Source organism: Stegostoma tigrinum, chromosome 48, assembly GCF_030684315.1.
Source record: "Stegostoma tigrinum isolate sSteTig4 chromosome 48, sSteTig4.hap1, whole genome shotgun sequence".
Taxonomy (NCBI): domain Eukaryota; kingdom Metazoa; phylum Chordata; class Chondrichthyes; order Orectolobiformes; family Stegostomatidae; genus Stegostoma; species Stegostoma tigrinum.
Genome location: NC_081401.1, coordinates 4,676,283 through 4,748,371, shown reverse-complemented (window position 1 = coordinate 4,748,371; position 72,089 = coordinate 4,676,283). Strand labels below are relative to the sequence as shown.

The following is a 72,089-nucleotide window of genomic DNA, read 5'->3' as shown; positions in this document are numbered from 1 at the left end:
CTTGATCACCTATTAATTTCCTACAATAGGATTGTTCGAGGTTGTCAACACTATCAGATTTAAATTTAAGAGATAGTAGGAACTGCGGATGTTGGAGAATCTGAGAATACAAAGCGTAGAGCTGGATGAACACAGCAGGCCAAGCAGCATCAGAGGAGCAGGAAAGCTGACGTTTTTGGTCGGGACCCTTCTTCAGAAACGGCGTTCTGAAATAAATAGTGAGAGAGGAACCTGTAGGAACAGCACCTCATATTTCGCTTGGGAACCCTGCAGCCCAACGGTATCAATGTGGACTTCACAAGTTTCAAAATCTCTCCTCCCCCAAGCGCACCCTAAAACCAGCCCAGCTTGTCCACGCCTCCCTAACCTGTCCTTCCTCCCATCTGTCCCCTCCTCCCACCTCAACCCCTCCCCCATCTCCTACCTACTAGCCTCATCCTGCCCCCTTGAGCTGTCCATCCTCCCTGGACTGACCTATCCCCTCCCCAGCTCCCCACCTACACTCACCTTTGCTGGCTCCATCCCTGCCTCTTTGACCTGTCTGTCTCCTTTCTACCCATCTTCTCCTGTCGAGATAGTGGGAACTGCAGATGCTGCAGGATCTGAGATAACAAGGTGTAGAGCTGGATGAACACAGCAGGATAACCTAACCAGATAAATAGAAAGCGGGACATAACACCAGCGCTTCGTCGGAGGCTCACTGATGATGTTACCTAGAATGGTGACGAAACGTCTGAAAACTAACCTTCCAGCTCAGCGAGCAAACTCACATCCAGAACCTCAACCTGAGCTACAAAAATTCTCAAAACTCGCTAAAATAAAGAAGGGTCTCGGCCCTACATGTCAGCTTTCCTACACCTCTGATGCTGCTTGGCCCACTGTGTTCATCCAGCTCTGCGCCTTGCCATCTCAGATTTAAATGGAATTTGGTTTTCATATCTAGGGTCTGGATAAAATTAATTGACTAAATTCAAAAACCTGGTTACTTGGTAAAATGCTGCTTTGCCTATTGTCAGTATAGCCTTTTGATGAAATGTTTCAATTTCAAGAACTCTCTGTGTATCTGTTGCTACCTGCAGACATTTTTTAAACACATTTTTAAAGAGTTCACACACTCTTCTGCCCTGTCCTTTTCCAAGTTCTAACATCCTGCCTTCCAATCTCACACAATCTCGCACCAACACACATTTTATCCCTCTCACACCCACACTCTTGCTCTCACACACTCTCTCACACTAACACTCACTCTCATGAACTTTCTGAAACATTCTCACATTCTCTCTCGCTGTCACTCTTACACACACACACACACGCGCGCGTGCTCTCTCACACTCTACATTTCACTCAGTCTCTGCATTACACAGACATTCTCTCACACACTCTCTCATGCACACACTGTCTCACATACGCACTCTCTCACACACACTCTTTCTCTCACACAGTCTCTCTTATACACTGTCACACACATACACTCTCTCACGCACACACACTCTGTCTCTCACACACTCTTTCTGAGCCAGTAGCTTTTGTTGCAAATGTTTTGTCACCCTGCTCGATAAAATCACCAGTGGACCTCCAGTGAAATGTCGGTGTTCTGTCCTGCTTGTTATTTATATGCCTCGGTTTGCTGGGGTGGTTGGTATTACTTCAGGTTATGTTTGTCACTGGTTTGTACACAGGGTGTAATTCAGCGTGCTTGTTGATGGAGTTCCAGTTGGAATACCAGGCCTCATGGAATTCCCTGGCGCGTCTCTGTTTTGCTTGTGCAATTATCGGTGTGTTGTCCCAGTCGAATTGTCTGTGTGTCGAGAGAATTGATCGTGTTGCTTAGTGGCTAGTTAATGTTCATCAATCTCCCTCAGTAGGAGGGCCTTTCTTCCTCAGGAACGGAGGCCAAATTCGTGCACAACACCCCAGTATGGTTGCACCAAGGCTGTAGACCATCAGAACAAGACATCCCTGCTCCTTATTGACATTAACACATCATTGGTCATCTTAATGAGTTGCTGTACCTGCACATCAGCTTTCAGTGACTCATTCACTAGGACACCCAGCTCCCCATTGAATGTTGCCATACTTCAATATTGAGGAAAAACGCTGCATTTTTCATCTCTTTGGCCTGATGAAACCTGACGGTGTCATACTTATCCATTTCACATTCCAACTATTTGCTCACCCACTCCCTAAGCACCCACCCCCCTAGCACTTGCAGTTCCCATTCTGATTCCGGGATGTCTGCGAACCTGGAATTGTCACCAATTCAGTTCGCAAATCACTGTCCATGTCACAGATTGTGAGCAGCTGGGATGTGAGCACTGACGTAACACCAGGGGGGTCACGGTGCGTTATATACACTGTCCTTCGCCCCTGTAAGAATGAAGGGTCACAGTGCGGTATATACATTGTGCTTGCCCCAGGGTGGCACTGTGTGTGTGTGTGTGTGTGTGTGTCATTGTTGGAGTCGGGGTGGGGTAGTGCAGGGGGGGTCATGGTGCGTTATATACACTCTCCCCACTGTCGGATCGGGGTGGGGGTCACGGTATGTGAGATACACTGTCCTTTCCCCACTGTGGGACCAGGGTGGGGGGTGGTTTGTGTGTTCACGGTGTGTTATATACACTCATTCCCCCCCTGTGGGACTGGGGGCTCACAGTATCTTATATACAGCGTCCTTTTCCCTCTGTGGAACCGGGGATCACAGTGTGTTATATACACTGACCTTTCCCAGCTGTGGGACAGGGGGCTCATGGTGCATCAGATACTGTCCTCCCCCCACCACCCCCGCCAGTACGGGGGGAATCACGGTGCATGAGATAGACTGTAATTTCCCCCTCACTGCACCCTCTGGGAATGGGTTTCCATGGTCCTAGAGGCACTGACCTGGTTGGGGTGAGGGTGCAGGGCCCGAAAGGCAGGCAGCTCACTGACTTGGGTGGGGGGGCAGGACCCTACAGGCGGGCAGTTTACTGACTGGGGGGGGTGTAGGGGCCAGGGCACTAGAGGCAGGCAGTTTACTGACTGTTGGGCAGTGGGGGCAGGGTTCTAGAGGCAGGCAGTTTACTGACTGGGGTGGGTGCAGCGGCAGGGTTCTAGAGGCAGGCAGGTTACTGACTGGGAGGGGAGGGGCAGGGTCCTAGAGGCATGCAGTTCACTGACAGAGGGGGGAAGAGTTCTAGAAGCAGGCAGCAAACTGACTTGGGGGGTAGCATCAGGGTCCTCGAGGCAGGCAGAAAACTGACTTGGCGGGGGGAGCATCAGGATCCAATGGGCAGGCAGCAAACTGACTGGAGGCAGGGGGCCAGGGTCCGAGAGCTCTTCCAATGAAGCCTCAAAAACAAGGTAGGATGAATCTTGACAATAAGTGGAATAATTGGAAGCTGAAAAGAAGCAGTGTAAAAAAACAAAAGTAAAAGCAGTTGGAGTAGACTGGCTACGGGCTCCTGGGCTGTGTTGCACCTCCACTGCTGCCTTGAAAGGGTTACCAGGAAGTGGGGTGGGAGAAACAGGTCATGGGGTTGAAGAAAGAGATTACAGCGGTGAGACAGGGGGTGATGGGGTGGGAGAAATGCGTGTGAGTGAGAGGAGTGAGATTAAGAGGTGATAGGGTGGGGGGAAGGGATGATGACAACAAACCTCTGATAGACCAACATCCTCCTGCCCTACGTTGCTACCTTTGGCATTGTCCCCCTCATTGCATCACCCCAACCTTCTTTCTCTCTCTGTCTCTCTCCCCCTCTCCAACTCATTCATGTCTCTCATTCCATCTTTACTTGGTCTCCCACCCTCATCCCTGCCTCTCTCTGTCTCTGTCAGTGTTTATCTCTCCCAATCTCCCTTTCCCTCTTTTGGTCTCTATCCATCTATTGGTAGCTCGCTCCTTTACTCTATTCCCCCTCCCTCCTTCTCTCCTACTTCTCACTGCATCTCTACATCTTTGTCCTCCCACTCTATCTGCCCTCCCTCTCTCTCCATCCTCCTCTCCGCCTCATTCTTCCTGACTGCAAGGTATTCCTGACAGAACGAGCGACAGCATGGATGAGTGGGAATGGGAAACAGAGGCAAAGAGTACGGGGGAATAAGAGAGAGCCTCATCACTTTAAGTTGGGGTTAGTGATCGAGGGCTTGTTTAAGGAGTTCCTTGTGGGAGAGGAGGATGTTTGTTTGTGACCTGAGATTGTAATGTACTTAGCAGATATTGCCGTGTGACTGTATATCTCCCCTGTGTAGATTTTTAAAGATATAAGGCATCCCAGTGTTGCAATCTCCGTCTGTGCAGAAGACAAAACCTTTTTCCATTGCACCATCCTCTGTGGTGTCGTTGATGCAGAATCGAAGAATGAATTTTGATCAGTTATTGTGAAACTATACAGTGCAACCTTTTGAAAGAGAGAGTTGGGGTGAGGGTGTGTATGAGGATAGAGACAGAGAGAAACAGAGAGACTGAGGTGAGAGAGAGAGAGAGAAAATGGGAGTTGATAGAGAGAGAGAGATTGTCAACTGGAGAAATAGACATTGCGAAGAGGAGATACGGGGCTGGAGAGAGAGAGGAATGGTGCAAATGAGAGAGACAGTGGGAGAGAGGGAAATGCAAGGAGGGGTAGAGAAGGACTGTGTGTGTGGGTGCGTGCGAAAAAAGGAATCTCTCCCTTTCCCCCTATCAGGGGCACCTTTTAAAGAGAAAGTCTCTCTCTCTCTCCCTCTCTCTCTCCCCCTATATATATTTCAGTGGGTTGGTTGCCCTCCAGACTTTGAGAAGGACTCAGCTGAGAATTGGTGCCTTATCATACTGAAACAGTTTAAAACCAGGTCAGGCAGTGTTTTGTGAACTGGTGGAATAACGAACATGTAAAGCTTTTCTGTCCTGTGTGACGTCGCCCTTGTGACAGCAGGCTCTGAATGAGCTGTCAGTGACTGCCTCAGAGATAGTAGGAACTGCAGATGCTGAAGAATCTGAGATAACAAGGTGTAGAGCTGTAGAAAATGAAGAAGGCTCCAGGCCCGAAATATCAGCCTTCCTGCACCTCTGATGCTGCTTGGCCGACTGTGTTCGTCCAGCTCATTACCTTGTTATTTCTGTCAATGACTGTCCCCTGCTGTAGAATCTCCCTCTGTCCATCAGTCACCCAGTGTGTCGCTGTCAGAGAACATCCCCACATTCCCTCGACAGATCCTTTCAAGACCAGAGAGGTCAGGCTACACAAATAGATTCAAAACCACTTCTCCTTCACACCCACTCAGTCTCCTCCTGATGGGATAGTCTTGCCATCTTTGACCTCAGTCTGTTCAAATTGTGATGCATGGATAGTGGATGATTGGACAATGTTGGTTGCTAATGACCCTTTACGTTAATTTTTATGAATACTTGTGGGATTTGGGCTTCACTGGTTGGCCAGCATTTATTGTCTGTCCCCAGTTATTAGATTAGATTTCCTACAGTGTGGAAACAGGCCCTTTCGCCCAACAAGTCCACACCGCCCCTTGCAGCATTGCACCCAGTCCCATCCCTCTGTAACCCACACACCCCTGAATACTACCGGTAATTTAGCATCGCCAACCCACCTAGCCTGCACATCTTTGGACTGTGGGAGGAAACTGGAGCACCCGGAGGAAACCCACGCTGATACGGGGAGAATGTGCAAATTCCGCACAGACAGTCGCCTGAGGCTAGAATCAAGGCCGGGTCCCTGGTGCTGTGCGGCTGCAGTGCTAACTACTGAGCCACTGTGCCGCCCCGTTATCCTTGAAAAGATGGTGGTGAGCTGCTTTCCTGAACCGCTGCAGTCTGCATATTGTCGGTTATCTTACAATGGCATTAGTGAAGGAATTCCAGGCCTTTGACACAGGATAGCGAAGCATTGGTGATATATTGCCATGTCAGCATGGTGAGCAGTTTGGAGGGGAACTTGCTGTGGTGTGTGTTCTCATGTATCTGCTACGCTTGTCCTCTTAGATATAAGTGATCATGGGTTTGAAAGGTGCTGTTTAAAGATTTTTGGTGAATTTCTGCAGTGTATCGTGCAGATGGCACATGCTACTGAGCGTCAGTGATGGACAGAGAGGATGTTTGTGGATGTGGTACCAAAGAAGTGAGCTACTTGATGGTGTTGAGCTTCTCCTATGTTGTTGGAGCTGCATCCATCCAGGAGAGTGGGGAGTATTCCATCACTTCACTGGCTTATGCCTTATTGGTGATGCGCAGGCTTGGAGAGTCAGGAGGTGAGTTTCTTGCTGCAGGGTTTCTCATTGCTGACCCGGTGTTATAGCCACGTAGTGATAGGGCTGTTCCAGTTCGTTTCTGGTCAGTGGTACCTTCAGTAGTTGCATATTTACTGATGGTGATGCATTGACTGTCAAGGGGGTGGTGGGTGAATTCTCTGAGAATGAAAGACCCCCATGATGTTGATATAGGGCTGAATTCAGTGATGGAACACCAGTAAATTTCAGTGGCGCGAAAGTGAATGTACTGTGGTCAGCCAGGGGGAACCTCTCAGAATATGTGTTTCCGGATTGGGACTGTTAAGGTATACAAGATAATGAGAGGCATAGATAGAGTTGGATCTGAGGGAGGTAGATTCTTGTCAGGCACTCTCCACTGTTAAATAAAGGGTGACTTGGTGATGGGATACAGGCCTCTGTGGAGCTATTTCAGTGGCGACGTTGATGAGATTCATGTAACCGTGCAAAAGTGCTTTCTGGCTGAAGCGGAACTGGACTTCAATCAGGCACGCGAGCTGGCTTTATCATCAGAAATGTGGCTTGTGGAATGTAATACATTGCGGGGCTTTCCACTGATCCCCGTCACATATTTTAAATTCCCTTCATCACTTTAGCCTCTCAATGCCCTGTCACCCTTACTGGGTCTCCCTGCCTTCCCACTGCTGTGTCTCTCCCCCCTTACCCCTGATGTGCCTCTCCCACCGCCCACCCCTGCTCGCCACACCCTAATCCCTACAGTGTCTCCCCCATTTGCTCTGCTCTGTCTCTGTTCTCCCCTTACCCCTGCTCTGTCTCTCTCTTCCCCGAACCTCTGCACTGTCTTCCCCACCCCTCCTTTGCCTTGCTCTGTCGCTCCGCCCATACTCCTGCTCTGTCTCCCCCACTTCGCCCCTTACCCCGATCTATCTTTCTCATCCCACACCCCTTTTCACCCTCCCCACACCCACTACCTGACTTCATTTCTCCCCCTGACACAGCACCTTAGCCCGATCAACCCACCTCCAAACTTTTCCCTCAGCTGCTACCCCACGCCCAACATCTTTCCCTACCCAAACCAGTACATCAGAACAGGCTGCCTCTGGGGTCCTGTGACCTCGCCAACCCGTTGAAGCCAATTTGAATTTACATAGGTCCCTTTGTGCGCCTTGTGGGCCAGTGGCGTTGTGGCACAAGGCCACAGCTGCCTGTCACTAATAAGTGCATTTGCTTGTAATTGTGCATTGTTCTTGTCCCTGAGAATCTTTTCCAATACGTTCCCTACTACTGATGAGAGGTTCACAGGGCTGTAATTTCCTGGATTGTCCCTTTTTAATCTTTATAAACAATAGGACTACATTGGCCTATTCTCCAGTCCTCTGGGACCTCACCTGGGACCAAAGAAGATAGAAAGGTATCTGTTAATGGCCCAGCAGGTTGTTCTCTGCCTCCTGGAATATTCTGCGGTAGATGCCATCAGGACCCAGGGTCTTATCTACCTTTACACTTCTCAAAATGCACAACACTATGAACCTCTTCCTTTTCAATGTCAACTTGTCTTTGAAATTCAACACACCCTTCCCTGAGATCGTCCTTTATTAATCCTTTTTCTTTGGTAAATACTGTCACAAAGTATTTGTTTTGGAACTCACCTTCCTCAATATTCTGGCTCTTCACATAGATTCCCCCATTTGTCCTTGAGTGGGCAAACCCTGTCCTTGGCTACCCTCTTGCTTTTTCTATATACATAAAAAGTTTTGGTTCAGTTTTGCCAGGACTGGATTCTTCTATGTCCAAAGGGTCCAAAGATATCATCAACTGTGACTGAAGTTCTGGGCAGCACTGCCTTGTCCAATTAAGAAGACCTAGCAGGGGTTTGTGGTCCATTTCTAGTACAAATCTATGTCCATAAAAGTATTGGTGGAACTTCCCGACTTCAAATACAGCCACCAAACAATCTATCTCTAAATGGGTGTACTGACGCGCTGCATTAGCCAAAGTCCTGGTTGCACACAATAGTGGGCGCTCCTCTCCATTGGACCACCTATGAACTGATACAACCACTATGCCGTACAGGCAGGCATCACGTGTTGCTATCAGACATTGCTTTGGATCATAGAGTGCCAACATCTTAGAGAATGACAGCTGTTTGTTCACTTTCCTGAAAGCTATGGCGACCATTTCCAAGGCTGACCCATTTAAGTGAAGCGTTCATGCAAAGATGCCAGGATGGAGGACAGGTTATCTATGAAGTTTCTGTAATAATTCATGAGCCCAAGGAAAGACAGGTACTGATGTGGGATCCAGGACACCTTTGATCTCCCTCACTTTACCTTGGTATGAGGTGTAAGCCAATCTCGTCAACTCAGGGTGTCTGGAATATGCATTTTTCATTTCTAAGGCATACAGTCATCTGGGAGAAACATCTCAGGACTGTGTGCAAGTTCTACCTTGGATGGGGTAGAATTTGTAATGACCGTTCAGGAGGGTTTCTTAACACACTACGTAAATGGTCCAACCAGGAGACAAGTTATAGTTTTAGGAAATGAGCCTGGCCAGTTGAGTGAAGTTTCAGTCGGGAAGCATTTCAGGTGTCGTGACCATAATACCATTGATTTCTAATAGACTTGTGGATAGTGATAACAGCAGTCCTTGGATAAAGGTGTTAAATTGGGGAAAGGCTAACTATAACAATGTTCAGCAGGAACTGGAGAATGTTGATTGCAGGCTGCTGTTTCAGTGTAAATCCACATCAGACATTTGGGAGTTTTTCAAATAGCAGTTGATAAGAGTTAAGAAGCAGCACACATTCCTGTGAGAATGAAGCAAAAGTATGGCAAGTTACATGAATCCTGGATTACCAGGGATGTTATGGCCTTTGCCAAAAAAACCAAAGGAAACACATGTAAGGTGAGGGAGAACGGGAAGTTACAAAGCCATTGAAGTAAATAAGAAAAGTTGGAAAGAACTTTAACAAGGATTTTGAGGGGCTAAAAGATGTCATGACAAGTCGTTAGTAAACAGGGATTAAGGAGAATCCCATTTTTTGCTAGGTCTTTTTAAATTGGACAAGGCAGTGCTGCCCATAGCTTCAGTCACAGTTGATGATATCTTTGGACCCTTTGGACATAGAAGAATCCGGTCCTGGCAAAACTGAACCAGCTGGTGGCGATGGGGGAAACCTAAGGGTATTACAACCACAACTGAAACCTTTTTGGACCCCGACCACAGTAGAGGATGGCATATTATTATGGGGGACTACAGTGATTGTCCTGAGCACAGGTGGGTACCAGATATGGGAAACCTCCACTCGGCTCATCCAGCGGTTTCCAAAATGAAGTTATGTCTGGTGGCGGGGATTGAATGTGGACATAGCTGTGTTGGTGGGGCAGTGCCCAAAAGGCCATGAAGGACAAACATTTCTGCCATCGGCTCCCCCGGATTTGTGGGAATGTATGGGTGAAGGCTGGACATCGACCATGCAGCTCCTTTCACAGGCTCAATGTTTGAAGTCATTGTGGCCGCCCATTCAAAGTGTGTGGACAAGCACCGAGTTAATTTGTCAAAGATCAAAAAACCGCAGGCAATACATGGATGCCTGGAAATGTTGGTCAGGTAAGGGGTTATGTTTTAACAACATGAAATTTGCATCTTTCTTAAGTCAAATGGTATTCAACATATAAAGCCAGGTTGAATACCTTGCATCATCCGATGGTGTGGCAGAAGGAGCAGCCCTACTTTGAAGACAGCTTAAAGAAACAGCATACAGCTTCATCAGACACCAAGCTGTCCTGGTTCCGATTGACTTAAAGGTCTACTGCTCGTGGTATTGCAGGTATAGCTCCAGCAGAGTTGCTGATAGGGAGAAGACTCTGCACCAGGTGATCTGATCCTCACGGAGCTGCGGACCAAGGGTGAAATAGCATCAGGAGCGCCAGTGTCAGACACAAGACTGAAAGTGAGATACTTTATTTCAGAGGACCAGGTTCGGTGGAGGAACCAGAGGAATGGCTCAGCATGGGTAAGAGGCATGATCGATGTGGGGTCGGGTCCAGTGACACCTGAAGCTTGGGTAGGTGCGATATCATGAACAAGCACGTAGACAGTATGAAAGCTGGAAACTCTTAAATGGTGTGGGAGCAAAACGTGCTTGGCTCCTCGATTGCCTTTCCGACTGGCCCAGAACGTGTGGGCTCTCCATCCCGGTCAAGTGATGAAGATACCTCAGAATCTGAGGTGGACGCTGTGGATGTCACTGCTTTGATGCCTTTGCTGCTTGAAGAAGGGAGTGAATTTCTTCCAAGATGTTCCGGGCACGAGGTGCAAGTTATTGCAAATTCCACACTGCCTGTATCAGAGACAGAGTTGGACAAACCTGACTCAGTGCTTAAAAAGCCCTTGGAGGAGCTACAGCGAAAAGAACTGGCCTACGTGTTTGGACTCCCTGGGATTGGGATGTCATGATTGTAACATCATCAGCCAGGTGGACCTCAGAGAATATGAGTTCCCTGACTGAGGCTGTTAATCAGTGTGCCTTGGCTGGCAGATAAGAACAGGAGTGTTGGATATCCAGTTTACTCAGTGACCTAGCTTTGAGGGGGAAGGATCAATGTCAGGGACACTCCACGTGTTAATAAAGGGTGAGTTGGTCATGGGATACATTCCCCTGTGGAGAAATTTTAGAGGCTACGAGTAAACTATCTCTTATTGGAGATGGCCATTGCTGGCGTGAATGTTACTTGGCACTTGTCAGCCCCAGCCTGGATGTTGACCCCATCCTGTCCCCTTTGGATATGGACCACTGTCTTATGTGGCACATGGGTTCAAATCACAGGATGGCTTGAGAGGAGGATGAGCCTTGAGGAGGATGCAGAGATTTGGACAAGTTGAGGGAGTAGGTAAATGCATGGCACATGGAGTGTAATATGTATTAACATGAGGTTAACCACTTTTAGAGCAAAAAACAGGAAGGCTGATTAATATCTGTTTGGTGATTAAATCGGGAAAGTGGGAGATAGACCAAGATCTGGGTGCCCCTTGTACACCAATCGCTGAAAATCATCATTGCAGGTGGAGAAGGCAAATGGTACATTGGCTCTTCATAGTGAGAGAGTTTGAGTACAGGAGCAGGGATATCTTACTGTGATTGTGCAGGGTCAGGCGCCTCCGCCGCATCTGCTCCCAGGATGAGGCATTCCACTCCCGCACATCCGAGATGTCCACGTTCTTCAATGACTGCAACTTTCCCCCTGCAGTGGTCGAGAACGCCCTTGACTGTGTCTCCCGCATTTCCTGCAACACATCCCTCACACCCCGCCCCTGCCACAACCGCCCCCAGTGGATCCCCCTCGTTCTCACATACCACCCCACCAGCCTCCAGATACGATGTATCATCCTCCGGCACTTCCACAATCCGACCCCACCACCCAAGCTATTTTTCCATCCCCACCCTTGTCTGCCTTCTGGAGAGACCACTCTCCGTGATATTATATCCATTGCACCTGGTATGGCTTCCTCTACATTGGGGAAACCAAACGGAGGCTAGCGGACCACTTTGCAGAACATCCCCGCTCGGTTCGCAATAAACAACTGCACCTCCCAGTCGCGAACCATTTTAACTCCCCCTCCCATTCCTCAGACGACATGTCCATCATGGGCCTCCTGCAGTCCTACAATGATGCCACCCGAAGGTTGCAGGAACAGCAACTCATATTCCGCTTGGGAACCCTGCAGCCCAATGGTATCAGTGTGGACTTCACAAGCTTCAAAATCACCCCTTACCCCACTGCATCCCAAAACCAGCCCAGCTCGTCCCCTCCCCCCACTGCATCCCAAAACCAGCCCAGCCTGTCTCTGCTTCCCTAACCCGTTCTTCCTCTCACCTATCCCTTCCTCCCACCTCAAGCCGCACCTCCATTTCCTACCTACCACCTCATCCTGCCTCCTTGACCTGTCCATGTTCCCTGGACCGAACTATCCTCTCCCTACCTCTTCACCTATACTGTCCTCTCTACCTATCTTGTTTTCTCTCCATCTTCGGTCCGCCTCCCCCTCTCTCCCTAATTATTCCAGTTCCCTCTCCCAATCCCCCTCTCTAACGAAGGTCTAGGCCCAAAACGTCAGCTTTTGTGCTCCTGAGATGCTGCTTATCCTGCTGTGTTCATCCAGCTCCACACTTTGTTTTCTCACCTCTGGAGTACGGTGTACACAGTTTGGAGTCCTGATCTGAGAAAGGTTGTCCTGCCTACAGATGGAGTGCAAGGAAGATTGACCAGACTGATTGCTGGGATGGCAGGACTGACATATGGAGAGAGTCTGGATCAGTTAGGATTATACTCATTGGGCTTGAGAAGAATAAGGGGGTGGATCCTGTAGAAACGTGTCAAATTCCAATTGGACAATCCAGGATGAACACAGTAAGGATGTTCATAATGAATAGGGAGCCAACAAGCAAGGGGATGTCAGAGGCTAAGGATACAGGGTAGGACTGAGATGTGGAGAAATGTCTTCATCCTGAGAGTGGGGACATAGTGGGACCACAGAAAGTGTTCGTGACCTAGCCATTGAATGTTTTCAAGACGGAGTTGGATGTAGTTGGGGCAAAAAAGATCATAGGGATTAGGAAGGACGAATAGGAGCAGGAGATTGATATGGGACAATCAGCCATGATTGTATTGGATTGGGGTCGCTGTCTGTAAGGGCTGAATGGCCTACTCCTGCTCCTATTTTCTATGGTTCTGCATCATCTCAGTGACCGTGAAACTTTTGTTGATTGTTGTAAAAATCTGCCTCACCAAATCAAACCCACAGTTTGGTTTTAGGAAAGAAAATCAAACACAGCCTGGGTGACTGCGGACCCCATTTCCATGGGCTTGTGCCCAAATTGAGCCCCAGTGCACACCCCTGAGGTGGGCCGAGTGAACTGTTTTGCCTGTGGTGCTTTAGCCTGCTGCAAGGAAGAAGAGAAATGTGGTTGGCCATAAACTGAGAGCCACAGGGTGAGAGTTTCAAAAGGAGATTGACACATTGGCTCAATGGGCAGAGAGGAGGCAAATGCAGTTCAAGGGAGAAGTGGTGAACTTTGACAAAAACAGAAAATTGTGCAGAGACAGTATGAAGTGCAGGGTGGAGCCCTGAATGGTGTTTTGGAGCAGAGATATCTGGGATGGTTTGGGCTGGGGGTGAAGGTGGTATATGCTTACTCATGATTAATGGCATCAGGACATGATGAGTGAGCTCCCAGTCAAGCAGATTCTCTTGTTGGTTTTGGTGTTAGAGCGATAAGAACCAGGGAGGTGATGCTAGACTTGAACAAGACATTTAGCTGGTGTATTGTTAAAAGTTTTGGGTGCTATGTTTAACAGAAACATGTGAATACATTGGAGTGAGAGAATGCAGAGAGATTTAGAAGAATGATCACAGGAATGAGAAACTCCAGTGACAAAGTAGTGGGGACTGCTCTCCCCAGAGAGAAGGAGGCTGAGAGAGAAATCTGATAGAGTTTTTCAAAACCATGGAACGAGGCTGGACAGAATAGGGAGGGGAAGTGAAAGAAATGGGCTGAATGGCCTTCAGTAATTGTGAAATTCTGCATGTATCTTTTTAGTTTATGGGAAGGGTTGTGTCATGCTACCGACAGTCCATTATCGCCGATTTATCACTTTACAGAATATGGACCTTCAGAGTGCATCATCTCTGGTACGGTATACCTGCAGAGTTCCATATGTCAGATTTACACCACCAATGGCAAACCACCCAATGCCCCCTACAACCTGAGTATCTTCAGTGTTCCCATTTAAGGATTTTCACCAACAAACACTTTAAGCAGAAGGTTTGACCATTGCACAGCCGGAAGATCCAGGGGAAACTGAAGGAAGAGGTTCACGAAGGTTTGGGAACAAATATTAGAATTCGAAATGGAACACAGAGACTCCCGAAGAGGAAAACAAGGCCCTTGCTGGAGGTATCAAGGGCTGACAGTGTGGAATCATAATTTGGCTCTTGCAATGGCTTCTGTAGTTGAACAGATAGAGGTCACTCACACAGTCTCAGTGAGCAGGACAGATCCTGATGCAGAATTGCTGGTATGGGGGTAGGAGGTATATTAATTGATTTTTAGTGCCAGGCAGGTCATTCTCCTTGGCAATCTAGTTCAGGACCGCGGTTCTTGAGCCAGCAGACCACCTTCCATTTCTCTCGGCAGGAATCCTTTCTCTTCCCCATGTTCTCCCTGACTTGCCCGCCTCTGAAGCTGCCTTGTTCGAGTTGGCTACTCAGTTTGCTGTTGTGGGACGTCATTTCAGAATGTAGTGACAGAAATACTCTGCAACGTCCTTCCAGCTTCTGGTTCTCTCAAAATCTTTGAATTCTCTTGCCTTGGGAAGTACCTATTTTGCTGCCCAGGTGGGAATAGATTTCCTGACTGTCCATGTGCGGTTCAGGCTGTGATAACAGAGCATGTTTGATTGGATCCCCTACTGCTTCCCCTTGTACTGAAGCCCGGAACCTCTCATCCTAATTGGTACCCTGTCGCAGGAGAGGGAAATGATGTAGTCACATGTCAAAAGGGGGACCTAATTTGTTCCAAGACACGGAGGGATTTTTCAACCAGCGGCCAGGCATCTTTGGGACTTTCCACTCTTTCCCACCCCAGAGAGTTTTGAGGTGTCCTGCTGTTGAATATGTTTTGGGCTTTTACAGACAGAACTGTGGGGTATCAAGGGATTGTTGAGTGAGAGCGAGGAGCTGGTGGGAAGATGGGGTAAAAATTCTCCAAGTTCAGATTGAAGGGCAGGAGAGCATTAAAGGGCTGAATGGCCTCCAGCTGTGCCTGTTTCTTCATGTCGTCCCCTTCAACAGCATCTTCACACCCTCTCTATCTCTGTCACCTCTTCTAGCCCCTCAACCCCTCCTGATCTCTGTAAACTCCTCCAGCCCCATGCACCCATTCCTTGTCTCTGTCACATCCTCCAACCTTATACCTGCTCCCCACTATTTCTATCAGCTCCTCAAGCCCCTACACCTCTTCCATGTCTCTGTCACCTCTTTCAGTCCCGACACCCCTCCCTATCACTGCCATCTCCTCTAGTCTTTATAACCCTCCCTGTCCCTGTTTCCTCCTCCAGCCCCTACACCCACCCCTATGTGAAGGCTCAGTTAGGGCACTTGAGGGCTACGAAGTAGCCAGGAAAGACCTAAAGAGAGAGCTCAGAAGAGCCAGGAGGAGCCATGAGAAGTTGTTGGCAGATAGGATCAGGGTAAACCCTCAGGCTTTCTATAGGTATTTAAGGAATAAAAGAATGACGAGAGTAAGATTAGGGCCAATCAAGGATAGTCGTGGGAAGTTGTGTGTGGAGTCAGTGGAGATAGGGGAAGCACTAAATGAATATTTTTCGACAATATTCACTCTAGAAAACAACAATGTTGTCGAGGCGAATACGGAGATACAGGCTAGTAGACTAGGTGGGATTGAGGTTCACAAGGAAGAGGTATTAGAAACGCTGCAGGGTGTGAAGATAGATAAGGCCCCTGGCCTGGATGGGATTTATCTAGGATCCTCTGGGAAGCCAGAGAGGAGATTGCCGAGCCTTTGGCATTGATCTTTAACTCGTCATTGTCTACAGGAATAGTGCCAGACGACTGGAGGATAGCGAACGTGGTTCCCATGTTCAAGAAGGGGAGTAGAGACAACCCTGGTAATTATAGACCAGTGAGCCTTACCTCAGTTGTTGGTAAAGTGTTGGAAAAAGTTATAAGGGATAGGATTTATAATCATCTAGAAAAGAATAAATTGATTAGGGATAGTCAGCATGGTTTTGTGAAGGGTATGTCATGCCTCACAAACCTTATTGAGTTCTTTGAGAAGGTGACCAAACAGGCAGATGAGAGTAAACCGGTTGATGTAGTGTATATGAATTTCAGCAAGGCTTTCGATAAGGTTCCCCACAATAGGCTATTGTACAAAATGCAGAGGAATGGGATTGTGGGAGATATAGCAGTTTGGATCGGAAATTGGCTTGCTGAAAGAAGGCAGAGGGTGGTAATTGATGGGAAATGTTCATTCTGGAGTCCAGTTACGAGTGGTGTACCGCAAGAGTCAGTGTTGGGTCCACTGCTGTTTGTCATTTTTATCAATGACCTGGATGAGGGCGTAGAAGGATGGGTTAGTAAATTTGCAGACGACACTAAGGTCGGTGGAGTTGTGGACAGTGACGAAGGATGCTGTAGGTTGCAGAGAGACATAGATAAGCTGCAGAGCTGGGCTGAGAGGTGGCAAATGGAGTTTAATGCGGACAAGTGTGAGATGATGCACTTTGGTAGGAGTAACCGGAAGACAAAGTACTGGGCTAATGGTAAGATTCTTGGTAGTGTAGATGAGCAGAGAGATCTCGGTGTCCATGTACACAGATCCTTGAAAGTTGCCACCCAGGTTGACAGGGCTGTTAAGAAGGCATACAGTGTTTTAGCTTTTATTAATAGAGGGATCGAGTTCCGGAACCAAGAGGTTATGGTGAAGCTGTACAAAACTCTGGTGCGTCCGCACTTGGAGTATTGCGTACAGTTGTGGTCACCAAATGAGAAGAAGGAGGTGGAAGCTTTGGAAAGAGTGCAGAGGAGGTTTACTAGGATGTTGCCTGGTATGGAGGGAAGGCCTTACGAGGAAAGGCTGAAGGACTTGAGGGTGTTTTCGTTAGAGAGAAGAAGGTTGAGAGGTGACTTAATTGAGACATATAAAATAATCAGAGGGTTAGATAGGGTGGATAGGGAAAGCCTTTTTCCTGGAATGGTGATGGCGAGCACGAGGGGACATAGCTTTAAATTGAGGGGTGAAAGATAGAGGACAGATGTCAGAGGTAGTTTCTTTACTCAGAGAGTAGTAAGGGAATGGAACGCTTTCCCTGCAATGGTAGTAGATTCGCCAACTTTAAGTACATTTAAGTCGTCATTGGACAAGCATATGGATGTACGTGGAATAGTGTAGGTTAGATGGGCTTCAGATCGGTATGACAGGTCGGCGCAACATCGAGGGCCGAAGGGCCTGTACTGTGCTGTAATGTTCTATGTTCTATGTCTGTAACCTCCTATAGCCCCTGCACCTCCTCTCTATCTCTGTAAATCCCTCCAGCCCGTACACCCCTTCCCTATCTCTGTAGCCTCCTTTGGCCCCTACATCCACGCTATTTCTGTCACCTCCTGCACCCCTACATCCCCTCCCTATGTTTGGAACCTCTCCAGCACCGACTACACCTCCCTATTTCTGCAACCCCTTCCAACTCCGACACCCATCACTGTGTCTGTCACCTCCTCAAGCCCCTACACCCCTTCCATATCTCTGTCACCTCTTTCAGCCCCTACATCCCTCTCTATCGCTGTAACCTCAGAGGGAATGATAAGAAAAGGAGATGAGGAGATGAATATTTTTGCTCTGACTGAGACACCAGCTGAAATGGGAACAAGCCAGTGGCAGCTCTTAACTGAGTGTGAGACCGAGAGGGAGATGAAATCTTGCAGCTGATAATCACACATCTATTTCTGATTTTTGAGATGTTAGTTTCTCGGGCAGCAGCAATTCAAGATTTAATTGGACACAGGGAGGAGGGGGCAAGCATTTTGAGAAAGAGACTGGTCCAAAAACAGTGAAATTTCCTCTTCTCGGCCTTGTCTTACCTGAACTGGGGGAGAATGGAGGCTACAGGCCACGAGGCCTGATATGTTGAGTGAGGCCCAGGCCTGCCTTATAAGGCCAGGTCAACACAGAAGGACAGGAACTGGACGAGAACTGGGAATAGACCATTGAGCCTGCTCTGCCATTCAATGCGGTCATGGCTGGTCCCACCATCTCTTGTTCCCACTTCCACTCGTAACCCTTGATGCTTGATAGCTTGAAGAACTTATCGATTGATCTGTATCTGGGATATTCTCAGGATTCTCAGGTTGACCACCCTTTGAAGAAATGACTCTTCATCTCAGTCCTATCCCATATACTGAGACAATGCCCACCCCCTAGATCTGGACTCCACCCAAAACAAGGGAAACGTTCTCCCTGCATCTAGTCTGCCCAGCCCTGTTAGAATCTTGCACGTCTCAATCAGATTCTCCCTCTCTTCGATCTGAACTCCCGTGAATACAGGCCCAGGAGAACCAACCTCTCCTCATGTGACCAGCCTACCATACCTGTAATCAGCCTCGTGAACTTTCACTGCACTCCCTCTGTGGCAAGAATATCCCTTCTCAAGGGGAGGGTGATCAAAACTGCACGCAGTACTCCAGGAATGATGTCACCAAGTCCCTGTATACCTGCAGGAAGATATCCCTGCTTCTGAACTCCAGTCCTGTTGCAGTGATGGACTGGCAGATGAGAGTCAGTGTACAGATATCTCCCTGAGAGAGAGGGACTGAGAGACACCAGACAGTGCACAGATGTCTCTGTGAGAGAGAGGGGTGTACTGAGAGACACCAGTCAGCCTACAGATATTTCTGTGAGTGAAGTTGTGGGCTGAAAGTCACCTGTCAATGTGCAGATATCGCCCTGAGACAGAGGGAATTGAGCGATACCAGTGACTGTAGGGATATTTCTCTGAGAGAGAGGAGTCTGGGAGACACCAGTCAATGTACAGATATCTTCCTGAGAGAGGGAGAGGGTATTGAGAGATACCACTCAGTGCACAGCTATCTCCCTAAGAGAACATGAGGGGACTGAGAAACACTAGTTAGTGTTCAGGACTCTCCTTGAGAGAGAGAGTGAGACGGGGGTACTGAGAGACACTGCAGAGATATTTTCTGAGAGAGGGAGATGGTACTGGGAGACAGCAGTCTGTGTACACATTTCGTCATTCAAGTGAGATACATGGAGAAAGGATACTGAGAGACACCAGTCGGTTGACAGATATTTCGCTAAAAGAGAGGTAACTGAGAGACATTAGTAACTGGACAGATATTCACCTGAGAGAGGGAGAGGGGACTGAGAGACACCAGTCAGTGTACACATATTACTGTGGGAGAGGGTTTGGGCCAAAGAGTCACCTGTAATTTTACAGATATCCCCCAGAAACAGAATGAGAGAGGGGACTGAGTGACTCCAGTCGGTGTACACATACCACATAGAGAGAGGGAGAGGACTGAGACACACCAGTAAGTCAACACGTATTTACCTCAGAGAGACAGAGGGGACTGAGAGACACCAGCTAGTACACAGTTATCTCCCTCAGAGAGAGAGAAAAGACTGAGAAACAGAAGTCAGTGTACAGATATCTGCCTGACAGGGGACTTTCAGCAACCATTTCAGTGTTGAGTGTGTGTTGGTGGTTTGTGAGGTGCTGCAGATTTTGTTCTGATTGTTCATTTTGCTCAGGCAGTTTGTCACATCTTAACTTCATCTGTTTTTGTTCCTGACACTTCTTCACAAGAAAATAATATCGATCTCTCAAGTTTACCGCAGCTTTCTAAACATAACTTGCCACAGTTACACACAGAATCTGCCTGAGTATTCTTTCCCACTATGTGCAGCAAATGGCAATTTTGAACTTGATTGGCACAACATCCATAAGCATCCACTCCCTCTACCACTGATGCTCAGTCGTAGCGGTGTGCACAATCTACAAGATACACTGTAAAAATTAGCCAAGACTCCTTAGGCAGCACCTTTTAAACTCCTGACCACGAACACCTAGAAGTACAACACAGATCGGATTGCAGACTTGGCCAACCAGCAAGGGATGCTGGGTATATTGGCCAAGCAAGTCTCTGAAATCACAAAATCTACGCACCAGACCCAGGGCATAAAGAGCAGCCAGGCACTAATGACATTAGTATCATGTAGGAGGTCAGCAGTTATCCTGGAAAGACATATCCCTGACAACTTGTCCACTGAACAAGCTACATAAAGAAAGTGACAGGAGCAAGCCATCCAAATGATTGGCTCATGGTTCAAAATATTAAATGTTTCTCCTTGATTGGCCAGAACTGCAGAAAGAAGCAGAGTACCAGCCAGAAAGTTCTAGAAAGGGCTCACTTGCAGACCATTGTCTCAAATCTTCTGGAGTCCTTCAGAGGAGACCAACATGGTAAGAGGCAGAGACCAGCTGACCACCCAGAGAGGGAAGGGGGGGTGGGGAAAGAAAGCAGCTTTGCAGCCCCAGAGACAGAACCAGAGAGAGAGCCACAGCATAAATATACAAGAGACTCTGGAAGGATTGTATGCTTAAGGGGCCAAATAAGAGTATGAGAGAATATATTTAATATAGAGGCTATTGCAACTTGTTCCCTAATAAAATTGGGACTGTTTTACATCGGTACCGACTTGTGTTTGCAGTGAATTGACCACCTCATTATAGTGGGAACCTAGGCAAATTCATTGATAAGGTTCTGGTTGGAAATGTCTAACTTGTTTTAAGGAGGAGAAGGACAACCTGCCCATTAGGATTGTGCAGAGTGGGAGTGACCAGGAAGGTGTTTGGGTCCACAGGGATTGTGTACAGTGGGAACGAACGGGAAGGGGTTTGGATCCATTGGGTTTGTACGCAGTGGGAATGAATGTGAAGGGGATTGGGATTTATTGGGATTGTGTAGAGTGGGGGTGAACAAGAAGGAGGTTGTCCCAATTGGGATTGTGTCGAGTCAGTATGACTGGGAAGGGTTTTCGGTTCATTGGGATTGTGTAGAATTGAAGTGAATGGGAAAAGGTTTGAGTCCTATGTGATTGTACAGTGTGGGAATGAATAGGAAGGGATTAGGCTTGACTGAGATTACGTACGTTTGGACTGAACGGGGAGGGTGTTGTTTCTGTTGGGATTGCACAGAATACAAATGAATAGGAAGGGTTTGTGTCCATTGGAATTGTCTGGAGTTGGTGTGAACAGGAATGGGATTGGGTCCATTGGGATTGTGTACAGTGTGAGTGACTGGGAAGAAATTGGAGAACATTAGGATTGTGACAAATGGGAGTGAATGGTAGTGTTTTGATCCTTTGGGATTGTACGATGTGGGAGCGAACGTAAAGAGGTTTGGGTGCATTGGGATTATCTGCAGTGGGTATGAATGGGAAGGGGTTTGGGGTCACTGACACTTTGCAGTGTGAGAGATATCACATTTTGGAAATGTGACATTCATTTTCACACCACCGCGAGGTGATGACCTCTCCCATTATTGGGGATGGACGACTGCCCAGTGCGAGATAATTTAAGACACAGGCTTCCCTGCCCTTAGCACTGTCTCGGAGTCGGCTACTGTGAGGCCAGAAAGGAGCAGGAGGAAACACTGCACTGAGGTACGTGTGAAAGGAGCACTGCACTGAACTGGGACAATGTAGGGGAACAACATTGAGGGCAAAGTTATCAGCAGGTAAAGACATGTTAGAAAATATGCAGAGAAAAGCACAGAGGGTTCAGGCTTGCACTATACAGAAAGATAGTTATCGGGCATGAGTTACAGACTAGAAAATATCAAGGGGCTCGGGATGCTCGCAGACTGAATTACAAACACCCGGAATGAGTTGCGGACTGGAATCTAATAAAAGTGCTTGTGGTGGTTTATATCCACACTAACAGATGTTGGGAGTGAGTTACAGACTGCAAGCTTTTCGAGGTGTTCTCTAAAGAATAACAGATACCCAGACGTGAGTTACAGAATGGAAGCTAATTGAGGGGTTCAGTGTGGTTTGTGTACAGAATAACACACACCCGGGAATGAGTGACAGACTGGAATTTAATTGAGGTTTATGTGTATGATAACAGATACCCGGGACTAGGGTACAGACTGGAAGCTGAGCAATGGCTTCGGGGTGCTTTATATACAGAATAACAGATATCCAGGAGTGAGATCCAGACTGGACTCTAATTGAGAGGTTTGGGGTGGTTTACACTTAGATCAGCAGATATCTGGGGGTCAGTTCCTGACTGGAATTTGATCAAGGGGTTTGAGCAGGTTTATGAATGGCATAACAGATACCCAGAAGAGAGTTAGGGACTGGTATCTGATCGAGGGGGTCCAGGATGGTTTATATGCTGAATAACAGATGCTCGAGCGTGAGTTATAGACTGGAATGTATTTGAGGGGCTCAGGGTGATTTATATTTGCGTAACAGATACCTGCGAGTGACTTACAGACTGCAATCTAAGCAGGGAATTTGGTGTGGATTATACATAGATTAACAGACACCCAGGAGTGAGTTATAGCCTGTAATGTAATTGAGGGTTTCAGGCAGGTTTATATGTAGAATAACAGATACCCGGGAGTGAGTTACAGACTGGAATCTAATTGAGGGGCTCGGGGTGGGTTATGTATAGAATTAACAGATACCTGGTAGTTTATATAGAAAGAATAACCAATATCTGGGCTTGGGTTGCAGACTGGTACGTGGTTCATTTGTGTATACAATAACAGATTAGATTAGATTAGATTCCCTACAGTGTGGAAACAGGCCCTTCGGCCCAACAAGTCTACACTGCCCCTTGGAGCACCCCACCCAGACCCATCCCCCTATAACCCACACAGCCCTGAATACTACGGGATATCCAGGAGTTAGTTACTGACTTGATCAGGGGATTCAGGTTGTTTCTCTCGATAGAACAGTAGGTACCTGTGACACGGATGACTGTCTAATAAAGGTGTTTGAGTGAATTCTGTGTGGAATAACAGATAGCCGTGAATGAGTTACACAGTGCAACGTGATTATTATCTGTAATAACAAGGAGCTGGCAATGTGGAAAATAAACAGAATCCCCACAGTGTGGAAACAGGCCCTTCGGCCCAACAAGTCCACACTAAACCTCACAGCATCCTACCCAGACCCATCACCCTATAACCCACCTCATCCACACATCCCTGAACACTATTGGCTATTTAGCATGACCGATCCACCTAACCAGCACATCTTTGGAGTGTGGGACAAAACCAGGGCACCTAGAGGAAACCCACACAGACACAGGAAAACTCTGCACATACAGTCACCCAAGGGTGGAATTGAACCCAGGTCCCTGGTGCTGTAAGCAGCAGTGCTAACCACTGAGCTACTGTGCCACCGAGGCTGACTGTGGTGTAGATTGCACTGTGATCAACGCGTTCAGAATGGTTTAGATATAAAATAACATGTACCCAGGAGAGTACAACAGTCTGAAATCTAATGGAGGGGCGTGAGGAGGTTTTAAATGAATAATAAAGGTATTTGGGTGTGGTTACAGAGTGAAATCTAATCAAGGAGTTCAGGGGTTTATAACATATATCTGGAGTGTGATACAGTTTGGAATCTAAATGAGGCGTTTAAGGTTTGGTTTTATATAGAATAGCAGGTCCCTGGGACTGAGTTAATGGTTGAGAGTTTAATCAAAGTGTACGAATCATTTTTGCAAAATATTGCACATGCCGGTGAGAGAGGTCCAGACTGGAAATGAATTGAGGTGTTTGAAGAAGTTCGGTAAAGAACAATAAAAGCAAGGGACTGAGTCGCCAACTGAAAATTAGCGGTGGTCTTCGGGGAATTACTCATAAACATTATCAAATTCTGTGAGAGATGTACGAACTTGAATCTAATGGAGAGTTTCAGGAAGGTTTCCTCACTAAAAAACAGACAGTTACAGTGAGATAAAGACTGCAGTCTAATCAAGCGTTGTATTATGTTTACAGTAACGGACACCTGAGAGTGAGTAAGAGACTGGGATTCCAGGAAGTGAGTTACAGAAATTTAATCGAGGGGTTTGGTGTGGTTTGTATACAGAATAACAGTTACCCGGGGCGGGGGAGGTGGGAGGGGGCAGGTAGTGGGGAGTTGTTACAGACTGGATTCTAATCGAGGCATTCTGTACGGTTTACGTAAATAGAATAACAGAAACCCAGGTGTGAGTAAGAGACTGGAATTTAATCAGGAGTTCAGAAAGGTTTCCATGTGGAATAACAGACACCTGGGACAGAGTTACAGAGTGGAATCTAATCGCGGGGTTTGGTGTGAATGATATGTAGAATAACAGACACCAGGGCGTGAGTTACAGGCTGGAATATAATCGAAGGTTTCGGGGTGGCTTATGTAAAGAATAACAGGTTCCTAGGAATGAGTTACTGACTGCAATCTAATCGAGGGGTTCATGGTGGTTTATATACAGTGGAACTGACGCCCGGGAATGATGTACAAATTGGAATCTGATCAAGGATTTGGGTTGGTTTATGCATGGATGAACAGCCACCTGGAAGTGAGTTTCAGGCTGGAATCAAATCAAGGTGTCATCGGAGGTTTATACAATGATCAACAGATGCCTGGTAGTAAGTGACAGACTGGAATCGAATCGAGGAATTCGGGATGGCTTATATATAGAATAACAAATACTGTAGAGTGAGTAACAGCCTGGAACCAATAGTCATAAATCTTATCCCTCAGAATTCTTTCCAAAACCTTGCTGACCTCAGATGTAAGACTGACTGGTCTATAATTTCCAGGGATTTCCCTACTCCCTTTCTTGAAAAGAGGAACAACATTTGCCTCCCTCCAATCTTCTGGTACGACCCTCGTGGAGAGTGAGGAAGCAAAGATCTTCGCCAGCGACTTAGCAACCTCCTTTCTCGCTCCCTGGAGTAACCTAGGATAAATCTGGTCAGGCCCTGGGGATTTATCAATCTTAATGTTCACTAAAATTTCCAGCACATCAACTTCCTCAATCTCGATCTGTTCAAGCCTGTTTTCCTGCTCCTCAAAGTTCTCATTCACAACAAGGTCCCTTTCCTTAGTGAAAACCGAAGCAAAAAACTCATTTAGGGCTTCCCCTATCTGCTCAGACTCCACGCACAAGTTCCCTATGCTATCCCTGATCGGCCCTACCTTCTCCCTGATCATTCTCTTATTCCTCACGTATGAGTAAAATGCCTTCAGGTTCTCCCTAATCCTTCCTGCCAAGCCTTTTTCATGCCCCCTCTTGGCCCTCCTCAGTTCACCTTTGAGCTCCTTCTGAGCAAGGCTGTAATCCTCTAAAGCTGTGCTAGACCCTTGCTTCCTCCACATTACATAAACTGCCTTTTTCTTTTTGATGAGAAGCACCTCTGTTCCCGTCATCCAAGGCTCCTTAAACTTACCCCTTCTTACCTGTCTCAGAGGAACAAATTTATGCATCACTTGCACCAACTGCTCCTTAAACAGCCTCCACATGTCTGTTGTGCCCCTTCTGTGGAACAATTGCTCCCAATCTGTACTTCCTAACTCCTGCCTGATAGCGTCATTGGCAGATGTGCAGGTGAACATCTGCTTAATATGGAAAGTCATCTTGGGGCCCGGGATGGGGGTGAGGGAGGAGGTGTGGGGGCAAGTGAAGCATTTCCTGCGGTTGCAGGGGAAGGTGCTGAGTGTGGTGGGGTTGGAGGGGACTGTGGAGCGGAAAAGGGAGTCACGGAGAGAGTGGTCTCTCCGGAAGGATGACAAAGGTGGGGATGGAAAAATGTCTTGGGTGGTGGGGTCGGATTGTAAATGGCAGAAGTGTCGGAGGATAATGCGTTGTATCCGGAGGTTGGTGGAGTGGTAGGTAAGAACGAGGGGGATCCTCTTGGGGCGGTTGTGGCGGGGGCGGGGTGTGAGGGATGTGTTGCGGGAAATGCAGGAGACACGGTCAAGGGTGTTCTCGATCACTGTGGGGGGAAAATTGCGGTCCTTTAAGAACATGCACATCTGGGATGTGCAGGAGTGGAATGCCTCATCCTGGGAGCAGATGCAGTGGAGGCGGAGGAATTGGGAAAACCCTAACCAGTCCAGCCTGTCTCTGCCTCCCTAACCTGTTCTTCCTCTCACCCATCCCTTCCTCGCACCTCAAGCCGCACCCCCATTTCCCACCACTAACCTTATCCTGCTCCTTGACCTGTCCGTCTTCCCTGGACTGACCTATCCCCTCCCTAACTCCCCACCTATCGTCTCCTCTCCACCTATCTTCTTTTCTCTCCATCTTCGGTCCGCCTCCCCCGTCTCCCTATTTATTCCAGAACCCTCTCCCCAACCCCCTCTCTGATGAAGGGTCTAGGCCCGAAACGTCAGCTTTTGTGCTGCTGAGATGCTGCTTGGCCTGCTGTGTTCATCCAGCTCCACACTTTGTTATCATCGGCCATTTGGCGCATCACTCTTGCTCTGCCATCCAACATGATCATGGCTGGTTCCACCATCTCTATTGCCATTTCCTCTCATAACACTTGATCATTGATAGCTTGATCAACTGATCAAATGATCTCTGTCCGAAATATTCTCAAGATCCTCGTCTCCACAACTTTGTGTGGGAGAGAAGTCTCAGTTTGATCACCCTCTAAAGAAATGGAGCTGGTGGCAAGATGGGGCAAAAATTCTCCGAATTCAGTTGGGATCGGATTGAAGGACAGGAGAGCATCAAGGGGCTGAATGGCCTCCAACTGTGCCTATTTCTTCATGTCATCCCCTTCAACAGCATCTTCACCCCCTCTATATCTCTGTCACCACTTCTAGCCCCGTACCCCTCCCTAACTCTGTAAACTGCTCCAGCCCCGTATACCCATTCCTTGTCTCTGTCACATCCTCCAACCTTATACCTACTCCCTATTTCTGTCACCTCCTCAAGCCCCTACAATTCTTCCATATTTCTGTCACCTCTTTCATCCTCTACACCCCTCCCTGTCACTGTCATCTCCTCTTGTCCGTATATCCCTCCCTATCCCTGTTTTCTCTTCTCGCCCCTACACACGCCTGTACGTCTGTAACCTCCTGTAGCCCCTGCACCCCTCCTCTCTATCTTTATAAACCCCTCCAGCTCCTACACCCCTTCCCTATCTCTGTAACCTCCCACGGCTCCTGAACCCCCTCCCTATCTCTGCAACCCCCTCCAGCTCCTCCAACCGTCTCTGTTTCTGTCACCTCCTCAACCCCCTTCACGCCGTCCATTTCTCTGCCACCTCTTACAGCCCCTACATCCCTCTCTATTGCTGTAACCTCAGAGGGAATGATGAGGAAAGGAGATGAGGGGATGAATATTTTTGCTCTGACTGAGACACCAGCTGAAACGGGAACAAGCCAGTGGCAGCTCTTAACTGAGGGTGAGAGCGAGAGAGAGATGAGATCTTGCAGCTGATAATCACACATCTATTTCTGATTTTTGAGATGTTAGTTTGTTGGGCAGCAGCAATTCAAGATTTAATTGGACACGGGGAGGAGGGGGCGAGCATTTTGAGAAAGAGACTGGTCCAAAAACAGTGAATTTTCCTCTTCTCGGCCTTGTCTTACTTGAACTGGGGGAGAATGGAGGCTACAGGCCACGAGGCCTGATATGTTGACAGTGAGGCCCAGGCCTGCCTTATAAGGCCAGGTCAACACGGAAGGACAGGAACTGGACGAGAACTGGGAATAGGCCAATGAGCCTGCTCTGCCATTCAATGTGGTCATGGCTGGTCCCACCATCTCCTGTTCCCACTTCCAGTCGTAACCCTTGATGCTTGATAGCTTGAACAACTTATCGATTGATCTGTATCTGGAATATTCTCAGGTTGACCACCCTTTGAAGAATTGACTCTACATCTCAGTGCTATCCCATGTATATGAGACAATGCCCACTCCCTGGATCTGGACTCCACCCAAAACAGGAGAAACATTCTCCCTTCATATAGTCTGTCCAGCCCTGTTACACAGATTCTCCCTCTCTTCGTTCTGAACTCCCATGAATACAGGCCCAGGAGAACCCACCTCTCCACATGTGACCATCCCAGCATACCTGTAATCAGCCTTGTGAACTTTCACTGCACTTCCTCTGTGGTAAGAATATCTCTTCTCAAGGGGAGGGTGATCAAAACTGCACACAATACTCCAGGAGTGATATCACCAAGTCCCTGTATACCTGCAGGAAGAGATCCCTGCTTCTGAACTCCAGTCCTGTTGCAGTGATGAACTGGGAGATGTGAGTCAGTGTACAGATATCTCCCTGAGAGAGAGAAAGGCGGGTGCTGACACACCAGTCAGTGTCCAGATATTTCCCTGAGAGAGAGAGGGGGTCTGAGAGACACCAGTCGGTGTACAGATATTCCCCCGAAAGAGAGAGGTGTGGGGGGTACTGAGAGACACCAGCCAGTGTACAGATATCTCTCTGAGAGAGAGTGAGGGGGGACTGAGAGACACCAGTCAGTGTACAGATATCTCCCTGAGAGAGAGAGGGGGGACTGAGAGACACCAGTCAGTGTACAGATATCTCCCTGAGAGAGAGAGAGAGAGGGGGGACTGAGAGACACCAGTCAGTGTACAGATATCTCCCTGAGAGAGAGAGAGGAGGGGACTGAGAGACACCAGCCAGTGTGCAGATATCTCCCTGAGAGAGAGAGAGGGGGGACTGAGAGACACCAGTCAGGGTACAGATATCTCCCTGAGAGAGAGAGAGGGGGGGGACTGAGAGACACCAGTCAGTGTACAGATATCTCCCTGAGTGAGAGAGGGGGGGACTGAGAGACACCAGTCAGTGTACAGATATCTCCCTGAGAGAGAGAGGGGGGGACTGAGAGACACCAGTCAGTGTACAGATATCTCCCTAAGAGAGAGCGAGGGGACTGAGAGACACCAGTCAGTGTACAGATATCTCCCTAAGAGAGAGCGAGGGGACTGAGAGACACCAGTCAGTGTACAGATATCTCCCTGAGAGAGAGAGAGAGAGGGGGGACTGAGAGACACCAGTCAGTGTACAGATATCTCCCTGAGAGAGAGAGTGGACATTGAGCAACCATTTCAATGCACTGTGGGATGATGGCAGCTTGTGAGGTGACGCAGATTTTGTTGTGATTGGCCATCTTGCTTGGAGAGTTTGACACATTTGTATTTTATCTGGCTGTAGTTCTGACATTTTTTTGCAAGAACAGTGTATCAGCCTGTCACTTTTACCACTGCTTTATGAACATGACGTGTCACCATTAAACACAGAATCCACATGTGTGTTCCTTCCTGCTATCTGCAGCTAAAGGCAATTTTGAACTTGATTGGCATCACATCCACAAATATCCACCACTGATGCTGAGTCGCAGCAATGTTTGCATTGTCTAAGCTGCACTGCAAATATTAACCATGACTCCTTAGATAGCACTTTTCCAAGCCATGACTACTTCCATTCAGAATGACAGAGGCAGCAGATACATAGGAATACCACCCCCTGCAATTTCCTGTCCAAACCACTCATGCTGACTGAGAAACATATTGCTGTTCCTTCATTGTCGCTGGGTCAAAATCCTGGAAATCCCTATCTCAGGGCATCAACCTGCAGCATATGGACTGCAGCAGTGTCAGAAGGCAGCTCAACACCACCTTCTGAAGGGGGCACCTAGGGACTGGCAAGAAATGCTGGCATGACATTGACACCCATGCATAAACATTTTAAATAGTTGTCAGGTATGTGCACAGTGTGAGTGAAGGTGAAGTGGTTTGGGGTCCAATGGGATTGTACAGTGCCAGGGTGAAGGGAAGGGCTTTCAGTTCATTGCAATTGTGTAGAATGGGAGTGGATGGGAAGGGGTTCCGTTCCTTGGAATGGTGTGGAGTGGGAGTGAACAGGAAGCGGTTTGGGGTCACTGACACTTTGCAGTGTGAGAGATATCACAGTTTGGAAATGTGACATTCATTTTCACACCACCGCGAGGTGATGACCTCTCCCATTATTGGGGATGGACAACTGCCCAGTGCGAGATAATTTAAGACACAGGCTTCCCTGCCCTTAGCACTGTCTCGGAGTCGGCTACTGTGAGGCCAGAAAGGAGCAGGAGGAAACACTGCGCTGAGGTACGTGTGAAAGGAGCGCTGCACTGAACTGGGACAATGTAGGGGAACAACACTGAGGGCAAAGTTATCAGCAGGTAAAGACATGTTAGAAAATATGCAGAGAAAAGCACAGAGGGTTCAGGCTTGCACTATACAGAAAGATAGTTATCGGGCATGAGTTACAGACTAGAAAATATCAAGGGGCTCGGGATGCTCGCAGACTGAATTACAAACACCCGGAATGAGTTGCGGACTGGAATCTAATAAAAGTGCTTGTGGTGGTTTATATCCACACTAACAGATGTTGGGAGTGAGTTACAGACTGCAAGCTTTTCGAGGTGTTCTCTAAAGAATAACAGATACCCAGACGTGAGTTACAGAATGGAAGCTAATTGAGGGGTTCAGTGTGGTTTGTGTACAGAATAACACACACCCGGGAATGAGTGACAGACTGGAATTTAATTGAGGTTTATGTGTATGATAACAGATACCCGGGACTAGGGTACAGACTGGAAGCTGAGCAATGGCTTCGGGGTGCTTTATATACAGAATAACAGATATCCAGGAGTGAGATCCAGACTGGACTCTAATTGAGAGGTTTGGGGTGGTTTACACTTAGATCAGCAGATATCTGGGGGTCAGTTCCTGACTGGAATTTGATCAAGGGGTTTGAGCAGGTTTATGAATGGCATAACAGATACCCAGAAGAGAGTTAGGGACTGGAATCTGATCGAGGGGGTCCAGGATGGTTTATATGCTGAATAACAGATGCTCGAGCGTGAGTTATAGACTGGAATGTATTTGAGGGGCTCAGGGTGATTTATATTTGCGTAACAGATACCTGCGAGTGACTTACAGACTGCAATCTAAGCAGGGAATTTGGTGTGGATTATACATAGATTAACAGACACCCAGGAGTGAGTTATAGCCTGTAATGTAATTGAGGGTTTCAGGCAGGTTTATATGTAGAATAACAGATACCCGGGAGTGAGTTACAGACTGGAATCTAATTGAGGGGCTCGGGGTGGGTTATGTATAGAATTAACAGATACCTGGTAGTTTATATAGAAAGAATAACCAATATCTGGGCTTGGGTTGCAGACTGGTACATGGTTCATTTGTGTATACAATAACAGATTAGATTAGATTAGATTCCCTACAGTGTGGAAACAGGCCCTTCGGCCCAACAAGTCTACACTGCCCCTTGGAGCACCCCACCCAGACCCATCCCCCTATAACCCACACAGCCCTGAATACTACGGGATATCCAGGAGTTAGTTACTGACTTGATCAGGGGATTCAGGTTGTTTCTCTCGATAGAACAGTAGGTACCTGTGACACGGATGACTGTCTAATAAAGGTGTTTGAGTGAATTCTGTGTGGAATAACAGATAGCCGTGAATGAGTTACACAGTGCAACGTGATTATTATCTGTAATAACAAGGAGCTGGCAATGTGGAAAATAAACAGAATCCCCACAGTGTGGAAACAGGCCCTTCGGCCCAACAAGTCCACACTAAACCTCACAGCATCCTACCCAGACCCATCCCCCTATAACCCACCTCATCCACACATCCCTGAACACTTGGCTATTTAGCATGACCGATCCACCTAACTAGCACATCTTTGGAGTGTGGGACAAAACCAGGGCACCTAGAGGAAACCCACACAGACACAGGAAAACTCTGCACATACAGTCACCCAAGGGTGGAATTGAACCCAGGTCCCTGGTGCTGTAAGCAGCAGTGCTAACCACTGAGCTACTGTGCCACCGAGGCTGACTGTGGTGTAGATTGCACTCTCATCAACGTGTTCGGGATGCCTTAGATATAAAATAGCATGTATCCAGGAGAGTACAACAGTCTGAAATCTAATGGAGGGGCGTGAGGAGGTTTTAAATGAATAATAAAGGTATTTGGGTGTGGTTACAGTGTGAAATCTAATCAAGGAGTTCAGGGGTTTATAACATATATCTGGAGTGTGATACAGTTTGGAATCTAAATGAGGCGTTTAAGGTTTGGTTTTATGTGGAATACCAGGTCCCTGGGACTGAGTTAATGGTTGGGAGTTTAGTCAAGGGGTACGCATCATTTTTGCAAAATATAGTGGATGCCTGTGAGAGAAGTACAGATTGGAAATGAATTGAGGTGTTTGAAGGGGGTAATGGGAACTGCAGATGCTGGAGAATCCAAGATAACAAAGTGTGGAGCTGGATGAACACAGCAGGCCAAGCGATATCTTAGGAGCACAAAAGCTGACTTTTTGGGCCGAAGGGTCAAGGGATATAGCTGGCTTATGCATAGATCAGCAGATACCAAGGAGTGAGTTACAGACAGGATTCTGACCAAGGGACTCGGGGAAGTTTATATAAAGATCAGCAGATGCCTGGGACTGAGTATCAGACTGGAATCTGATTGAGGGGTTTGGGCTGGTTAAATCTTGAATAACAGATACCCAAACGTGAGTAACAGACTGGAACCTAATCAGGGGGTAGTGCTGTTTTATATATAGAATAACAGACATCTGGGAATGAGTGACAAACTGTAATCTAATTGAGAGGTTTGGCTTGGTTTATATACAGAATAACAGATACCCAGGAGGGTTTTACAGACTGGATTCTAATTGAGGCATTCAGTATGATTTATGTCGATAGAATAACAGAAACCCAGGTGTGAGTAAGAGACTGAAATTTAATCAGCAGTTCAGAAAGGTTTCCACATGGAATAACAGACACCTGGGACAGAGTTACAGAGTGGAATCTAATCGCGGGGTTTGGTGTGAGTGATATGTAGAATAACAGACACCCAGGAGTGAGTTACAGGCTGGAATATAATCGAAGGTTTCGGGGTGGTTTATGTACAGAATTACAGATTACTGAGAGTGAATTACAGACTAAAATCTAATCGAGGGGTTTGGCGAGGGGTTATATACAGTGGAACTGATACCCGGGAATGATGTACAAATTGGAATCTGATCAAGGATTTGGGTTGGTTTATGCATGGATGAACAGCCACCTGGAAGTGAGTTTCAGGCTGGAATCAAATCAAGGTGTCATCGGAGTTTTATACAATGATCAACAGATGCCTGGTAGTAAGTGACAGACTGGAATCGAATCGAGGGATTCGGGATGGCTTATATATAGAATAACAAATACTGTAGAGTGAGTAACAGTCTGGAACCTAATCAGGGGCCGCGCTGGTTTACATACAGAGTAACAGCGACACGTGGGTGTGAGTTGCAGATTGGAATTGAATTGCAGTGATTTATGCAGAAAACCATATACATGGGGGACTGAGTTACAGACTGGAAGTTTATTCACATAATAGCACATAGCCAGGAGTGATATAAAAATTGGAATCTGATCGGGGGAATTGGGGGTGGCTTATGCGTAGATCAATAGTATAATATAATAATAATCAATAATATAACAGATACCCTGGGATTGAGTTTGAGTCTGGAATCTAATCAAGGGTATCAGGATTCTTTATAGTATAGAACAACAGATGCCAGGGAGTGAGTGACAGGCTGGATCCTAAGCGAGGGTTCCGGGTGGTTTGTATAAAGATTAACAGATGCTGGGTAATGAATTACAGATTCAAATCCAATTGAGGGGTTTGGGGTGGCTTATGTGCAGAATAACAGATACCCGGGAGCGAGTTCCAGACTGGACTGGATGGTGTCTATAGTGAATAACAGGTACCTGGGATTAATTACATTCTGGAAACTGATCAAGGGGTTTGGGTGGTTAATATAGACAGAACCACAGATGTTCAGGAGTGTGGTACAGATTAGCGTCTAATTGACACGTTTGTGGAATCCTATAAAGATTAACAGATGCCTGGCAGTGAGTGACATATTGGAATCCAGTCAAGGGGCTGCAGTTGTTAGTACAGAAATATGAGAGTGGCTCAGTGTTTAGCACTGCTGCCTCATAGCTCCAGGGACCTTGGTTTGATTCCACCCTCGGGCAACTGTCTGTGTAGGTTTCCTCCAGGTGCTCTGGTTTCCTCCCACAGTCTAAAGATGTGCAGGTGAGGGTGGATTAGCCATGCTAAATTGTCCCGTCGTGCCCAGGGATGTGCAGGTTAGGGAGGATTAGCCATGCTAAATTGTCCCATAGTGCCAAGGGATGTGCAGGTTAGGGTGGATTGATTAGATTAGATTAGATATCCTACAGTGTGGAACAGGCCCTTTGGCCCAACAAGTCCACACTACCCCTTGAAGTATCCCAGCCAGACCCATCCCCCTATAACCCTCACACCCCTGAACACTGTGGGCAATTTAGCATGGCTAACCCACCTAACCTGCACATTTTTGGAATATGGGAGGAAACCGGAGCACCCAGCCGAAACCCACGCAGACACGGGGAGAATGTGCAAACTCCGCACAGATAGTCGCCCGAGACAGGAATTGAACTCGGGTCCCTGGCGCTGTGAGGCTGCAGTGCTAACCACTGAGCCACCGTGCCGCCCATGGGATATTGTCTGGCTGTGTTCAGGGATATGCAGGGAAGGTGGGTTTGCCTTGGGAAATGCAGAGAGATAGGGACAGGGTCGGTGGGATGGATAGTGGTGATGCTGAACATATACAGGAGGCCGGTGATCTTCCTGAAGACCTCGCCCTGGAGAAGGGCCTTCCTTTCAGTGAGATGTTGAGGCCTGCTGGACCTCTGGGCAAAGTTTCCCCAAGGGACATTTCATTGATCATCCCGCCCTGAGCTCCTTCAGCCCCGCCTCCGCCAGCTTGGCGAGGAGAGTTCCAGCATGGTGTTGGTAGTGCTTGGTCTCCCCTCATGACCATCAACCCACCCACACTCGGACCCTGCAGGAGGGAATTACCTCAGTTACAGACGCCAGCTGGGTGGGTGGAAAGCATCCACAGGGGAGGAAAGGGCAGAGGAAAACTGAATATTCGGGGGCGGTCTCCCAGGAGGATACCCCAAGTGAGCCTGAGACCATTGATCCCCCAGACTGGGGAGGAATTCCTCGCAAACGATAGCAGTCTGAGGCCGGTTGCAAAAATGCAAAATGAGAAGTGTGAATTACTGAAATTTGGTGAGGCAAACCAGGCCAGGACTTATACAATATACATTCGAATTCCTAATGTAAGGTAATGGAATTTGAATTCAGTGAAGAATCTAGAATTAGGAATATAATGATGACCATGACACTACTGTCGATCTGACACATTAAGAAAATTAACCTTGGCTGTTTCATGGAAGACAATACACTAGCCTCAATAGCATTGAAATCTTGCACGTTAAGGAACCTCCAGCACCAACTTAAAATAGTATACTACTCTCAACAGCTTATAATTCTGTTAAATGAAGCAGACAAACATTCAAAACCTAGTTAAGATCACATGTTGCTCTTAAAGCTTATAAATCTGCCAAATTAAGCAAACAGGGGTTCAATGCTCTGTTAAAACATCATGATGCTCTTAAAAGCTGATAAATCGGTCAAATTAGGCAAATGAAATAGTGAAGCTCACTTCAGATTGCATACTGCTTTCATCAGGGTTCAAACGTTTTGAATTAGGCAAACAGACATCCAACACCCACTTCAGATGCCATAATGATTTTAAGAGCTCATTGACTTGTCAAATTCAGCAAATCTTCAACATAAGAGTTAATCTGTCTAAATCTGTCACATCGTGCTTGCAGCTGTGCCAATAACTCCTGCCGAGCAGAAAACTCTAGCGGCACTTCAAGTTCAGCTGAGAATTGGTACTTTGATGGAGATCCTTGGCAGTGACAGCCTGTCAGTGTAACTTCTACTTTTTCCTCTTGCAGATCGGCTGTTGGAGGCACAACCGGTGACAAGATGACAGCTGTGCATTTGAAGCCAAGCTGTTTCCTCTTTCTCTGTCTCTTCTTCCAGGGTGCCCTGAGTGCCTGTACAACCGGGCGTGCCCGTGAGTGCCGCAATGCCAACTTTGTGCCAGGGGCCCAGTTGGCGGGTTTGGGCTACGACGTGGTGACCCTTGAGCCCAAGGGCGCCTTTGTGATTGACATGAACACCTGGCAATTCGCCAATGGGAGCTGCATCCTCTGCCACAATGAGCATCTTGGTAATGTGCGCCAGCGGTTGCCTATCTCACTGGTGGACTGGCGTACCCTGAGCTCCTGCCGGCGCTTGCTCTCCAGCCAACTCTACCGCTCGGTTGACAAGCTGGCACAGTCAGCAACCTCTGCCATCACCAATGACTGGCGGGTGGACCTCCATCTCGACGAAACCAAATCAGTGCTGGCCGGTTCCAAGTCTAAGCTGGTGAGTTTTGGTAGCTCCCGCTCCAAGCGCGACCGCTACAGTTTCACCAGTCACCAGTTCCAGTGCCGCTACTACCAGTATCGGGTGAAGGACAAGCCCCTCCTGGCACCTGAATTTGCCCGCTCCCTCTCCAGCCTCCCTCCCAATGGCAAGAAGGACCAGTACAGGAAGCTGGTGGCCACCTACGGCACCCACTACCTCACGTCTGTGGTGCTGGGTGGGCACTTTAAGGATGTGACGGCTATTCAGACATGTGAGGCAGCATCCGAGGGCTACACCATTGAGGAGGTGAAGGACTGCCTGTCGAAAGAGGTCACTTCCACCACGCAGCTGAGGCCAAGTACCCCAGCGAATGACCAGAAATGCTGGCAAATGGCGACTGCTATGAAGAACAGTGACAAGGTCTACCAGGCCTTCAATGACCGGGTAACAGAGTTGACGGGGGGTAAGGTCCAGCAGGGGGCTGACCTTTTCTTCTCCGGGGACAGTTCAGCCTTCTCCCGCTGGATGAACAGTCTGACCTCTAACCCCGGCACGGTTCGCTATGACCTGGTGCCTCTTCACCACCTGCTTCCCAAGAGTGACCCCAGGCGAAAGAACCTGCAGCGCTACATCAGCGACTACATCATGCTCAATGCCCTCTCCAAGCAATGCAAGGTGCGTGCTCCATGCCCCCATGGATCCTACCGCAACCCCCACCAACGCTGTAACTGCGCGTGCCGTGAGAATAATCATGTGGACCGGAATTGTTGCCCCAAGGAGAAGGGGCTGGGCCATCTGGTGGTGACTGTCAAGGAGGGCCGTGACCTCTGGGGGGACGTTTTCACGGCCACTGATGGCTACGTGGTGGTCAGATATGGCCGACAGGAGGCCAGGACCAATGTGATCTCGAACAACAACAATCCCTCGTGGAGCACCACGTTGGACCTGGGTGAGGTCAATGCCAAAAGTGGGCACATGCTGACCATCAAGGTTTGGGACCAGGATACCATCAAATGCGACGATCTCCTGGGGAAATGTGAGGTCAGTGTGACCTCCGGCACCCACAGGAAGGTCTGCTACCTCCAGTATGGCAAGGTGACCTACGATTACACCTTCACCTGTGGCCCCCACCTGGGCGGTGCCACCTGCCAGGCCTATGCGCCCCTCCCTGGCAGCATGGCGTTCACCTCTTACGTGGGCACCACCAACCACACCCTCCACCTCAACACAGTCATGCTCAATCGCTCTGAACCAATATTCCCAGTGGTCTACTTCCCCTAACCCTTGCTCAGATACTGTCATGGCAATATCATAGCAGTATTATGGCCCTCATTTAATATGGGAGGCTGAGTGCCATTAAAATGCAACGCTTTGAAGCTTTTTCCAAACATGGAAGCAGTGTAGCGCACCGCGATGTGAAATGACAATGATAAAGACCATGCTTGTTGCTGTATGCATTTTTATAATTTTACATTTTTTCAATAAATTCAACTCTTTGGCATTTAGCCTGTTTCACATGATCAGTCTTTCTGGGTGCACTTGGTCAGTGAGTTTGTTGCATGGTGTGAGGCTGTATGTTGGAACCGTGCAGAATGGGAGTGGATGGGAAGAGTTTTGGGTCAATTATGATTGTGTAGCCTGAACCCCCTGACCTTGAAAGGCTCTCTGAAGGTATCCCTCTGTTATTGAGAGGTGGCTAAAAGAGCAGGTCAGAGGCTGGGAATACTTCAGTAAGTCACCTCCCTCCTGACTATCCCCTTCTCCCCCCACCAAAAGCTTGTCCCATCATCGACAAGGAAGGTGTGATGGGATAATCCCCACTTGCCCTGGACAGGGGCAGCTGTGACAACACTTAAGCTTGACACCATCCAGGGACAAAGCAGTCCCCAGTGGATTGGCACCACATCCACTCCATCCACCCCCAACAATCATTTGCACCAGTGTGTACTATCCACGAGATGCACTGCAGAAATTCACCAAAGATCCTCAGGCAGCACCTTCCAAACCCACGGCCATTTGCATCTCGAAGGACAAGGGAACACCACCCCATACAAGATTCCCTCCAAGCCGCTCTCCATCCCAACTCAGAAATCTATCGCAGTTCATTCACTGTCACGAGGTCTGGGGTGGTTTACACTCAGATAATAGATTGGATTATACTTTGACTGTTTTTGACCCTGACACTTCTTCACATGAAGACTGTATCTATCTCTCACATTTACCGCAGCTTTCTGAACATAACTTGCCACAGTTACACACAGAATCTGCCTGAGTATTCTTTCCCACTATGTGCAGCAAATGGCAATTTTGAACTTGATTGGCACAACATCCATAAGCATCCACTCCCTCGACCACTGATGCTCAGTTGTAGCAGTGTGCACAATCTACAAGATACACTGTAAAAATTAGCCAAGACTCCTTAGGCAGCACCTTTTAAACTCCTGACCACGAACATCTAGAAGGACAACACAGATCGGATTGCAGTCTTGGCCAACCAGCAAGGGATGCTGGGTACATTGGCCAAGCAAGTCTCTGAAATCACAAAATCTACGCACCAGACCCAGGGCATAAAGAGCAGCCAGGCACTAATGACATTAGTATCATGTAGGAGGTCAGCAGTTATCCTGGAAAGACATTTCCCTGACAACTTGTCCACTGAACAAGCTACATAAAGAAAGTGACAGGAGCAAGCCATCCAAATGATTGGCTCATGGTTCAAAATACTAAATGTTTCTCCATGATTGGCCAGAACTGCAGAAAGAAGCAGAGTACCAGCCAGAAAGTTCTAGAAAGGGCTCACTTGCAGACCATTGTCTCAAATCTTCTGGAGTCCTTCAGAGGAGACCAACATGGTAAGAGGCAGAGACCAGCTGACCACCCAGAGAGGGAAGGGGGAGGAAAGAAAGCAGCTTTGCAGCCCCAGAGACAGAACCAGAGAGAGAGCCACAGCATAAATATACAAGAGACTCTGGAAGGATTGTATGCTTAAGGGGCCAAATAAGAGTATGAGAGAATATATTTAATATAGAGGCTATTGCAACTTGTTCCCTAATAAAATTGGGACTGTTTTACATCGGTACCGACTTGTGTTTGCAGTGAATTGACCACCTCATTATAGTGGGAACCTAGGCAAATTCATTGATAAGGTTCTGGTTGGAAATGTCTAACTTGTTTTAAGGAGGAGAAGGACAACCTGCCCATTAGGATTGTGCAGAGTGGGAGTGACCAGGAAGGTGTTTGGGTCCACAGGGATTGTGTACAGTGGGAACGAACGGGAAGGGGTTTGGATCCATTGGGTTTGTACGCAGTGGGAATGAATGTGAAGGGGATTGGGATTTATTGGGATTGTGTAGAGTGGGGGTGAACAAGAAGGAGGTTGTCCCAATTGGGATTGTGTCGAGTCAGTATGACTGGGAAGGGTTTTCGGTTCATTGGGATTGTGTAGAATTGAAGTGAATGGGAAAAGGTTTGAGTCCTATGTGATTGTACAGTGTGGGAATGAATAGGAAGGGATTAGGCTTGACTGAGATTACGTACGTTTGGACTGAACGGGGAGGGTGTTGTTTCTGTTGGGATTGCACAGAATACAAATGAATAGGAAGGGTTTGTGTCCATTGGAATTGTCTGGAGTTGGTGTGAACAGGAATGGGATTGGGTCCATTGGGATTGTGTACAGTGTGAGTGACTGGGAAGAAATTGGAGAACATTAGGATTGTGACAAATGGGAGTGAATGGTAGTGTTTTGATCCTTTGGGATTGTACGATGTGGGAGCGAACGTAAAGAGGTTTGGGTGCATTGGGATTATCTGCAGTGGGTATGAATGGGAAGGGGTTTGGGGTCACTGACACTTTGCAGTGTGAGAGATATCACATTTTGGAAATGTGACATTCATTTTCACACCACCGCGAGGTGATGACCTCTCCCATTATTGGGGATGGACGACTGCCCAGTGCGAGATAATTTAAGACACAGGCTTCCCTGCCCTTAGCACTGTCTCGGAGTCGGCTACTGTGAGGCCAGAAAGGAGCAGGAGGAAACACTGCACTGAGGTACGTGTGAAAGGAGCACTGCACTGAACTGGGACAATGTAGGGGAACAACATTGAGGGCAAAGTTATCAGCAGGTAAAGACATGTTAGAAAATATGCAGAGAAAAGCACAGAGGGTTCAGGCTTGCACTATACAGAAAGATAGTTATCGGGCATGAGTTACAGACTAGAAAATATCAAGGGGCTCGGGATGCTCGCAGACTGAATTACAAACACCCGGAATGAGTTGCGGACTGGAATCTAATAAAAGTGCTTGTGGTGGTTTATATCCACACTAACAGATGTTGGGAGTGAGTTACAGACTGCAAGCTTTTCGAGGTGTTCTCTAAAGAATAACAGATACCCAGACGTGAGTTACAGAATGGAAGCTAATTGAGGGGTTCAGTGTGGTTTGTGTACAGAATAACACACACCCGGGAATGAGTGACAGACTGGAATTTAATTGAGGTTTATGTGTATGATAACAGATACCCGGGACTAGGGTACAGACTGGAAGCTGAGCAATGGCTTCGGGGTGCTTTATATACAGAATAACAGATATCCAGGAGTGAGATCCAGACTGGACTCTAATTGAGAGGTTTGGGGTGGTTTACACTTAGATCAGCAGATATCTGGGGGTCAGTTCCTGACTGGAATTTGATCAAGGGGTTTGAGCAGGTTTATGAATGGCATAACAGATACCCAGAAGAGAGTTAGGGACTGGTATCTGATCGAGGGGGTCCAGGATGGTTTATATGCTGAATAACAGATGCTCGAGCGTGAGTTATAGACTGGAATGTATTTGAGGGGCTCAGGGTGATTTATATTTGCGTAACAGATACCTGCGAGTGACTTACAGACTGCAATCTAAGCAGGGAATTTGGTGTGGATTATACATAGATTAACAGACACCCAGGAGTGAGTTATAGCCTGTAATGTAATTGAGGGTTTCAGGCAGGTTTATATGTAGAATAACAGATACCCGGGAGTGAGTTACAGACTGGAATCTAATTGAGGGGCTCGGGGTGGGTTATGTATAGAATTAACAGATACCTGGTAGTTTATATAGAAAGAATAACCAATATCTGGGCTTGGGTTGCAGACTGGTACGTGGTTCATTTGTGTATACAATAACAGATTAGATTAGATTAGATTCCCTACAGTGTGGAAACAGGCCCTTCGGCCCAACAAGTCTACACTGCCCCTTGGAGCACCCCACCCAGACCCATCCCCCTATAACCCACACAGCCCTGAATACTACGGGATATCCAGGAGTTAGTTACTGACTTGATCAGGGGATTCAGGTTGTTTCTCTCGATAGAACAGTAGGTACCTGTGACACGGATGACTGTCTAATAAAGGTGTTTGAGTGAATTCTGTGTGGAATAACAGATAGCCGTGAATGAGTTACACAGTGCAACGTGATTATTATCTGTAATAACAAGGAGCTGGCAATGTGGAAAATAAACAGAATCCCCACAGTGTGGAAACAGGCCCTTCGGCCCAACAAGTCCACACTAAACCTCACAGCATCCTACCCAGACCCATCACCCTATAACCCACCTCATCCACACATCCCTGAACACTATTGGCTATTTAGCATGACCGATCCACCTAACCAGCACATCTTTGGAGTGTGGGACAAAACCAGGGCACCTAGAGGAAACCCACACAGACACAGGAAAACTCTGCACATACAGTCACCCAAGGGTGGAATTGAACCCAGGTCCCTGGTGCTGTAAGCAGCAGTGCTAACCACTGAGCTACTGTGCCACCGAGGCTGACTGTGGTGTAGATTGCACTGTGATCAACGCGTTCAGAATGGTTTAGATATAAAATAACATGTACCCAGGAGAGTGCAACAGTCTGAAATCTAATGGAGGGGCGTGAGGAGGTTTTAAATGAATAATAAAGGTATTTGGGTGTGGTTACAGAGTGAAATCTAATCAAGGAGTTCAGGGGTTTATAACATATATCTGGAGTGTGATACAGTTTGGAATCTAAATGAGGCGTTTAAGGTTTGGTTTTATATAGAATAGCAGGTCCCTGGGACTGAGTTAATGGTTGAGAGTTTAATCAAAGTGTACGAATCATTTTTGCAAAATATTGCACATGCCGGTGAGAGAGGTCCAGACTGGAAATGAATTGAGGTGTTTGAAGAAGTTCGGTAAAGAACAATAAAAGCAAGGGACTGAGTCGCCAACTGAAAATTAGCGGTGGTCTTCGGGGAATTACTCATAAACATTATCAAATTCTGTGAGAGATGTACGAACTTGAATCTAATGGAGAGTTTCAGGAAGGTTTCCTCACTAAAAAACAGACAGTTACAGTGAGATAAAGACTGCAGTCTAATCAAGCGTTGTATTATGTTTACAGTAACGGACACCTGAGAGTGAGTAAGAGACTGGGATTCCAGGAAGTGAGTTACAGAAATTTAATCGAGGGGTTTGGTGTGGTTTGTATACAGAATAACAGTTACCCGGGGCGGGGGAGGTGGGAGGGGGCAGGTAGTGGGGAGTTGTTACAGACTGGATTCTAATCGAGGCATTCTGTACGGTTTACGTAAATAGAATAACAGAAACCCAGGTGTGAGTAAGAGACTGGAATTTAATCAGGAGTTCAGAAAGGTTTCCATGTGGAATAACAGACACCTGGGACAGAGTTACAGAGTGGAATCTAATCGCGGGGTTTGGTGTGAATGATATGTAGAATAACAGACACCAGGGCGTGAGTTACAGGCTGGAATATAATCGAAGGTTTCGGGGTGGCTTATGTAAAGAATAACAGGTTCCTAGGAATGAGTTACTGACTGCAATCTAATCGAGGGGTTCATGGTGGTTTATATACAGTGGAACTGACGCCCGGGAATGATGTACAAATTGGAATCTGATCAAGGATTTGGGTTGGTTTATGCATGGATGAACAGCCACCTGGAAGTGAGTTTCAGGCTGGAATCAAATCAAGGTGTCATCGGAGGTTTATACAATGATCAACAGATGCCTGGTAGTAAGTGACAGACTGGAATCGAATCGAGGAATTCGGGATGGCTTATATATAGAATAACAAATACTGTAGAGTGAGTAACAGCCTGGAACCAATAGTCATAAATCTTATCCCTCAGAATTCTTTCCAAAACCTTGCTGACCTCAGATGTAAGACTGACTGGTCTATAATTTCCAGGGATTTCCCTACTCCCTTTCTTGAAAAGAGGAACAACATTTGCCTCCCTCCAATCTTCTGGTACGACCCTCGTGGAGAGTGAGGAAGCAAAGATCTTCGCCAGCGACTTAGCAACCTCCTTTCTCGCTCCCTGGAGTAACCTAGGATAAATCTGGTCAGGCCCTGGGGATTTATCAATCTTAATGTTCACTAAAATTTCCAGCACATCAACTTCCTCAATCTCGATCTGTTCAAGCCTGTTTTCCTGCTCCTCAAAGTTCTCATTCACAACAAGGTCCCTTTCCTTAGTGAAAACCGAAGCAAAAAACTCATTTAGGGCTTCCCCTATCTGCTCAGACTCCACGCACAAGTTCCCTATGCTATCCCTGATCGGCCCTACCTTCTCCCTGATCATTCTCTTATTCCTCACGTATGAGTAAAATGCCTTCAGGTTCTCCCTAATCCTTCCTGCCAAGCCTTTTTCATGCCCCCTCTTGGCCCTCCTCAGTTCACCTTTGAGCTCCTTCTGAGCAAGGCTGTAATCCTCTAAAGCTGTGCTAGACCCTTGCTTCCTCCACATTACATAAACTGCCTTTTTCTTTTTGATGAGAAGCACCTCTGTTCCCGTCATCCAAGGCTCCTTAAACTTACCCCTTCTTACCTGTCTCAGAGGAACAAATTTATGCATCACTTGCACCAACTGCTCCTTAAACAGCCTCCACATGTCTGTTGTGCCCCTTCTGTGGAACAATTGCTCCCAATCTGTACTTCCTAACTCCTGCCTGATAGCGTCATTGGCAGATGTGCAGGTGAACATCTGCTTAATATGGAAAGTCATCTTGGGGCCCGGGATGGGGGTGAGGGAGGAGGTGTGGGGGCAAGTGAAGCATTTCCTGCGGTTGCAGGGGAAGGTGCTGAGTGTGGTGGGGTTGGAGGGGACTGTGGAGCGGAAAAGGGAGTCACGGAGAGAGTGGTCTCTCCGGAAGGATGACAAAGGTGGGGATGGAAAAATGTCTTGGGTGGTGGGGTCGGATTGTAAATGGCAGAAGTGTCGGAGGATAATGCGTTGTATCCGGAGGTTGGTGGAGTGGTAGGTAAGAACGAGGGGGATCCTCTTGGGGCGGTTGTGGCGGGGGCGGGGTGTGAGGGATGTGTTGCGGGAAATGCAGGAGACACGGTCAAGGGTGTTCTCGATCACTGTGGGGGGAAAATTGCGGTCCTTTAAGAACATGCACATCTGGGATGTGCAGGAGTGGAATGCCTCATCCTGGGAGCAGATGCAGTGGAGGCGGAGGAATTGGGAAAACCCTAACCAGTCCAGCCTGTCTCTGCCTCCCTAACCTGTTCTTCCTCTCACCCATCCCTTCCTCGCACCTCAAGCCGCACCCCCATTTCCCACCACTAACCTTATCCTGCTCCTTGACCTGTCCGTCTTCCCTGGACTGACCTATCCCCTCCCTAACTCCCCACCTATCGTCTCCTCTCCACCTATCTTCTTTTCTCTCCATCTTCGGTCCGCCTCCCCCGTCTCCCTATTTATTCCAGAACCCTCTCCCCAACCCCCTCTCTGATGAAGGGTCTAGGCCCAAAACATCAGCTTTTGTGCTGCTGAGATGCTGCTTGGCCTGCTGTGTTCATCCAGCTCCACACTTTGTTATCATCGGCCATTTGGCGCATCACTCTTGCTCTGCCATCCAACATGATCATGGCTGGTTCCACCATCTCTATTGCCATTTCCTCTCATAACACTTGATCATTGATAGCTTGATCAACTGATCAAATGATCTCTGTCCGAAATATTCTCAAGATCCTCGTCTCCACAACTTTGTGTGGGAGAGAAGTCTCAGTTTGATCACCCTCTAAAGAAATGGAGCTGGTGGCAAGATGGGGCAAAAATTCTCCGAATTCAGTTGGGATCGGATTGAAGGACAGGAGAGCATCAAGGGGCTGAATGGCCTCCAACTGTGCCTATTTCTTCATGTCATCCCCTTCAACAGCATCTTCACCCCCTCTATATCTCTGTCACCACTTCTAGCCCCGTACCCCTCCCTAACTCTGTAAACTGCTCCAGCCCCGTATACCCATTCCTTGTCTCTGTCACATCCTCCAACCTTATACCTACTCCCTATTTCTGTCACCTCCTCAAGCCCCTACAATTCTTCCATATTTCTGTCACCTCTTTCATCCTCTACACCCCTCCCTGTCACTGTCATCTCCTCTTGTCCGTATATCCCTCCCTATCCCTGTTTTCTCTTCTCGCCCCTACACACGCCTGTACGTCTGTAACCTCCTGTAGCCCCTGCACCCCTCCTCTCTATCTTTATAAACCCCTCCAGCTCCTACACCCCTTCCCTATCTCTGTAACCTCCCACGGCTCCTGAACCCCCTCCCTATCTCTGCAACCCCCTCCAGCTCCTCCAACCGTCTCTGTTTCTGTCACCTCCTCAACCCCCTTCACGCCGTCCATTTCTCTGCCACCTCTTACAGCCCCTACATCCCTCTCTATTGCTGTAACCTCAGAGGGAATGATGAGGAAAGGAGATGAGGGGATGAATATTTTTGCTCTGACTGAGACACCAGCTGAAACGGGAACAAGCCAGTGGCAGCTCTTAACTGAGGGTGAGAGCGAGAGAGAGATGAGATCTTGCAGCTGATAATCACACATCTATTTCTGATTTTTGAGATGTTAGTTTGTTGGGCAGCAGCAATTCAAGATTTAATTGGACACGGGGAGGAGGGGGCGAGCATTTTGAGAAAGAGACTGGTCCAAAAACAGTGAATTTTCCTCTTCTCGGCCTTGTCTTACTTGAACTGGGGGAGAATGGAGGCTACAGGCCACGAGGCCTGATATGTTGACAGTGAGGCCCAGGCCTGCCTTATAAGGCCAGGTCAACACGGAAGGACAGGAACTGGACGAGAACTGGGAATAGGCCAATGAGCCTGCTCTGCCATTCAATGTGGTCATGGCTGGTCCCACCATCTCCTGTTCCCACTTCCAGTCGTAACCCTTGATGCTTGATAGCTTGAACAACTTATCGATTGATCTGTATCTGGAATATTCTCAGGTTGACCACCCTTTGAAGAATTGACTCTACATCTCAGTGCTATCCCATGTATATGAGACAATGCCCACTCCCTGGATCTGGACTCCACCCAAAACAGGAGAAACATTCTCCCTTCATATAGTCTGTCCAGCCCTGTTACACAGATTCTCCCTCTCTTCGTTCTGAACTCCCATGAATACAGGCCCAGGAGAACCCACCTCTCCACATGTGACCATCCCAGCATACCTGTAATCAGCCTTGTGAACTTTCACTGCACTTCCTCTGTGGCAAGAATATCTCTTCTCAAGGGGAGGGTGATCAAAACTGCACACAATACTCCAGGAGTGATATCACCAAGTCCCTGTATACCTGCAGGAAGAGATCCCTGCTTCTGAACTCCAGTCCTGTTGCAGTGATGAACTGGGAGATGTGAGTCAGTGTACAGATATCTCCCTGAGAGAGAGAAAGGCGGGTGCTGACACACCAGTCAGTGTCCAGATATTTCCCTGAGAGAGAGAGGGGGTCTGAGAGACACCAGTCGGTGTACAGATATTCCCCCGAAAGAGAGAGGTGTGGGGGGTACTGAGAGACACCAGCCAGTGTACAGATATCTCTCTGAGAGAGAGTGAGGGGGGACTGAGAGACACCAGTCAGTGTACAGATATCTCCCTGAGAGAGAGAGGGGGGACTGAGAGACACCAGTCAGTGTACAGATATCTCCCTGAGAGAGAGAGAGAGAGGGGGGACTGAGAGACACCAGTCAGTGTACAGATATCTCCCTGAGAGAGAGAGAGGAGGGGACTGAGAGACACCAGCCAGTGTGCAGATATCTCCCTGAGAGAGAGAGGGGGGGACTGAGAGACACCAGTCAGTGTACAGATATCTCCCTGAGAGAGAGAGGGGGGGAGACTGAGAGACACCAGTCAGTGTACAGATATCTCCCTGAGAGAGAGAGAGAGAGGGGGGACTGAGAGACACCAGTCAGTGTACAGATATCTCCCCGAGAGAGAGAGAGAGGGGGGACTGAGAGACACCAGTCAGTGTACAGATATCTCCCTGAGAGAGAGAGAGGGGGGACTGAGAGACACCAGTCAGTGTCCAGATATCTCCCTGAGAGAGAGAGAGAGGGGGGACTGAGAGACACCAGTCAGTGTACAGATATCTCCCTGAGAGAGAGGGGGGGGGACTGAGAGACACCAGTCAGTGTACAGATATCTCCCTGAGAGAGAGAGAGGGGGGGGACTGAGAGACACCAGTCAGTGTACAGATATCTCCCTGAGAGAGAGAGAGAGGGGGGACTGAGAGACACCAGTCAGGGTACAGATATCTCCCTGAGAGAGAGAGAGGGGGGGGACTGAGAGACACCAGTCAGTGTACAGATATCTCCCTGAGAGAGAGAGAGAGGGGGGGGACTGAGAGACACCAGTCAGTGTACAGATATCTCCCTGAGAGAGAGAGAGGGGGGGGGGGTACTGAGAGACACCAGTCAGGGTACAGATATCTCCCTGAGAGAGAGAGAGGGGGGACTGAGAGACACCAGTCAGGGTACAGATATCTCCCTGAGAGAGAGAGAGGGGGGGGACTGAGAGACACCAGTCAGTGTACAGATATCTCCCTGAGTGAGAGAGGGGGGGACTGAGAGACACCAGTCAGTGTACAGATATCTCCCTGAGAGAGAGAGGGGGGGACTGAGAGACACCAGTCAGTGTACAGATATCTCCCTAAGAGAGAGCGAGGGGACTGAGAGACACCAGTCAGTGTACAGATATCTCCCTGAGAGAGAGAGAGAGGGGGGACTGAGAGACACCAGTCAGTGTACAGATATCTCCCTGAGAGAGAGAGTGGACATTGAGCAACCATTTCAATGCACTGTGGGATGATGGCAGCTTGTGAGGTGACGCAGATTTTGTTGTGATTGGCCATCTTGCTTGGAGAGTTTGACACATTTGTATTTTATCTGGCTGTAGTTCTGACATTTTTTTGCAAGAACAGTGTATCAGCCTGTCACTTTTACCACTGCTTTATGAACATGACGTGTCACCATTAAACACAGAATCCACATGTGTGTTCCTTCCTGCTATCTGCAGCTAAAGGCAATTTTGAACTTGATTGGCATCACATCCACAAATATCCACCACTGATGCTGAGTCGCAGCAATGTTTGCATTGTCTAAGCTGCACTGCAAATATTAACCATGACTCCTTAGATAGCACTTTTCCAAGCCATGACTACTTCCATTCAGAATGACAGAGGCAGCAGATACATGGGAATACCACCCCCTGCAATTTCCTGTCCAAACCACTCATGCTGACTGAGAAACATATTGCTGTTCCTTCATTGTCGCTGGGTCAAAATCCTGGAAATCCCTATCTCAGGGCATCAACCTGCAGCATATGGACTGCAGCAGTGTCAGAAGGCAGCTCAACACCACCTTCTGAAGGGGGCACCTAGGGACTGGCAAGAAATGCTGGCATGACATTGACACCCATGCATAAACATTTTAAATAGTTGTCAGGTATGTGCACAGTGTGAGTGAAGGTGAAGTGGTTTGGGGTCCAATGGGATTGTACAGTGCCAGGGTGAAGGGAAGGGCTTTCAGTTCATTGCAATTGTGTAGAATGGGAGTGGATGGGAAGGGGTTCCGTTCCTTGGAATGGTGTGGAGTGGGAGTGAACAGGAAGCGGTTTGGGGTCACTGACACTTTGCAGTGTGAGAGATATCACAGTTTGGAAATGTGACATTCATTTTCACACCACCGCGAGGTGATGACCTCTCCCATTATTGGGGATGGACAACTGCCCAGTGCGAGATAATTTAAGACACAGGCTTCCCTGCCCTTAGCACTGTCTCGGAGTCGGCTACTGTGAGGCCAGAAAGGAGCAGGAGGAAACACTGCGCTGAGGTACGTGTGAAAGGAGCACTGCACTGAACTGGGACAATGTAGGGGAACAACACTGAGGGCAAAGTTATCAGCAGGTAAAGACATGTTAGAAAATATGCAGAGAAAAGCACAGAGGGTTCAGGCTTGCACTATACAGAAAGATAGTTATCGGGCATGAGTTACAGACTAGAAAATATCAAGGGGCTCGGGATGCTCGCAGACTGAATTACAAACACCCGGAATGAGTTGCGGACTGGAATCTAATAAAAGTGCTTGTGGTGGTTTATATCCACACTAACAGATGTTGGGAGTGAGTTACAGACTGCAAGCTTTTCGAGGTGTTCTCTAAAGAATAACAGATACCCAGACGTGAGTTACAGAATGGAAGCTAATTGAGGGGTTCAGTGTGGTTTGTGTACAGAATAACACACACCCGGGAATGAGTGACAGACTGGAATTTAATTGAGGTTTATGTGTATGATAACAGATACCCGGGACTAGGGTACAGACTGGAAGCTGAGCAATGGCTTCGGGGTGCTTTATATACAGAATAACAGATATCCAGGAGTGAGATCCAGACTGGACTCTAATTGAGAGGTTTGGGGTGGTTTACACTTAGATCAGCAGATATCTGGGGGTCAGTTCCTGACTGGAATTTGATCAAGGGGTTTGAGCAGGTTTATGAATGGCATAACAGATACCCAGAAGAGAGTTAGGGACTGGAATCTGATCGAGGGGGTCCAGGATGGTTTATATGCTGAATAACAGATGCTCGAGCGTGAGTTATAGACTGGAATGTATTTGAGGGGCTCAGGGTGATTTATATTTGCGTAACAGATACCTGCGAGTGACTTACAGACTGCAATCTAAGCAGGGAATTTGGTGTGGATTATACATAGATTAACAGACACCCAGGAGTGAGTTATAGCCTGTAATGTAATTGAGGGTTTCAGGCAGGTTTATATGTAGAATAACAGATACCCGGGAGTGAGTTACAGACTGGAATCTAATTGAGGGGCTCGGGGTGGGTTATGTATAGAATTAACAGATACCTGGTAGTTTATATAGAAAGAATAACCAATATCTGGGCTTGGGTTGCAGACTGGTACGTGGTTCATTTGTGTATACAATAACAGATTAGATTAGATTAGATTCCCTACAGTGTGGAAACAGGCCCTTCGGCCCAACAAGTCTACACTGCCCCTTGGAGCACCCCACCCAGACCCATCCCCCTATAACCCACACAGCCCTGAATACTACGGGATATCCAGGAGTTAGTTACTGACTTGATCAGGGGATTCAGGTTGTTTCTCTCGATAGAACAGTAGGTACCTGTGACACGGATGACTGTCTAATAAAGGTGTTTGAGTGAATTCTGTGTGGAATAACAGATAGCCGTGAATGAGTTACACAGTGCAACGTGATTATTATCTGTAATAACAAGGAGCTGGCAATGTGGAAAATAAACAGAATCCCCACAGTGTGGAAACAGGCCCTTCGGCCCAACAAGTCCACACTAAACCTCACAGCATCCTACCCAGACCCATCCCCCTATAACCCACCTCATCCACACATCCCTGAACACTTGGCTATTTAGCATGACCGATCCACCTAACTAGCACATCTTTGGAGTGTGGGACAAAACCAGGGCACCTAGAGGAAACCCACACAGACACAGGAAAACTCTGCACATACAGTCACCCAAGGGTGGAATTGAACCCAGGTCCCTGGTGCTGTAAGCAGCAGTGCTAACCACTGAGCTACTGTGCCACCGAGGCTGACTGTGGTGTAGATTGCACTGTGATCAACGCGTTCAGAATGGTTTAGATATAAAATAACATGTACCCAGGAGAGTGCAACAGTCTGAAATCTAATGGAGGGGCGTGAGGAGGTTTTAAATGAATAATAAAGGTATTTGGGTGTGGTTACAGTGTGAAATCTAATCAAGGAGTTCAGGGGTTTATAACATATATCTGGAGTGTGATACAGTTTGGAATCTAAATGAGGCGTTTAAGGTTTGGTTTTATGTGGAATACCAGGTCCCTGGGACTGAGTTAATGGTTGGGAGTTTAGTCAAGGGGTACGCATCATTTTTGCAAAATATAGTGGATGCCTGTGAGAGAAGTACAGATTGGAAATGAATTGAGGTGTTTGAAGGGGGTCATGGGAACTGCAGATGCTGGAGAATCCAAGATAACAAAGTGTGGAGCTGGATGAACACAGCAGGCCAAGCGATATCTTAGGAGCACAAAAGCTGACTTTTTGGGCCGAAGGGTCAAGGGATATAGCTGGCTTATGCATAGATCAGCAGATACCAAGGAGTGAGTTACAGACAGGATTCTGACCAAGGGACTCGGGGAAGTTTATATAAAGATCAGCAGATGCCTGGGACTGAGTATCAGACTGGAATCTGATTGAGGGGTTTGGGCTGGTTAAATCTTGAATAACAGATACCCAAGCGTGAGTAACAGACTGGAACCTAATCAGGGGGTAGTGCTGTTTTATATATAGAATAACAGACATCTGGGAATGAGTGACAAACTGTAATCTAATTGAGAGGTTTGGCTTGGTTTATATACAGAATAACAGATACCCAGGAGGGTTTTACAGACTGGATTCTAATTGAGGCATTCAGTATGATTTATGTCGATAGAATAACAGAAACCCAGGTGTGAGTAAGAGACTGAAATTTAATCAGCAGTTCAGAAAGGTTTCCACATGGAATAACAGACACCTGGGACAGAGTTACAGAGTGGAATCTAATCGCGGGGTTTGGTGTGAGTGATATGTAGAATAACAGACACCCAGGAGTGAGTTACAGGCTGGAATATAATCGAAGGTTTCGGGGTGGTTTATGTACAGAATTACAGATTACTGAGAGTGAATTACAGACTAAAATCTAATCGAGGGGTTTGGCGAGGGGTTATATACAGTGGAACTGATACCCGGGAATGATGTACAAATTGGAATCTGATCAAGGATTTGGGTTGGTTTATGCATGGATGAACAGCCACCTGGAAGTGAGTTTCAGGCTGGAATCAAATCAAGGTGTCATCGGAGTTTTATACAATGATCAACAGATGCCTGGTAGTAAGTGACAGACTGGAATCGAATCGAGGGATTCGGGATGGCTTATATATAGAATAACAAATACTGTAGAGTGAGTAACAGTCTGGAACCTAATCAGGGGCCGCGCTGGTTTACATACAGAGTAACAGCGACACGTGGGTGTGAGTTGCAGATTGGAATTGAATTGCAGTGATTTATGCAGAAAACCATATACATGGGGGACTGAGTTACAGACTGGAAGTTTATTCACATAATAGCACATAGCCAGGAGTGATATAAAAATTGGAATCTGATCGGGGGAATTGGGGGTGGCTTATGCGTAGATCAATAGTATAATATAATAATAATCAATAATATAACAGATACCCTGGGATTGAGTTTGAGTCTGGAATCTAATCAAGGGTATCAGGATTCTTTATAGTATAGAACAACAGATGCCAGGGAGTGAGTGACAGGCTGGATCCTAAGCGAGGGTTCCGGGTGGTTTGTATAAAGATTAACAGATGCTGGGTAATGAATTACAGATTCAAATCCAATTGAGGGGTTTGGGGTGGCTTATGTGCAGAATAACAGATACCCGGGAGCGAGTTCCAGACTGGACTGGATGGTGTCTATAGTGAATAACAGGTACCTGGGATTAATTACATTCTGGAAACTGATCAAGGGGTTTGGGTGGTTAATATAGACAGAACCACAGATGTTCAGGAGTGTGGTACAGATTAGCGTCTAATTGACACGTTTGTGGAATCCTATAAAGATTAACAGATGCCTGGCAGTGAGTGACATATTGGAATCCAGTCAAGGGGCTGCAGTTGTTAGTACAGAAATATGAGAGTGGCTCAGTGTTTAGCACTGCTGCCTCATAGCTCCAGGGACCTTGGTTTGATTCCACCCTCGGGCAACTGTCTGTGTAGGTTTCCTCCAGGTGCTCTGGTTTCCTCCCACAGTCTAAAGATGTGCAGGTGAGGGTGGATTAGCCATGCTAAATTGTCCCGTCGTGCCCAGGGATGTGCAGGTTAGGGAGGATTAGCCATGCTAAATTGTCCCATAGTGCCAAGGGATGTGCAGGTTAGGGTGGATTGATTAGATTAGATTAGATATCCTACAGTGTGGAACAGGCCCTTTGGCCCAACAAGTCCACACTACCCCTTGAAGTATCCCAGCCAGACCCATCCCCCTATAACCCTCACACCCCTGAACACTGTGGGCAATTTAGCATGGCTAACCCACCTAACCTGCACATTTTTGGAATATGGGAGGAAACCGGAGCACCCAGCCGAAACCCACGCAGACACGGGGAGAATGTGCAAACTCCGCACAGATAGTCGCCCGAGACAGGAATTGAACTCGGGTCCCTGGCGCTGTGAGGCTGCAGTGCTAACCACTGAGCCACCGTGCCGCCCATGGGATATTGTCTGGCTGTGTTCAGGGATATGCAGGGAAGGTGGGTTTGCCTTGGGAAATGCAGAGAGATAGGGACAGGGTCGGTGGGATGGATAGTGGTGATGCTGAACATATACAGGAGGCCGGTGATCTTCCTGAAGACCTCGCCCTGGAGAAGGGCCTTCCTTTCAGTGAGATGTTGAGGCCTGCTGGACCTCTGGGCAAAGTTTCCCCAAGGGACATTTCATTGATCATCCCGCCCTGAGCTCCTTCAGCCCCGCCTCCGCCAGCTTGGCGAGGAGAGTTCCAGCATGGTGTTGGTAGTGCTTGGTCTCCCCTCATGACCATCAACCCACCCACACTCGGACCCTGCAGGAGGGAATTACCTCAGTTACAGACGCCAGCTGGGTGGGTGGAAAGCATCCACAGGGGAGGAAAGGGCAGAGGAAAACTGAATATTCGGGGGCGGTCTCCCAGGAGGATACCCCAAGTGAGCCTGAGACCATTGATCCCCCAGACTGGGGAGGAATTCCTCGCAAACGATAGCAGTCTGAGGCCGGTTGCAAAAATGCAAAATGAGAAGTGTGAATTACTGAAATTTGGTGAGGCAAACCAGGCCAGGACTTATACAATATACATTCGAATTCCTAATGTAAGGTAATGGAATTTGAATTCAGTGAAGAATCTAGAATTAGGAATATAATGATGACCATGACACTACTGTCGATCTGACACATTAAGAAAATTAACCTTGGCTGTTTCATGGAAGACAATACACTAGCCTCAATAGCATTGAAATCTTGCACGTTAAGGAACCTCCAGCACCAACTTAAAATAGTATACTACTCTCAACAGCTTATAATTCTGTTAAATGAAGCAGACAAACATTCAAAACCTAGTTAAGATCACATGTTGCTCTTAAAGCTTATAAATCTGCCAAATTAAGCAAACAGGGGTTCAATGCTCTGTTAAAACATCATGATGCTCTTAAAAGCTGATAAATCGGTCAAATTAGGCAAATGAAATAGTGAAGCTCACTTCAGATTGCATACTGCTTTCATCAGGGTTCAAACGTTTTGAATTAGGCAAACAGACATCCAACACCCACTTCAGATGCCATAATGATTTTAAGAGCTCATTGACTTGTCAAATTCAGCAAATCTTCAACATAAGAGTTAATCTGTCTAAATCTGTCACATCGTGCTTGCAGCTGTGCCAATAACTCCTGCCGAGCAGAAAACTCTAGCGGCACTTCAAGTTCAGCTGAGAATTGGTACTTTGATGGAGATCCTTGGCGGTGACAGCCTGTCAGTGTAACTTCTACTTTTTCCTCTTGCAGATCGGCTGTTGGAGGCACAACCGGTGACAAGATGACAGCTGTGCATTTGAAGCCAAGCTGTTTCCTCTTTCTCTGTCTCTTCTTCCAGGGTGCCCTGAGTGCCTGTACAACCGGGCGTGCCCGTGAGTGCCGCAATGCCAACTTTGTGCCAGGGGCCCAGTTGGCGGGTTTGGGCTACGACGTGGTGACCCTTGAGCCCAAGGGCGCCTTTGTGATTGACATGAACACCTGGCAATTCGCCAATGGGAGCTGCATCCTCTGCCACAATGAGCATCTTGGTAATGTGCGCCAGCGGTTGCCTATCTCACTGGTGGACTGGCGTACCCTGAGCTCCTGCCGGCGCTTGCTCTCCAGCCAACTCTACCGCTCGGTTGACAAGCTGGCACAGTCAGCAACCTCTGCCATCACCAATGACTGGCGGGTGGACCTCCATCTCGACGAAACCAAATCAGTGCTGGCCGGTTCCAAGTCTAAGCTGGTGAGTTTTGGTAGCTCCCGCTCCAAGCGCGACCGCTACAGTTTCACCAGTCACCAGTTCCAGTGCCGCTACTACCAGTATCGGGTGAAGGACAAGCCCCTCCTGGCACCTGAATTTGCCCGCTCCCTCTCCAGCCTCCCTCCCAATGGCAAGAAGGACCAGTACAGGAAGCTGGTGGCCACCTACGGCACCCACTACCTCACGTCTGTGGTGCTGGGTGGGCACTTTAAGGATGTGACGGCTATTCAGACATGTGAGGCAGCATCCGAGGGCTACACCATTGAGGAGGTGAAGGACTGCCTGTCGAAAGAGGTCACTTCCACCACGCAGCTGAGGCCAAGTACCCCAGCGAATGACCAGAAATGCTGGCAAATGGCGACTGCTATGAAGAACAGTGACAAGGTCTACCAGGCCTTCAATGACCGGGTAACAGAGTTGACGGGGGGTAAGGTCCAGCAGGGGGCTGACCTTTTCTTCTCCGGGGACAGTTCAGCCTTCTCCCGCTGGATGAACAGTCTGACCTCTAACCCCGGCACGGTTCGCTATGACCTGGTGCCTCTTCACCACCTGCTTCCCAAGAGTGACCCCAGGCGAAAGAACCTGCAGCGCTACATCAGCGACTACATCATGCTCAATGCCCTCTCCAAGCAATGCAAGGTGCGTGCTCCATGCCCCCATGGATCCTACCGCAACCCCCACCAACGCTGTAACTGCGCGTGCCGTGAGAATAATCATGTGGACCGGAATTGTTGCCCCAAGGAGAAGGGGCTGGGCCATCTGGTGGTGACTGTCAAGGAGGGCCGTGACCTCTGGGGGGACGTTTTCACGGCCACTGATGGCTACGTGGTGGTCAGATATGGCCGACAGGAGGCCAGGACCAATGTGATCTCGAACAACAACAATCCCTCGTGGAGCACCACGTTGGACCTGGGTGAGGTCAATGCCAAAAGTGGGCACATGCTGACCATCAAGGTTTGGGACCAGGATACCATCAAATGCGACGATCTCCTGGGGAAATGTGAGGTCAGTGTGACCTCCGGCACCCACAGGAAGGTCTGCTACCTCCAGTATGGCAAGGTGACCTACGATTACACCTTCACCTGTGGCCCCCACCTGGGCGGTGCCACCTGCCAGGCCTATGCGCCCCTCCCTGGCAGCATGGCGTTCACCTCTTACGTGGGCACCACCAACCACACCCTCCACCTCAACACAGTCATGCTCAATCGCTCTGAACCAATATTCCCAGTGGTCTACTTCCCCTAACCCTTGCTCAGATACTGTCATGGCAATATCATAGCAGTATTATGGCCCTCATTTAATATGGGAGGCTGAGTGCCATTAAAATGCAACGCTTTGAAGCTTTTTCCAAACATGGAAGCAGTGTAGCGCACCGCGATGTGAAATGACAACGATAAAGACCATGCTTGTTGCTGTATGCATTTTTATAATTTTACATTTTTTCAATAAATTCAACTCTTTGGCATTTAGCCTGTTTCACATGATCAGTCTTTCTGGGTGCACTTGGTCAGTGAGTTTGTTGCATGGTGTGAGGCTGTATGTTGGAACCGTGCAGAATGGGAGTGGATGGGAAGAGTTTTGGGTCAATTATGATTGTGTAGCCTGAACCCCCTGACCTTGAAAGGCTCTCTGAAGGTATCCCTCTGTTATTGAGAGGTGGCTAAAAGAGCAGGTCAGAGGCTGGGAATACTTCAGTAAGTCACCTCCCTCCTGACTATCCCCTTCTCCCCCCACCAAAAGCTTGTCCCATCATCGACAAGGAAGGTGTGATGGGATAATCCCCACTTGCCCTGGACAGGGGCAGCTGTGACAACACTTAAGCTTGACACCATCCAGGGACAAAGCAGTCCCCAGTGGATTGGCACCACATCCACTCCATCCACCCCCAACAATCATTTGCACCAGTGTGTACTATCCACGAGATGCACTGCAGAAATTCACCAAAGATCCTCAGGCAGCACCTTCCAAACCCACGGCCATTTGCATCTCGAAGGACAAGGGAACACCACCCCATACAAGATTCCCTCCAAGCCGCTCTCCATCCCAACTCAGAAATCTATCGCAGTTCATTCACTGTCACGAGGTCTGGGGTGGTTTACACTCAGATAATAGATTGGATTATACTTTGACTGTTTTTGACCCTGACACTTCTTCACATGAAGACTGTATCTATCTCTCACATTTACCGCAGCTTTCTGAACATAACTTGCCACAGTTACACACAGAATCTGCCTGAGTATTCTTTCCCACTATGTGCAGCAAATGGCAATTTTGAACTTGATTGGCACAACATCCATAAGCATCCACTCCCTCTACCACTGATGCTCAGTTGTAGCAGTGTGCACAATCTACAAGATACACTGTAAAAATTAGCCAAGACTCCTTAGGCAGCACCTTTTAAACTCCTGACCACGAACATCTAGAAGGACAACACAGATCGGATTGCAGTCTTGGCCAACCAGCAAGGGATGCTGGGTACATTGGCCAAGCAAGTCTCTGAAATCACAAAATCTACGCACCAGACCCAGGGCATAAAGAGCAGCCAGGCACTAATGACATTAGTATCATGTAGGAGGTCAGCAGTTATCCTGGAAAGACATTTCCCTGACAACTTGTCCACTGAACAAGCTACATAAAGAAAGTGACAGGAGCAAGCCATCCAAATGATTGGCTCATGGTTCAAAATACTAAATGTTTCTCCCTGATTGGCCAGAACTGCAGAAAGAAGCAGAGTACCAGCCAGAAAGTTCTAGAAAGGGCTCACTTGCAGACCATTGTCTCAAATCTTCTGGAGTCCTTCAGAGGAGACCAACATGGTAAGAGGCAGAGACCAGCTGACCACCCAGAGAGGGAAGGGGGAGGAAAGAAAGCAGCTTTGCAGCCCCAGAGACAGAACCAGAGAGAGAGCCACAGCATAAATATACAAGAGACTCTGGAAGGATTGTATGCTTAAGGGGCCAAATAAGAGTATGAGAGAATATATTTAATATAGAGGCTATTGCAACTTGTTCCCTAATAAAATTGGGACTGTTTTACATCGGTACCGACTTGTGTTTGCAGTGAATTGACCACCTCAGTATAGTGGGAACCTAGGCAAATTCATTGATAAGGTTCTGGTTGGAAATGTCTAACTTGTTTTAAGGAGGAGAAGGACAACCTGCCCATTAGGATTGTGCAGAGTGGGAGTGACCAGGAAGGTGTTTGGGTCCACAGGGATTGTGTACAGTGGGAATGAACGGGAAGGGGTTTGGATCCATTTTGGTTTGTATACAGTGGGAATGAATGTGAAGGGGATTGGGATTCATTGGGATTGTGTGGAGTGGGGGTGAACAAGAAGGAGGTTGTCCCATTTGGGATTGTCTCGAGTCAGTATGACTGGGAAGGGTTTTCGGTTCATTGGGATTGTGTAGAATTGAAGTGAACGGAAGAGGTTTGAGTCCTATGTGATTGTACAGTGTGGGAATGAATAGGAAGGGATTGTGCTTGACTGAGATTATGTACGTTTGGACTGAACAGGGAGGGTTTTGTTTCTGTTGGGATTGCACAGAATACAAATGAGCAGGAAAGATTTGTGTCCATTGGAATTGTCTGGAGTCGGTGTGAACAGGAATGGGATTGGGTCCATTAGGATTATGTACAGTGTGAGTGACTGGGAAGAAATTGGAGAACATTAGGATTGTGACAAATGGGAGTGAATGGTAATGTGTTTTGATCCTTTGGGATTGTACGATGTGGGAGCGAACATAAAGAGATTTGGGTGCATTGGGATTATCTGCAGTGGGTATGAATGGGAAGGGGTTTGGGGTCACTGACACTTTGCAGTGTGAGAGATATCACATTTTGGAAATGTGACATTCATTTTCACACCACCGCGAGGTGATGACCTCTCCCATTACTGGGGATGGACAACTGCCCAGTGCGAGATCATTTAAGACACAGTCTTCCCTGCCCTTAGCACTGTCTCGGAGTCGGCTACTGTGAGGCCAGAAAGGAGCAGGAGGAAACACTGCACTGAGGTACGTGTGAAAGGAGCACTGCACTGAACTGGGACAATGTAGGGGAACAACACTGAGGGCAAAGTTATCAGCAGGTAAAGACATGTTAGAAAATATGCAGAGAAAAGCACAGAGGGTTCAGGCTTGCACTATACAGAAAGATAGATATCAGGCATGAGTTACAGCCTCGACTGGGTTCACCTGCACTTCTGAGAGCAACAGCACAGACATTACCGTCAGTGATAATGGGAACTGCAGATGCTGGAGAATACCATGATAATAAAATGTGAGGCTGGATGAACACAGCAGGCCAAGCAGCATCTCAGGAGCACAAAAGCTGACGTTTCGGGCCTAGACCCTTCATCAGAGAGGGGGATGGGGAGAAGGGAACTGGAATAAATAGGGAGAGAGGGGGAGGCGGACCGAAGATGGAGAGAAAAGAAGATAGGTGGAGAGAGTATAGGTGGGGAGGTAGGGAGGGGATAGGTCAGTCCGGCGGGGATGGGCAGGTCAAGGAGCCGGGATGAGGTTAGTAGATGGGAAATGGAGATGCGGCTTGAGGTGGGAGGAGGGGATAGGTGAGATGCAGGGACGAGCTGGGCTGGTTTTGGGATGCAGTGTGGGGAGGGGAGATTTTGAAGCTGGTGAAGTCCACATCGATACCATTGGGGTTCAGGGTTCCCAAGCGGAATATAAGTTGCTGTTCCTGCAACCTTCGAGTGGCATCATTATGGCACTGCAGGAGGCCCAGGATGGACATGTCGTCTGAGGAATGGGAGGGGTGTTAAAATGGTTCGCGACTGGGAGGTGCAGTTGTTTATTGCAAACCGAGCGGAGGTGTTCTGCAAAGTGGTCCCCAAGACTCCGCTTGGTTTCCCCAATGTAGAGGAAGCCTATGAAGGTGCCAGGTGTGGTGGGGTTGGAGGGGAGTGTGGAGCGGACAAGGGAGTCGCGGAGAGAGTGGTCTCTCTGGAAGGAAGACAAGTTTGGGGATGGAAAAATGTCTTGGGTGGAGGGGTCGGACTGTAGATGGCGGAAATGTCGGAGGATGATGCGTTGTATCTGGAGGTTGGTGGGGTGGTATGTGAGGGATGAGGGATCCTCTTAGGGCGGTTATTGCGGGGGCGGGGTGTGAGGGATTTGTTGCGGGAAATGCGGGAGATATGGTCAAGAGCGTTCTCCACCACTGCAGGGGGGGAAAGTTGCGGTCCTTGAAATACGAGGACATCTGAGGTGTACGACAGTAGAAAGCCTCATCTTGGGAGCAGATGTGGCAGAGGCGAAGGAATTGTGCTCCTGAGATGCAGCTTGGCTTGATGTGGTCATCCAGCTTCACACATTGTTATCAGAGACATTACCGTCACTGCCCCTCCCACCCCCACCCCCCGAGGCACACCACGGATACGGACGTAACCCGCCAACCTTTAATGGAACTCCTCCCACCGCCAAAGTCGATCGAACCCCCAGCCGCTGACGCCAATGCAACTCCGCCTGCCTCCGACTGAAGTCCGCCCACCGCCGACGCCGATGTAACTCCGCCCACCTCTAAGCGTACCCCGCCCACCGCTGACGCTGAGAGAGCCTCGTACCCATGGGACGCTGACGGGACCCCGGCCTGGCCAGCATCTCCAGAGGAGACACCCACACTGACCCCTGCCCAGTCTACAACCCCCACCCCACACCCGACACCCCCACCCCGACTGAGGGTGTATTGTCAGTCCTCAGCAAGTGGCTCACCTTCATCCCTCCCCACCCACCATGACCCCTGCCCAGTATTCACCCCCCACCCTCTCCCATGACCTCCCCCTGACTGAGGGCATATGGTCAGTCCTCAGCAAGGTGCTCACCCTCATTCCCCTGCACCCACACTGACCCCTGCCCAGTCTTCCCCCCACGCCCCACACCCTGACCTCCCCCTGACTGAGGAGGTATGGTCAGTCCTCGGGAAGGGGCTCCCCTTCATCCCCCTCCACCCACACTGACCCTTGCCTGGCCTTCACCCCCCACCCAGACCCTGACCTCCCTCTGACTGAAGGCGTATGGTCAGTCCTCAGGAAGGGGCTCACCTTCAGCCCCCTCTACACACCCTGACCCCTGCCCAGACTTCACCCCCCACCCCACACCCTGCCCACCCCCCCCGACTATGGGCGTATGGTCAGTCCTCAGGAAGGTGATCATGTTCATCCCCCTCCACCCACACTGACCCCTGCCCAGTCTTCACCCCCCGCCCCACACCCTGCCCCCCCCCCCGACTATGGGCGTATAGTCAGCCCTCAGGAAGGTGCTCACCTTCATTCCCCTCCACCCACACTGACCCCTGCCCAGTCTCACCCCACACCCCACAACCTGACCTCCCCTTGACTGAGAGCGTATGGTCAGTCCTCAGCAAGGTGCTCACCTTCACCCCCTACACCCACCATGTCCCCTGCCCAGTCTTCACCGCCCACTACACCCCCTGACCTCCCCCTGACTGAGAGCGTATGGTCAGACATCAGGATGGAGCAGACTTTCATCCACCCCTTCCAACCCTGGCCCCGGCCCAGTCTTCACGCCCCGGCAAAACCCTCACCTCTGCCTGACTGAGGGCGTATGGTCAGTCCTCAGGAAGGTGCTCACCTTCATCACCCTCCACCCACCCTGACCCCTGCCCAGACTTCACCCCACACCCTGACCTCCCCATGACTGAGGGTGTATGGTCAGTCCTCAGGAAGGGGCTCATCTTCATTCACCTCCACCCACACTGACCCCTGCCCAGCCTTCACCCCCACCCCACACCCTGTCCTCCCCCTGTCTGTGGGCGTGTGGTCAATCCTCAAGAAGGGGCTTACCTTCATTCCCCTCCACCCACCATGACCCCGACCCAGTCTTCACCCCCGCCCTCCCCCCTGACGTCCCGCTGACTGAGGGTGTATGGTCAGTCCTCAGGTAGAGGCTCACCTTCTTTCACCTCCACCCACACTGACCCCTTCCCAGTCTTCATCCCCCACCCCAAACCCAGACATCCCGCTAACTGAGGGTGTATGGTCAGTCCTCTGGAAGGGGCTCACCTTCATCCTCCTCAACCCTCCCTGACCCCTGCCCAGACCTCCCCCCCTACTCCCACCCTGACCTGCCCATAACTGTGGGTGTATGGCCAGTCCTCAGGAAGGGGCTCACCCTCATCCCCCTCACCCAACCGGACCCCTGCCCAGTCTTCAAGCCCCACCCTCCCCCCAGACCTCGCCCTGACTGAGGACATATGGTCAGTCCTCAGCGAGGTGCTCACCTTCATCCCCCCCCACTAACCCTGACCCCTGCCCAGTTTTCAACCACTACCCTTATTCCAGATCACCCCCTGACTGAGGGCATAATGTCAGTCCTCGGGAAGGTGCACACCTTCATACCACTCACCCACACTGACCCTGCCGAGATGACCACCCCCACCCCCACCCCTACCCTGACCTCCCCCTGACAGAGGGTGTGTGGAAAGTCCTCAGGATGAGACTCACCTTCATTCCCCTCCACCCATACTGACCCCAGCCTGGTCTTCACCCCCACCCCACACCATGACCTCCCCCTGACTGAGGGGGAGGGTGTATGGTCAGTCCTCAGCAAGGTGCTCACCTTCATTCTCCCACAGCCACCCTGACCACTGCCCAGTCTTCAAACCCCACCTCACACTCTGACCCCCCCCTGAATGAGTGTGTATGGTTAGTCCTCAGGAAGGTGCTCACCTGCATCCCCCTCCACCCACACTGACCCCTGCCCAGTCTTCACCCTCACCTCACACCATGACCTCCCCCTGACAGAGGGCGTATGGTCCGTCCTCAGGAAGATGCTTTCCTTCATTCCCCTCCACCCACCCTGACCCCTGCCCAGTCTTCACCCTCCACCACCCCCCAGACATCCCCCTGACTGAAGGCGTATGGTCAGTCCTCAGGAAGGTGCTCATCTTCATCCCCCTCCACCCACCCTGACCCCTGCCCAATCTTCACTCCCCGTCCCACACCCAGACCTCCCCCTGACTGAGCAAGTATGGTCATCCCTCAGGAAGGGGCTCACTTTCATCCCCCTCCACACTCACTGACCCCTACCCAGTCTTCACCCCGACCCGACTCCCAGACCTCCCCCTAACTGATTTCGTATGGTCAGTCCTCAGGAATGTGCTCACCTTCAACCCCTTCCACCCACCCTGACCCCTGCCCAGTCTTCACCCCCCACCCTCCCTCCGGACCTCCCCCTAACTGATTTCGTCTGGTCAGTCCTCAGGAAGGTGCTCACCTTCATCCCCCTCCACCCAGCCTGACCCCTGCCCAGTCTTCACCCCCAACCGCACACCCTGACCTCCTCCTGACTGAGAGCATATGGTCAGTCCTCAGGAAGGGGCTCACTCATCCCACTCCACCCACCCTGACCCCTGCCCAGTCTTCACCCTCCACCACCCCCCAGACATCCCCCTGACTGAAGGCGTATGGTCAGTCCTCAGGAAGGTGCTCATCTTCATCCCCCTCCAACCACCCTGACCCCTGCCCAATCTTCACTCCCCGTCCCACACCCAGACCTCCCCCTGACTGAGCAAGTATGGTCATCCCTCAGGAAGGGGCTCACTTTCATCCCCCTCCACACTCACTGACCCCTACCCAGTCTTCACCCCGACCCGACTCCCAGACCTCCCCCTAACTGATTTCGTATGGTCAGTCCTCAGGAATGTGCTCACCTTCATCCCCCTCCACCCACCCTGACCACTGCCCAGTCTTCCCCCTCCCACGCTCCCACCTGACCTCCCCCTGACTGAGGGAATATCGTCCGTCCTCAGGAAGGTGCTCACCTTCATCCCCCTCCTCCCACCCTGACCACTGCCCAGTCTTCACCCCCACCCCACACCCTGACCTCCCCCTCTCTGAGAGCGTATGGTCAGTTCTCAGGAAGTGGCTCACCTTCATCCCCCTCCACCCATACATCAACCAATACCGCTCTCAAGTGGATATTTAGCAGTTTTTCAGCTGCTTCCGCGCCCACTCCTCTAACCGGCAGCTCAACCCTCCCTCCACTGACCCGTTCACCTACCTCCAACACCCTCAGTCCTCCTGGACAGCACCCCCCAGGCCTCCTACCCTCCCTCCACTGACCCCTTCACCCTCCTCCAACACACCGCCTCCACCTGGGCACCACCCCCAGGCCTCCTATCCTCCCTCCACTGACCCCTTCACCCTCCTCCAACACACCCCCTCCTCCTGGACACCACCCCCAGGCCTCCTATCCTCCCTCCACTGACCCCTTCACCCTCCTCCAACACACCCCCTCCTCCTGGACTGCACCCCCAGGCCTCCTACCCTCCCTCCACTGACCCCTTCACCCTCCTCCAACACACCCCCTCTTCCTGGACACCACCCCGAGGCCTCCTACCCTCCCTCCACTGACCCCTTCACCCTCCTCCAACACACCCCCTCTTCCTGGGCACCACCCCCAGGCCTCCTACCCTCCCTCCACTGATCCCTTCACCTGCCTCCAACACAACCCCTCCTTCTGGGCACCACCCCCAGGCCTCCTACCCTTCCTCAACCTCTTCGTCTCCAACTGCCATTGAGACATCAACCGCCTCCACCTCTCCACCCCTCTCACCCACTCCAACCTCTTCCCCACAGAATGGGCAGCCCTCCGCTCCCTCCGCTCCAACCCCAACCTCACCATCAAACCCGCAGACAAGGGTGGCGCAGTGGTAGTATGGCGCACTGACCTCTACATCGCCGAGGCCAGACGCCAACTCTCCGACACCTCCTCCTACCGCCCCCTCGATCATGACCCCACACCCGAGCACCAAACCATCATCTCCAACACCATCCATGACCTCACCACCTCAGGGGACCTCCCACCCACAGCCTCCAACCTCATTGTTCCCCAATCCCTCACGGCCCGTTTCTATCTCCTTCCCAAAATCCACAAACCTGCCTGCCCTGGTCGACCCATCGTCTCAGCCTGTTCCTGCCCCACCGAACTCATTTCCATCTATCTGGACTCCATTTTCTCCCCTTTGGTCCAGGAACTCCCCACCTACGTCCGTGACACTACCCACGCCCTCCACCTCCTCCAGAACTTCAAATTCCCGGGCTACCAACACCTCATTCTCACCATGGACGTCCCGTCCCTATACACCTGTATTCCGCATGCAGATGGCCTAAAGGCCCTCCGCTTCTTCCTGTCCCGCAGGCCCGACCAGTCCCCCTCCACCAACACCCTGATATGCCTAACCGAACTCGTCCTCACCCTCAACAACTTCTCTCTCGATTCCTCCCACTTCCTACAGACGAAGCGGGTGGCCATGGGCACCTGCATGGGCCCAAGCTATGCCTGCCTCTTTGTAGGTTACGTGGAACAGTCCCTCTTCCGTACCTACACAGGCCCCAAACCCCACCTCTTCCTCTGTTACATTGATGACCGAATCGGCGCCGCCGCTTGCTCCCCAGAGGAGCTCGAACAGTTCATCCGCTTCACCAACACCTTCCACCCCAACCTCAAGTTCACCTGGGCCATCTCCAGCACATCCCTCACTTTCCTGGACCTCTCAGTCTCCATCTCAGGTAACCAGCTAGAAACTGATGTCCATTTCAAGCCGACCGACTCGCACAGCTACCTAGAATACAATTCCTCCCACCCACCCTGCTGCAAAAATTCCATCCCCTATTCCCAATTCCTTCACCTCTGCCACATCTGCTCCCAGGTTGAGGCATTCCACTGTCGTACATCTCAGATGTCCTCGTATTTCAAGGACCGCAACTTTCCCCCCCTGCAGTGGTGGAGAACGCTCTTGGCCATGTCTCCCGCATTGCCCGCAACAAATCCCTCACACCCCGACCCGCAATAACCGCCCTAAGAGGATCCCCCATCCCTCACATACCATCCCACCAACCTCCGGATACAAGTCATCATCCTCTGACACTTCTGCCATCCACAATCCGACACCACCACCCAAGACATTTTTCCATCCCCACCCTTGTCTGCCTTCCAGAGAGACCACTCTCTCCGCGACTCCCTTGTCTGCTCCACACTCCCCTCCAACCCCACCACACCTGGCACCTTCATAGGCTTCCTCTACATTGGGGAAAGCAAGCGGAGTCTTGGGGACCACTTTGCAGAACACCTCCGCTCGGTTTGCAATAAACAACTGCACCTCCCAGTCGCGAACCATTTTAACTCCCCCTCCCATTCCTCAGACGACATGTCCATCATGGGCCTCCTGAAGTGCTACAATGATGCCACCCGAAGGTTGCAGGAACAGCAACTCATATTCCGCTTGGGAACCCTGCAGCCCAATGGTATCAATGTGGACTTCACAAGCTTCAAGATCTCCCCTCCCCACATTACATCCCAAAACCAGCCCAGCTCGTCCCTGCCTCCCTGAATCTCACCTATCCCCTCCTCCCACCTCAAGCTGCACCTCCGTTTCCTACCTACTAACCTCATCCCGGCTCCTTGACCTGTCCGTCCTCCCCGGACTGATCTATCCCCTCCCACCTCCCCACCTATACTCTCCTCTCCACCTATCTTTTTTTCTCTCCAACTTCGGTCCGCCTCCCCCTCTCTCCCTATTTATTCCAGAACCCTCTCCCCATCCCCCTCTCTGATGAAGGGTCTAGGCCCGAAATGTCAGCTTTTGTGCTCCTGAGATGCTGCTTGGCCTGCTGTGTTCATCCAGCTACTCACTTTGTTATCTTAATAGGGGGTTTGACTGGTTTCTATGTAGAATAACAGAAAGAAGTGAGTAATTTACACGCTGCATTGGAATCGGAGTGTAAACAGACTGGAATGTAATAGAGGGAGTTGGGGATCCTAATGTAAACAGTAACACATGTGAGAATCTACTCGACAATTTCACAGATACTGAGAATGAGTTACAGTCTGGAACCTGATCAGGGCATTTGGAGTAGATGATACGTATATTGACAAATAGCCGGGAGTGTGGTACAGTTTGGAATCTAACCAAGATGGTCTCTGAAGAACACAACAGATACCAGGAATTGAGTTACACATTGGGAGCTAAGTAAGGGATGCAGGGTTGTTTATATATCAAATAACAGACAGTGAATTTATAGAACTGGAATCTAATTGAGGGGTTCAATGTTGTTTATACCCAGAATGGTTTATGAAATCAGAAATATACACCCATAATGTATTACAGACTGGAATATAACCATAGGGTTTGGGTGGTTCATGGATAGAATACCAGATAGGTGGGATTACGTTATAGGCTGGAATCTAATTGAGGGATTCATATAATTTATGAATAGAACAACAGATACCTGGGAGTGAGTTACAGACTGGAATTGAGGTGTCTAGCGGACTTATGAATAGAGTAACAAAAGCAAAAGACTGTGTTGCACACGGGTTGTTTATATAAATAATACCAAATTCCTGTGAGTGAGTTATAAACTAGAATCCATGGGAGCGGTTAAGTGTGGTTTACACAACTAGAACATATAGCCAGGGTGCGGTCCTGACTGAAATCTAATCGGAAGGTTTGTGTGGTTCATATATAAAGAGCAGATATCTGGGATCGAGTTACGAACTGGAATATAATAGCGGATTCAAAGTGGTTTCCATATCAAATACAGATGCCATGAGTGTGTCACACACTCAAATCTGATCAAGCGGTTTGAGTAGTTCAAATATACAAGACACCTGGGAGATCACAAGAACTGCAGATGTTGGAGTCAGAGTTAACCACAGCGTGGAGCTGGAGGGGTCAGGCAGCATCAGAGGAGCAGGAAAGTCGACGTTTCGGGTCGGGACCCTTCATGAGAATCAGAATCTAATCAGGGGTTTGGTGGTTTATATATTGAATAAAAGGTGCTGAGAATGAGTTACAAACAAATGCAATTGAGGGATTCAGCAGGTTAATGTTTACAATAACAGATACCCAGGAATGAGTAACAGACTGGAATATGATCGAAGGGATCATGCTGATTTATGAATAGGTATAAAAGATACCCAGGAGTGTGCCAGAAACCGGAATCCAATCGAGGGGTACAGGCTGTTTAAATATAGAGTAACACGCACCGGGGAGTTACAGACTGGAATCTAATGGAACGGTCTGGGGAGATCTTTACTTAAATAATAAGAGATACCTGAGACTGATTTATGGAGTGAAATCTAACCGAAGGATGCAGGCGTTTTTATGTAGAATAACAGAATACTGGGAATGTGTGACAAGCTGGTGTATCATTGAGGGGCTTGGTGTGGTTTATATATAAAAGAACAGACACCTGGGGGTGTGTTGCAGAATGGAATCTACATGAGAGCTTCGGTTGTTCTGCGTAAAAAATAACAGACACCTGGGAATGTGTTACATATTAGAATCTAATAGAAGGGTCTGGATGTTTTCGACAGAGAATAATATGTGGAGTGAGTTATAGACTGGAATCTGATCAGAGGCTTCGGTGGGGTTTATATATTGAATAAAACAGATATTTAGCAGTGAGTTACAGACTGGAATCTAATTGAGGGGTTCGGTGGGAGGGTGTTTACGTACAGAATAACAGATATCCCCTGGGGAGGGAGTTACAGACTGGAATCTGATCGAGGGGGTTCGGGGGGGGTTTATATACAGAATAACAGATACCCCCTGGGGAGGGAGTTACAGACTGGAATCTGATCGAGGGGGTTCGGGGGAGGTTTATATACAGAATAACAGATACCCCCCGGGGAGGGAGTTACAGACTGGAATCTGATCGAGGGGGTTCGGGGGCGTTTATATACAGAATAACAGATACCCCCTGGGGAGGGAGTTACAGACTGGAATCTGATCGAGGGGGTTTGGGGGGGGTTTATATACAGAATAACAGATACCCCCCGGGGAGGGAGTTACAGACTGGAATCTGATCGAGGGGGGGTTTATATACAGAATAACAGATACCCCCCGGGGAGGGAGTTACAGACTGGAATCTGATCGAGGGGGGTTTATATACAGAATAACAGATACCCCCCGGGGGAGGGAGTTACAGACTGGAATCTGATCGAGGGGGTTAGGGGGGTGTTTATATACAGGTAACTGGGATTGAGGTAGGGGTAATGAACTGACGAACGTGTTCAGGATTTATATATAAGAAAACAGATACATTGTAAAGAGTAACAGGCGGGAATCTGATCGAAGGCCTTATATGTCTAATAACAGATATCTGGGAATATGTTCCAGATTGTAGTCTGATCAAGAGATTCCGTTGTTTTCTGCGTAGAACAGCATACAGACTGAAAACTAATCAAGGCGCTTAGGAGGGTTATCGATAGAATAACATCGAATGAGTGAGAGACTGGAATCAAATCAAAGGCCTCGGGTGGATTTTATGCGGAATAATAGAAATCCCGGAGCGAGTTACAGCCTGGAATCTAATGGAAGAGTTCTGGCATTTTTATATGCCAAGTTAACAGATTCCTGACGTTTTCCCAGTCACCATCCGTTCTGAGGAACGGTCACCGGCCCCGAAGCATTAACTCTGTTTTCTCCTCCACTGAGGCTGCCAGGGCTGCCGAACTTTTCCAGCCACTTTTGTTTTTGAACAGATCCCTGGGCATGAGTTGCAGCCTGGCATCCAGTAGAGTGGTTCAGAGGATTTGCTGATAGAATAACAACTTGGCTTTTGCTTCTAACTTACAGCATCCGCAATCCTTTCGGATTTTATTAAAGGCGTCGAGTGTTTTGTATTAATTGCTGTGAGTGTGTTACAAATTTAAATCTATCGGTGGGGCTCAGGGCGGTTTACACAAAAAATAAACATCCTGGGTGCGTTTCACACTGGAATCTCATCGGGAATTCATGATGGTTTTATTGGAGACGAACAATCAGAAGTGTGCCACGCACTGAAGAGAAATTTCGAATTACAGATACACAGGATTGAGATATGCACTGGAATATAATCGGGTAGTTCGGGTGGTTTACAGAATAACAGATGCTCAGGAGTGATGTACACTCTGGAATCTAATCGAGAGGTTCAGGGTGGTTTACATATGGAATAACAGACGTGTGGGTGTGAATTAGAGACTGGAATCTATTTGAGAGGTTGAGGGGATTTTAAATGGGGGAAAAAGGACACGTACAGGAAATTGAGTGACAGCGTGGAATCAAACTGAGGCACTGATAGTGATGTCCGAGTTACTGATTGGGGTTTATTTAGAGAATAACAGATGCTGAGGAGTGAGTTACAGACTGGAGTACACTCGAGATTTGCCTGGTTGATATATGGAATAACATACACTCCGGGTGATTTGCAAATTGAATTAAATGAAGGGTTAAAATTGTTTCAGAGGTAGTCGGAACTGCAGATGGTGCGGATTTCTGAAGAAGGGTCTAGGCCCGGAATGTCAGCCTCCCTGCTGCTGCTTGTGTTCATCCAGCTCTACACCTTGTAGGGTATTCAGATATTTTGCACTGTGTATGCAGCCGTAGATACTCTGGGAGTGAGTTATATCCTAGAATCTAATTGAGGGATTCGGGATGATTTATGTATAGATCAGATAAGCGAGTGAAATCGGGACTGCAACCTAACTGAGATGCTCCGACAGAGTTGCTTTATAGCTAGAGTACAGATTCCCGGGAGTAGATTACAGTCTATTTACAATCAAGGGGCTCGGGGGACTTATATGTTGACCAACAGGTACCTGAGTGTCAGTGACAGACTGGAATCCAGTTGAGTAGTCTAGCTGATTGATATATACAATAAGAGATAGCCAGGAGTGAGTTATAGGAGTGGGACCTAATCAAGGGGCTGTGAGTTGCAGACTGTTATCTAATCGTGATGTTTGGAAGGTTTATACAAGAATAACATACCTGGCAGTGAATTACTGAATAGAATCTAATCAAGGGAATCAAGCTAGTTTACATGTACAATGGCAGATACACGGGACTGAGTGACAGATTGGAATCTAATCAAGGGATTTGGGGTGGTTAGCAGATATCCAGCAGTATGTTATTCTATATGTTAACCATTCCAAACCCCTCGATATATTCCAATCTATAAATCACTCCAGATATCTGTCAGTCAATATCTAGTCCCTGGTTCCCCTCATAATTCCTCTCTCCTCCCAGCAACTGGTCGCTTTTCCCCATCACCCTCCGAATTCGTGTTCCCTCACTTAACCACCTTCAATCCCTACCCAAGCCTTACCCTTCTTACCTGCCAGAAACATCCCCATAACTGAGCTCAGTCTTCTATTATCATCTACAGTCCACCACGTCCATCTCTGCATGCCTCTGTCGGCAACAACTTCCGAAAACCTCTCATGCTACCCCTATGGGTCACCCCCACTTGCTACATGCACTCAGCAATTCAATTGTCTCATCTACCACTCATAGCACATGTCCCTCGTACTCCACCTTAAAACCCTCATCAATCACCCTATCCGTGGTTTCGCGAGCATCCTACCCATATTGCCTCACTCCCCATTCACCACACTCACAAGTCATCCCTCTACCATTGGCCACAATCTCACTTTATTTGTTACCACATGCTCCCTTTGCCTGCACAGTAAACAACTTCAACTCCATCTGCCCTGTATTGACAGCGCAGAAAGCA

General features: G+C 48.7%; 2 protein-coding genes across 8 annotated transcripts; both read left to right on the top strand.

The window, feature by feature from the left end:
* Positions 1-21,404: 21,404 nt before the first annotated feature.
* LOC132207475 (perforin-1-like) lies at positions 21,405-37,654 on the top strand. 4 transcript variants are annotated; one of them, XM_059643129.1, is made up of 2 exons: positions 21,405-21,457; positions 35,694-37,654. In XM_059643129.1, exon 2 carries the CDS (start codon positions 35,725-35,727, stop codon positions 37,432-37,434), a length of 1,710 nt encoding a protein of 569 aa, XP_059499112.1. In that variant the 5' UTR covers positions 21,405-21,457; positions 35,694-35,724; the 3' UTR covers positions 37,435-37,654. The 4 variants fall into 4 exon arrangements, with proteins under 4 accessions (XP_059499112.1, XP_059499110.1, XP_059499111.1 ...); XM_059643127.1 differs by lacking the exon at positions 21,405-21,457 and adding an exon at positions 29,790-29,923; XM_059643128.1 differs by lacking the exon at positions 21,405-21,457 and adding an exon at positions 29,822-29,997.
* Positions 37,655-40,147: 2,493 nt separating this feature from the next.
* Positions 40,148-57,021, top strand: LOC132206010 (perforin-1-like). Of its 4 annotated transcripts, none has more exons than XM_059643096.1 (2): positions 40,148-40,203; positions 55,057-57,021. In XM_059643096.1, exon 2 carries the CDS (start codon positions 55,088-55,090, stop codon positions 56,795-56,797), a length of 1,710 nt encoding a protein of 569 aa, XP_059499079.1. In that variant the 5' UTR covers positions 40,148-40,203; positions 55,057-55,087; the 3' UTR covers positions 56,798-57,021. The 4 variants fall into 4 exon arrangements, with proteins under 4 accessions (XP_059499079.1, XP_059499077.1, XP_059499078.1 ...); XM_059643094.1 differs by lacking the exon at positions 40,148-40,203 and adding an exon at positions 49,153-49,286; XM_059643095.1 differs by lacking the exon at positions 40,148-40,203 and adding an exon at positions 49,178-49,360.
* The last annotated feature ends 15,068 nt before the right edge of the window (positions 57,022-72,089 follow it).

Excerpts from the sequence above, each read along its gene's own strand:
- LOC132206010 (XM_059643093.1), top strand. The coding sequence starts at position 52,939 with ATGGTGTCTATAGTGAATAACAG. Across the intron at positions 52,962-55,056 it reads GTGTCTATAGTGAATAACAG|ATCGGCTGTTGGAGGCACAA; the intron begins GTACCTGGGATT and ends TTCCTCTTGCAG.
- LOC132207475 (XM_059643126.1), top strand. The coding sequence starts at position 33,576 with ATGGTGTCTATAGTGAATAACAG. Across the intron at positions 33,599-35,693 it reads GTGTCTATAGTGAATAACAG|ATCGGCTGTTGGAGGCACAA; the intron begins GTACCTGGGATT and ends TTCCTCTTGCAG.